Source organism: Saimiri boliviensis, chromosome 5, assembly GCF_048565385.1.
Source record: "Saimiri boliviensis isolate mSaiBol1 chromosome 5, mSaiBol1.pri, whole genome shotgun sequence".
NCBI classification, from domain to species: domain Eukaryota; kingdom Metazoa; phylum Chordata; class Mammalia; order Primates; family Cebidae; genus Saimiri; species Saimiri boliviensis.
This window is the reverse complement of record NC_133453.1, coordinates 152,324,786-152,396,874: the sequence shown is the minus strand read 5'-3', so window position 1 is coordinate 152,396,874 and position 72,089 is coordinate 152,324,786.

The window sequence follows — 72,089 nt, the reverse complement described above, 5'->3', positions numbered from 1 at the left end:
AATGTGAATAATTCTTTCAGACATGGCTCATGATGACAGGGACCACGCTCATTTCACCCTCAGAGGCAGACAAGAGGACTGCAGAGGACTCAGGTGTCGTCCCTGCTGACTGAAGAGGACTCCCATATCCCCTCGAACCCAAAGACACAGCAAAAGTAGCTTTCTCTTTGAAGAGCACACAACTTTAAGTGCTTTAGCACTTAAAGAGGGGACCGTTTTAGCTGTGTATTCTGAAAAACATGTCTAGCATTCAAAGCACGGACAGTTTTAGCTGTGTATTTTCAAAAAGTTGTCTCTACCTGCCATAGCTCATGAAGTCAAAACGAGTGAGCTGTGTCCCCTTGATTTGAGCATTCTTTTAGTAAGAAAGGATTAAGTTCAATTTGAATTTTGGAAAACTGCTTCTCATCTTGTCAATCAGCTGTCAGTTTTGTGTGTTAATTTCTAGGAGAGGTAATAGAGTCAATCCAAAACCAAAGGTGTATTCAAGTCCAGATTGACAAGTCAAACCAAGAAAGCAGGCACTGAGCTGGCAGAGGGATCTTTTCCCAGTAAGCTTTAAGGCCCACATAAATCCCTGTGAAGGAATCGGGAATCAGAGACAGAAAGGGACTCGCCTAAGGCTTGTCACATGAAAGTGCCTGGCAGACTGACTGGCAGAGGCCTGGAAATCAAATCCAAATCTTCGGAAGTGTAATTTCACAGGGTGCACCTCCTCCCCCAGTCCCAATGTGACACTTCAATGGTTTAACGAGGGCTTGACGGGATGCATGTCAACATGAAAAGACATTCGATTCCATCAGACCTGTCTTTGGCCCATTGTCTCTAAGGAGAATGTGCCTGATTCAAATTCTCACTTTGCTTCTCACCTGTGAGATGTGACCTCAGTGGTCAATGGGAAATGAGCTGGTTTCAGTCACCAACCTCTCACTCATCACCAAGAAAATTTCCTTCAACCATACATGGATTGTGTTTTCAGGAGTGCTGGGCTTCATCCACAGTTGTGAGTAACAGGCTAAAAGAGGAAAAAAGATTTCCTGCTCAGGAATGGAGACAGAAATACAGATACACACACGCACACACATACACACACACAACCACACACTCAAGACGCAAAAATCACCCAAACACAGGCCGCACACACAACTGCTCGTGTTCAGCAAAATACTTAGTGGTATGAGGTGGGCTTTGAACCCGTCCATGCTCCAAAGGAAGTCACACCTTTTGCTATTTCACCCGTCTATTCTCGTAAGGAATGTGAATAATTCTTTCAGACATGGCTCATGATGACAGGGACCACTCTCATTTCACCCTCAGAGGCAGACAAGAGGACTGCAAAGGACTCAGGTGTCGTCCCTGCTGACTGAAGAGGTCTCCCATTTCCCCTCGAACCCAAAGACACAGCAAAAGTAGCTTTCTCTTTGAAGAGCACACAAATGTTTCAAAATACACAGCTAAAAAGGTCCCCGCTTTAAGTGCTTTAGCACTTAAAGCGGGGACCGTTTTAGCTGTGTATTCTGAAAAACATATCTAGCATTCAAAGCACGGACAGTTTTAGCTGTGTATTTTCAAAAAGTTGTCTCTACCTGCCATAGCTCATAAAGTCAAAACGAGTGAGCTGTGTCACCTTGATTTGAGCAATCTTTTAGGAAGAAAGGATTAAGTTCAATTTGAATTTTGGAAAACTGCTTCTCATCTTGTCAATCAGCTGTCAGTTTTGTGTGTTAATTTCTAGGAGAGGTTATAGGGTCAATCCAAACCAAAGGTGTATTCAAGTCCAGATTGACAAGTCAAACCAAGAAAGCAGGCACTGAGCTGGCAGAGGGATCTTTTCCCAGTGGGCGTTAAGGCCCACATAAATCCCTGTGAAGGAATCGGGAATCAGAGACAGAAAGGGACTCGCCTAAGGCTTGTCACATGAAAGTGCCTGGCAGACTGACTGGCAGAGGGCTGGAAATCAAATCCAAATCTTCGGACGTGTAATTTCACAGGGTGCACCGCCTCCCCCAGGCCCAATGTGACACTTCAATGGCTTAACGAGGGCTTGACGGGATGGATGTCAACATGAAAAGACATTCGATTCCATCGGACCGGTCTTTGGCCCGTTGTCTCTAAGGAGAATGTGCCTGGTTCAAATTCTCACTTTGCTTCTCACCTGAGAGATGTGACCTCAGTGGTCAATGGGAAATGAGCTGGTTTCAGTCACCAACCGCACACTCATCACCAAGAAAGTTTCCTTCAACCATACATGGATTGTGTTTTCAGGAGTGCTGTTCTTCATCCACAGTTGTGAGTAACATGCTAAAAGAGGAAAAAAGTTTTGCTGCTCAGGAATGGAGACAGAAATACAGACACACACACACAGACACACACACACACACACACACCCACACACGACACAAAAATCACAGAAACACAGGACGCACACACAACTGCTAGTGTTCAGCAAAATACTTAGTGGTATGAGGTGGGCTTTGAACCTGTCCATGCTCCAAAGGAAGACACACCTTTTGCTATTTCACCCGTCTATTCTCGTAGGGAATGTGAATAATTCTTTCAGACATGGCTCATGATGACAGGGACCACTCTCATTTCACCCTCAGAGGCAGACAAGAGGACTGCAAAGGACTCAGGTGTCGTCCCTGCTGACTGAAGAGGACTCCCATATCCCCTCGAACCCAAAGACACAGCAAAAGTAGCTTTCTCTTTGAAGAGCACACAACTTTAAGTGCTTTAGCACTTAAAGAGGGGACCGTTTTAGCTGTGTATTCTGAAAAACATGTCTAGCATTCAAAGCACGGACAGTTTTAGCTGTGTATTTTCAAAAAGTTGTCTCTACCTGCCATAGCTCATGAAGTCAAAACGAGTGAGCTGTGTCCCCTTGATTTGAGCATTCTTTTAGTAAGAAAGGATTAAGTTCAATTTGAATTTTGGAAAACTGCTTCTCATCTTGTCAATCAGCTGTCAGTTTTGTGTGTTAATTTCTAGGAGAGGTAATAGAGTCAATCCAAAACCAAAGGTGTATTCAAGTCCAGATTGACAAGTCAAACCAAGAAAGCAGGCACTGAGCTGGCAGAGGGATCTTTTCCCAGTGGGCGTTAAGGCCCACATAAATCCCTGTGAAGGAATCGGGAATCAGAGACAGAAAGGGACTCGCCTAAGGCTTGTCACATGAAAGTGCCTGGCAGACTGACTGGCAGAGGCCTGGAAATCAAATCCAAATCTTCGGACGTGTAATTTCACAGGGTGCACCGCCTCCCCCAGGCCCAATGTGACACTTCAATGGCTTAACGAGGGCTTGACGGGATGGATGTCAACATGAAAAGACATTCGATTCCATCGGACCTGTCTTTGGCCCATTGTCTCTAAGGAGAATGTGCCTGGTTCAAATTCTCACTTTGCTTCTCACCTGAGAGATGTGACCTCAGTGGTCAATGGGAAATGAGCTGGTTTCAGTCACCAACCTCTCACTCATCACCAAGAAAATTTCCTTCAACCATACATGGATTGTGTTTTCAGGAGTACTGGGCTTCATCCACAGTTGTGAGTAACATGCTAAAAGAGGAAAAAAGATTTGCTGCTCAGGAATGGAGAGAGAAATACAGACACACACACACAGACACACACACACACACACACACTCACACACACACACATGACACAAAAATCACCCAAACACAGGCCGCACACACAACTGCTCGTGTTCAGCAAAATACTTAGTGTTATGAGGTGGGCTTTGAACCCGTCCATGCTCCAAAGGAAGACACACCTTTTGCTATTTCACCCGTCTATTCTCGTAGGGAATGTGAATAATTCTTTCAGACATGGCTCATGATGACAGAGACCACTCTCATTTCACCCTCAGAGGCAGACAAGAGGACTGCAAAGGACTCAGGTGTCGTCCCTGCTGACTGAAGAGGTCTCCCATTTCCCCTCGAACCCAAAGACACAGCAAAAGTAGCTTTCTCTTTGAAGAGCACACAACTTTTTCAAAATACACAGCTAAAACGGTCCCCGCTTTAAGTGGTTTAGCACTTAAAGCGGGGACCGTTTTAGCTGTGTATTCTGAAAAACATGTCTAGCATTCAAAGCACGGACAGTTTTGGCTGTGTATTTTCAAAAATTTGTCTCTACCTGCCCTAGCTCATGAAGTCAAAACGAGTGAGCTGTGTCCCTTTCATTTGAGCATTCTTTTAGTAAGAAAGGATTAAGTTCAATTTGAATTTTGGAAAACTGCTTCTCATCTTGTCAATCAGCTGTCAGTTTTGTGTGTTAATTTCTAGGAGAGGTAATAGAGTCAATCCAAAACCAAAGGTGTATTCAAGTCCAGATTGACAAGTCAAACCAAGAAAGCAGGCACTGAGCTGGCAGAGGGATCTTTTCCCAGTGGGCGTTAAGGCCCACATAAATCCCTGTGAAGGAATCGGGAATCAGAGACAGAAAGGGACTCGCCTAAGGCTTGTCACATGAAAGTGCCTGGCAGACTGACTGGCAGAGGGCTGGAAATCAAATCCAAATCTTCGGACGTGTAATTTCACAGGGTGCACCGCCTCCCCCAGGCCCAATGTGACACTTCAATGGCTTAACGAGGGCTTGACGGGATGGATGTCAACATGAAAAGACATTCGATTCCATCGGACCTGTCTTTGGCCCATTGTCTCTAAGGAGAATGTGCCTGGTTCAAATTCTCACTTTGCTTCTCACCTGAGAGATGTGACCTCAGTGGTCAATGGGAAATGAGCTGGTTTCAGTCACAAACCTCTCACTCATCACCAAGAAAATTTCCTTCAACCATACATGGATTGTGTTTTCAGGAGTGCTGGGCTTCATCCACAGTTGTGAGTAACATGCTAAAAGAGGAAAAAAGATTTGCTGCTCAGGAATGGAGACAGAAATACAGACACACACACACAGACACACAGACACACACACACACACACACACACACACACATGACACAAAAATCACCCAAACAGAGGCCGCACACACAACTGCTCGTGTTCAGCAAAATACTTAGTGGTATGAGGTGGGCTTTGAACCCGTCCATGCTCCAAAGGAAGACACACCTTTTGCTATTTCACCCGTCTATTCTCGTAGGGAATGTGAATAATTCTTTCAGACATGGCTGATGATGACAGGGACCACTCTCATTTCACCCTCAGAGGCAGACAAGAGGACTGCAAAGGACTCAGGTGTCGTCCCTGCTGACTGAAGAGGACTCCCATTTCCCCTCGAACCCAAAGACACAGCAAAAGTAGCTTTCTCTTTGAAGAGCACACAACTTTTTCAAAATACACAGCTAAAACGGTCCCGCTTTAAGTGGTAAAGCACTTAAAACTGAAAAACAGGTCTAGCATTCAAAGCAAGGACAGTTTTAGCTGTGTATTTTCAAGAAGTTGTCTCTACCTGCCATAGCTCATGAAGTCTAAACGAGTGTGCTGTGTCCCCTTGATTTGAGCTTTCTTTTAGTAAGAAAGGATTAAGTTCAATTTGAATTTTGGAAAACTGCTTCTCACCTTGTCTATCAGCTGTCAGTTTTGTGTGTTAATTTCTAGGAGAGGTAATAGAGTCAATCCAAAACCAAAGGTGTATTCAAGTCCAGATTGACAAGTCAAACCAAGAAAGCAGGCACTGAGCTGGCAGAGGGATCTTTTCCCAGTGGGCGTAAGGCCCACATAAATCCCTGTGAATGATTCGGGAATCAGAGACAGAAAGGGACTCGCCTAAGGCTTGTCACATGAAAGTGCCTGGCAGACTGACTGGCAGAGGGCTGGAAATCAAATCCAAATCTTCGGACGTGTTATTTCACAGGGGGCACCGCCTCCCCCAGGCCCAATGTGACACTTCAATGGCTTAACGAGGGCTTGACGGGATGGATGTCAACATGAAAAGACATTCGATTCCATCGGACCTGTCTTTGGCCCATTGTCTCTAAGGAGAATGTGCCTGGTTCAAATTCTCACTTTGCTTCTCACCTGAGAGATGTGACCTCAGTGGTCAATGGGAAATGAGCTGGTTTCAGTCACCAACCTCTCACTCATCACCAAGAAAATTTCCTTCAACCATACATGGATTGTGTTTTCAGGAGTGCTGGGCTTCATCCACAGTTGTGAGTAACATGCTAAAAGAGGAAAAAAGATATGCTGCTCAGGAATGGAGACAGAAATACAGACACACACACACAGACACACACACACACACACACACACACATACACGACACAAAAATCACCCAAACACAGGCCGCACACTCAACTGCTCGTGTTCAGCAAAATACTTAGTGGTATGAGGTGGGCTTTGAACCCGTCCATGCTCCAAAGGAAGACACAACTTTTGCTATTTCACCCGTCTATTCTCGTAGGGAATGTGAATAATTCTTTCAGACATGGCTCATGATGACAGGGACCACTCTCATTTCACCCTCAGAGGCAGACAAGAGGACTGCAAAGGACTCAGGTGTCGTCCCTGCTGACTGAAGAGGACTCCCATTTCCCCTCGAACCCAAAGACACAGCAAAAGTAGCTTTCTCTTTGAAGAGCACACAACTTTTTCAAAATACACAGCTAAAACGGTCCCCGCTTTAGCTGTGTATTCTGAAAAACATGTCTAGCATTCAAAGCACGGACAGTTTTAGCTGTGTATTTTCAAAAAGTTGTCTCTACCTGCCATAGCTCATGAAGTCAAAACGAGTGAGTTGTGTCCCCTTGATTTGAGCATTCTTTTCGGAAGAAAGGATTAAGTTCAATTTGAATTTTGGAAAACTGCTTCTCATCTTGTCAATCAGCTGTCAGTTTTGTGTGTTAATTTCTAGGAGAGGTAATAGAGTCAATCCAAAACCAAAGGTGTATTCAAGTCCAGATTGACAAGTCAAACCAAGAAAGCAGGCACTGAGCTGGCAGAGGGATCTTTTCCCAGTGGGCGTTAAGGCCCACATAAATCCCTGTGAAGGAATCGGGAATCAGAGACAGAAAGGGACTCGCCTAAGGCTTGTCACAAGAAAGTGCCTGGCAGACTGACTGGCAGAGTGCTGGAAATCAAATCCAAATCTTCGGACGTGTAATTTCACAGGGTGCACCGCCTCCCCCAGGCCCAATGTGACACTTCAATGGCTTAACGAGGGCTTGACGGGATGGATGTCAACATGAAAAGACATTCGATTCCATCGGACCTGTCTTTGGCCCATTGTCTCTAAGGAGAATGTGCCTGGTTCAAATTCTCACTTTGCTTCTCACCTGAGAGATGTGACCTCAGTGGTCAATGGGAAATGAGCTGGTTTCAGTCACCAACCTCTCACTCATCACCAAGAAAATTTCCTTCAACCATACATGGATTGTGTTTTCAGGAGTGCTGGGCTTCATCCACAGTTGTGAGTAACATGCTAAAAGAGGAAAAAAGGTTTGCTGCTCAGGAAAGGAGACAGAAATACAGACACACACAGACACACACACACACACACACACACACACACACACACACACATGACACAAAAATCACCCAAACACAGGCCGCACACACAACTGCTCGTGTTCAGCAAAATACTTAGTGGTATGAGGTGGGCTTTGAACCCGTCCATGCTCCAAAGGAAGACACACCTTTTGCTATTTCACCCGTCTATTCTCGTAGGGAATGTGAATAATTCTTTCAGACACGGCTCATGATGACAGGGACAACTCTCATTTCACCCTCAGAGGCAGACAAGAGGACTGAAAAGGACTTAGGTGTCGTCCCTGCTGACTGAAGAGGACTCCCATTTCCCCTCGAACCCAAAGACACAGCAAAAGTAGCTTTCTCTTTGAAGAGCACACAACTTTTTCAAAATACACAGCTAATAAAGCCCTTAAAGCGGGGACCGTTTTAGCTGTGTATTCTGAAAAACATGTCTAGCATTCAAAGCACGGACAGTTTTAGCTGTGTATTTTCAAAAAGTTGTCTCTACCTGCCATAGCTCATGAAGTCAAAACGAGTGAGCTGTGTCCCCTTGATTTGAGCATTCTTTTAGTAAGAAAGGATTAAGTTCAATTTGAATTTTGGAAAACTGATTCTCATCTTGTCAATCAGCTGTCAGTTTTGTGTGTTAATTTCTAGGAGAGGTAATAGAGTCAATCCAAAACCAAAGGTGTATTCAAGTCCAGATTGACAAGTCAAACCAAGAAAGCAGGCACTGAGCTGGCAGAGGGATCTTTTCCCAGTGGGCGTTAAGGCCCACATAAATCCCTTTGAAGGAATCGGGAATCAGAGACAGAAAGGGACTCGCCTAAGGCTTGTCACATGAAAGTGCCTGGCAGACTGACTGGCAGAGGGCTGGAAATCAAATCCAAATCTTCGGACGTGTAATTTCACAGGGTGCACCGCCTCCCCCAGGCCCAATGTGACACTTCAATGGCTTAACGAGGGCTTGACGGGATGGATGTCAACATGAAAAGACATTCCATTCCATCGGACCTGTCTTTGGCCCATTGTCTCTAAGGAGAATGTGCCTGGTTCAAATTCTCACTTTGCTTCTCACCTGAGAGATGTGACCTCAGTGGTCAATGGGAAATGAGCTGGTTTCAGTCACCAACCGCTCACTCATCACCAAGAAAGTTTCCTTCAACCATACATGGATTGTGTTTTCAGGAGTGCTGTTCTTCATCCACAGTTGTGAGTAACATGCTAAAAGAGGAAAAAAGTTTTGCTGCTCAGGAATGGAGACAGAAATACAGACACACACACACACAGACACACACACACACACACACACCCACACACGACACAAAAATCACCGAAACACAGGACGCACACACAACTGCTAGTGTTCAGCAAAATACTTAGTGGTATGAGGTGGGCTTTGAACCTGTCCATGCTCCAAAGGAAGACACACCTTTTGCTATTTCACCCGTCTATTCTCGTAGGGAATGTGAATAATTCTTTCAGACATGGCTCATGATGACAGGGACCACTCTCATTTCACCCTCAGAGGCAGACAAGAGGACTACAAAGGACTCAGGTGTCGTCCCTGCTGACTGAAGAGGACTCCCATATCCCCTCGAACCCAAAGACACAGCAAAAGTAGCTTTCTCTTTGAAGAGCACACAACTTTAAGTGCTTTAGCACTTAAAGAGGGGACCGTTTTAGCTGTGTATTCTGAAAAACATGTCTAGCATTCAAAGCACGGACAGTTTTAGCTGTGTATTTTCAAAAAGTTGTCTCTACCTGCCATAGCTCATGAAGTCAAAACGAGTGAGCTGTGTCCCCTTGATTTGAGCATTCTTTTAGTAAGAAAGGATTAAGTTCAATTTGAATTTTGGAAAACTGCTTCTCATCTTGTCAATCAGCTGTCAGTTTTGTGTGTTAATTTCTAGGAGAGGTAATAGAGTCAATCCAAAACCAAAGGTGTATTCAAGTCCAGATTGACAAGTCAAACCAAGAAAGCAGGCACTGAGCTGGCAGAGGGATCTTTTCCCAGTGGGCGTTAAGGCCCACATAAATCCCTGTGAAGGAATCGGGAATCAGAGACAGAAAGGGACTCGCCTAAGGCTTGTCACATGAAAGTGCCTGGCAGACTGACTGGCAGAGGCCTGGAAATCAAATCCAAATCTTCGGACGTGTAATTTCACAGGGTGCACCGCCTCCCCCAGGCCCAATGTGACACTTCAATGGCTTAACGAGGGCTTGACGGGATGGATGTCAACATGAAAAGACATTCGATTCCATCGGACCTGTCTTTGGCCCATTGTCTCTAAGGAGAATGTGCCTGGTTCAAATTCTCACTTTGCTTCTCACCTGAGAGATGTGACCTCAGTGGTCAATGGGAAATGAGCTGGTTTCAGTCACCAACCTCTCACTCATCACCAAGAAAATTTCCTTCAACCATACATGGATTGTGTTTTCAGGAGTACTGGGCTTCATCCACAGTTGTGAGTAACATGCTAAAAGAGGAAAAAAGATTTGCTGCTCAGGAATGGAGAGAGAAATACAGACACACACACACAGACACACACACACACAGACACACACACTCACACACACACACATGACACAAAAATCACCCAAACACAGGCCGCACACACAACTGCTCGTGTTCAGCAAAATACTTAGTGTTATGAGGTGGGCTTTGAACCCGTCCATGCTCCAAAGGAAGACACACCTTTTGCTATTTCACCCGTCTATTCTCGTAGGGAATGTGAATAATTCTTTCAGACATGGCTCATGATGACAGGGACCACTCTCATTTCACCCTCAGAGGCAGACAAGAGGACTGCAAAGGACTCAGGTGTCGTCCCTGCTGACTGAAGAGGTCTCCCATTTCCCCTCGAACCCAAAGACACAGCAAAAGTAGCTTTCTCTTTGAAGAGCACACAACTTTTTCAAAATACACAGCTAAAACGGTCCCGGCTTTAAGTGGTTTAGCACTTAAAGCGGGGACCGTTTTAGCTGTGTATTCTGAAAAACATGTCTAGCATTCAAAGCACGGACAGTTTCGGCTGTGTATTTTCAAAAATTTGTCTCTACCTGCCCTAGCTCATGAAGTCAAAACGAGTGAGCTGTGTCCCTTTGATTTGAGCATTCTTTTAGTAAGAAAGGATTAAGTTCAATTTGAATTTTGGAAAACTGCTTCTCATCTTGTCAATCAGCTGTCAGTTTTGTGTGTTAATTTCTAGGAGAGGTAATAGAGTCAATCCAAAACCAAAGGTGTATTCAAGTCCAGATTGACAAGTCAAACCAAGAAAGCAGGCACTGAGCTGGCAGAGGGATCTTTTCCCAGTGGGCGTTAAGGCCCACATAAATCCCTGTGAAGGAATCGGGAATCAGAGACAGAAAGGGACTCGCCTAAGGCTTGTCACATGAAAGTGCCTGGCAGACTGACTGGCAGAGGGCTGGAAATCAAATCCAAATCTTCGGACGTGTAATTTCACAGGGTGCACCGCCTCCCCCAGGCCCAATGTGACACTTCAATGGCTTAACGAGGGCTTGACGGGATGGATGTCAACATGAAAAGACATTCGATTCCATCGGACCTGTCTTTGGCCCATTGTCTCTAAGGAGAATGTGCCTGGTTCAAATTCTCACTTTGCTTCTCACCTGAGAGATGTGACCTCAGTGGTCAATGGGAAATGAGCTGGTTTCAGTCACAAACCTCTCACTCATCACCAAGAAAATTTCCTTCAACCATACATGGATTGTGTTTTCAGGAGTGCTGGGCTTCATCCACAGTTGTGAGTAACATGCTAAAAGAGGAAAAAAGATTTGCTGCTCAGGAATGGAGACAGAAATACAGACACACACACACAGACACACAGACACACACACACACACACACACACACATGACACAAAAATCACCCAAACAGAGGCCGCACACACAACTGCTCGTGTTCAGCAAAATACTTAGTGGTATGAGGTGGGCTTTGAACCCGTCCATGCTCCAAAGGAAGACACACCTTTTGCTATTTCACCCGTCTATTCTCGTAGGGAATGTGAATAATTCTTTCAGACATGGCTCATGATGACAGGGACCACTCTCATTTCACCCTCAGAGGCAGACAAGAGGACTGCAAAGGACTCAGGTGTCGTCCCTGCTGACTGAAGAGGACTCCCATTTCCCCTCGAACCCAAAGACACAGCAAAAGTAGCTTTCTCTTTGAAGAGCACACAACTTTTTCAAAATACACAGCTAAAACGGTCCCGCTTTAAGTGCTAAAGCACTTAAAACTGAAAAACAGGTCTAGCATTCAAAGCAAGGACAGTTTTAGCTGTGTATTTTCAAGAAGTTGTCTCTACCTGCCATAGCTCATGAAGTCTAAACGAGTGTGCTGTGTCCCCTTGATTTGAGCTTTCTTTTAGTAAGAAAGGATTAAGTTCAATTTGAATTTTGGAAAACTGCTTCTCACCTTGTCTATCAGCTGTCAGTTTTGTGTGTTAATTTCTAGGAGAGGTAATAGAGTCAATCCAAAACCAAAGGTGTATTCAAGTCCAGATTGACAAGTCAAACCAAGAAAGCAGGCACTGAGCTGGCAGAGGGATCTTTTCCCAGTGGGCGTAAGGCCCACATAAATCCCTGTGAAGGAATCGGGAATCAGAGACAGAAAGGGACTCGCCTAAGGCTTGTCACATGAAAGTGCCTGGCAGACTGACTGGCAGAGGGCTGGAAATCAAATCCAAATCTTCGGACGTGTTATTTCACAGGGGGCACCGCCTCCCCCAGGCCCAATGTGACACTTCAATGGCTTAACGAGGGCTTGACGGGATGGATGTCAACATGAAAAGACATTCGATTCCATCGGACCTGTCTTTGGCCCATTGTCTCTAAGGAGAATGTGCCTGGTTCAAATTCTCACTTTGCTTCTCACCTGAGAGATGTGACCTCAGTGGTCAATGGGAAATGAGCTGGTTTCAGTCACCAACCTCTCACTCATCACCAAGAAAATTTCCTTCAACCATACATGGATTGTGTTTTCAGGAGTGCTGGGCTTCATCCACAGTTGTGAGTAACATGCTAAAAGAGGAAAAAAGATATGCTGCTCAGGAATGGAGACAGAAATACAGACACACACACACAGACACACACACACACACACACACACACATACACGACACAAAAATCACCCAAACACAGGCCGCACACTCAACTGCTCGTGTTCAGCAAAATACTTAGTGGTATGAGGTGGGCTTTGAACCAGTCCATGCTCCAAAGGAAGACACAACTTTTGCTATTTCACCCGTCTATTCTCGTAGGGAATGTGAATAATTCTTTCAGACATGGCTCATGATGACAGGGACCACTCTCATTTCACCCTCAGAGGCAGACAAGAGGACTGCAAAGGACTCAGGTGTCGTCCCTGCTGACTGAAGAGGACTCCCATTTCCCCTCGAACCCAACGACACAGCAAAAGTAGCTTTCTCTTTGAAAAGCACACAACTTTTTCAAAATACACAGTTAAAACGGTCCCCGCTTTAGCTGTGTATTCTGAAAAACATGTCTAGCATTCAAAGCACGGACAGTTTTATCTGTGTATTTTCAAAAAGTTGTCTCTACCTGCCATAGCTCATGAAGTCAAAACGAGTGAGTTGTGTCCCCTTGATTTGAGCATTCTTTTCGGAAGAAAGGATTAAGTTCAATTTGAATTTTGGAAAACTGCTTCTCATCTTGTCAATCAGCTGTCAGTTTTGTGTGTTAATTTCTAGGAGAGGTAATAGAGTCAATCCAAAACCAAAGGTGTATTCAAGTCCAGATTGACAAGTCAAACCAAGAAAGCAGGCACTGAGCTGGCAGAGGGATCTTTTCCCAGTGGGCGTTAAGGCCCACATAAATCCCTGTGAAGGAATCGGGAATCAGAGACAGAAAGGGACTCGCCTAAGGCTTGTCACAAGAAAGTGCCTGGCAGACTGACTGGCAGAGGGCTGGAAATCAAATCCAAATCTTCGGACGTGTAATTTCACAGGGTGCACCGCCTCCCCCAGGCCCAATGTGACACTTCAATGGCTTAACGAGGGCTTGACGGGATGGATGTCAACATGAAAAGACATTCGATTCCATCGGACCTGTCTTTGGCCCATTGTCTCTAAGGAGAATGTGCCTGGTTCAAATTCTCACTTTGCTTCTCACCTGAGAGATGTGACCTCAGTGGTCAATGGGAAATGAGCTGGTTTCAGTCACCAACCTCTCACTCATCACCAAGAAAATTTCCTTCAACCATACATGGATTGTGTTTTCAGGAGTGCTGGGCTTCATCCACAGTTGTGAGTAACATGCTAAAAGAGGAAAAAAGGTTTGCTGCTCAGGAAAGGAGACAGAAATACAGACACACAGAGACACACACACACACACACACACACACACACACACACACACACATGACACAAAAATCACCCAAACACAGGCCGCACACACAACTGCTCGTGTTCAGCAAAATACTTAGTGGTATGAGGTGGGCTTTGAACCCGTCCATGCTCCAAAGGAAGACACACCTTTTGCTATTTCACCCGTCTATTCTCGTAGGGAATGTGAATAATTCTTTCAGACACGGCTCATGATGACAGGGACAACTCTCATTTCACCCTCAGAGGCAGACAAGAGGACTGAAAAGGACTTAGGTGTCGTCCCTGCTGACTGAAGAGGACTCCCATTTCCCCTCGAACCCAAAGACACAGCAAAAGTAGCTTTCTCTTTGAAGAGCACACAACTTTTTCAAAATACACAGCTAATAAAGCCCTTAAAGCGGGGACCGTTTTAGCTGTGTATTCTGAAAAACATGTCTAGCATTCAAAGCACGGACAGTTTTAGCTGTGTATTTTCAAAAAGTTGTCTCTACCTGCCATAGCTCATGAAGTCAAAACGAGTGAGCTGTGTCCCCTTGATTTGAGCATTCTTTTCGGAAGAAAGGATTAAGTTCAATTTGAATTTTGGAAAACTGATTCTCATCTTGTCAATCAGCTGTCAGTTTTGTGTGTTAATTTCTAGGAGAGGTAATAGAGTCAATCCAAAACCAAAGGTGTATTCAAGTCCAGATTGACAAGTCAAACCAAGAAAGCAGGCACTGAGCTGGCAGAGGGATCTTTTCCCAGTGGGCGTTAAGGCCCACATAAATCCCTGTGAAGGAATCGGGAATCAGAGACAGAAAGGGACTCGCCTAAGGCTTGTCACATGAAAGTGCCTGGCAGACTGACTGGCAGAGGGCTGGAAATCAAATCCAAATCTTCGGACGTGTAATTTCACAGGGTGCACCGCCTCCCCCAGGCCCAATGTGACACTTCAATGGCTTAACGAGGGCTTGACGGGATGGATGTCAACATGAAAAGACATTCCATTCCATCGGACCTGTCTTTGGCCCATTGTCTCTAAGGAGAATGTGCCTGGTTCAAATTCTCACTTTGCTTCTCACCTGAGAGATGTGACCTCAGTGGTCAATGGGAAATGAGCTGGTTTCAGTCACAAACCTCTCACTCATCACCAAGAAAATTTCCTTCAACCATACATGGATTGTGTTTTCAGGAGTGCTGGGCTTCATCCACAGTTGTGAGTAACATGCTAAAAGAGGAAAAAAGATTTGCTGCTCAGGAATGGAGACAGAAATACAGACACACACACACAGACACACAGACACACAAACACACACACACACACACATGACACAAAAATCACCCAAACAGAGGCCGCACACACAACTGCTCGTGTTCAGCAAAATACTTAGTGGTATGAGGTGGGCTTTGAACCCGTCCATGCTCCAAAGGAAGACACACCTTTTGCTATTTCACCCGTCTATTCTCGTAGGGAATGTGAATAATTCTTTCAGACATGGCTCATGATGACAGGGACCACTCTCATTTCACCCTCAGAGGCAGACAAGAGGACTGCAGAGGACTCAGGTGTCGTCCCTGCTGACTGAAGAGGACTCCCATTTCCCCTCGAACCCAAAGACACAGCAAAAGTAGCTTTCTCTTTGAAGAGCACACAACTTTTTCAAAATACACAGCTAAAACGGTCCCGCTTTAAGTGCTAAAGCACTTAAAACTGAAAAACAGGTCTAGCATTCAAAGCACGGACAGTTTTAGCTGTGTATTTTCAAGAAGTTGTCTCTACCTGCCATAGCTCATGAAGTCTAAACGAGTGTGCTGTGTCCCCTTGATTTGAGCTTTCTTTTAGTAAGAAAGGATTAAGTTCAATTTGAATTTTGGAAAACTGCTTCTCATCTTGTCAATCAGCTGTCAGTTTTGTGTGTTAATTTCTAGGAGAGGTAATAGAGTCAATCCAAAACCAAAGGTGTATTCAAGTCCAGATTGACAAGTCAAACCAAGAAAGCAGGCACTGAGCTGGCAGAGGGATCTTTTCCCAGTGGGCGTTAAGGCCCACATAAATCCCTGTGAATGATTCGGGAATCAGAGACAGAAAGGGACTCGCCTAAGGCTTGTCACATGAAAGTGCCTGGCATACTGACTGGCAGAGGGCTGGAAATCAAATCCAAATCTTCGGACGTGTTATTTCACAGGGTGCACCGCCTCCCCCAGGCCCAATGTGACACTTCAATGGCTTAACGAGGGCTTGACGGGATGGATGTCAACATGAAAAGACATTCGATTCCATCGGACCTGTCTTTGGCCCATTGTCTCTAAGGAGAATGTGCCTGGTTCAAATTCTCACTTTGCTTCTCACCTGAGAGATGTGACCTCAGTGGTCAATGGGAAATGAGCTGGTTTCAGTCACCAACCTCTCACTCATCACCAAGAAAATTTCCTTCAACCATACATGGATTGTGTTTTCAGGAGTGCTGGGCTTCATCCACAGTTGTGAGTAACATGCTAAAAGAGGAAAAAAGATTTGCTGCTCAGGAATGGAGACAGAAATACAGACACACACTCACAGACACACAGACACAAACACACACACACACACACACACACAAACATCACACAAATATCACCCAAACACAGGCTGCACACACAACTGCTCGTGTTCAGCAAAATACTTAGTGTTATGAGGTGGGCTTTGAACCCGTCCATGCTCCAAAGGAAGACACACCTTTTGCTATTTCACCCGTCTATTCTCGTAGGGAATGTGAATAATTCTTTCAGACATGGCTCATGATGACAGGGACCACTCTCATTTCACCCTCAGAGGCAGACAAGAGGACTGCAAAGGACTCAGGTGTCGTCCCTGCTGACTGAAGAGGACTCCCATTTCCCCTCGAACCCAAAGACACAGCAAAAGTAGCTTTCTCTTTGAAGAGCACACAACTTTTTAAAAATACACAGCTAAAACGGTCCCCGCTTTAAGTGCTAAAGCACTTAAAACTGAAAAACATGTCTAGCATTCAAAGCACGAAAAGTTTTGGCTGTGTATTTTCAAAAAGTTGTCTCTACCTGCCATAGCTCATGAAGTCAAAACGAGTGAGCTGTGTCCCCTTGATTTGAGCATTCTTTTAGGAAGAAAGAATTAAGTTCAATTTGAATTTTGGAAAACTGCTTCTCTTCTTGTCAATCAGCTGTCAGTTTTGTGTGTTAATTTCTAGGAGAGGTAATAGAGTCAATCCAAAACCAAAGGTGTATTCAAGTCCAGGTTGACAAGTTAAACCAAGAAAGCAGGCACTGAGCTGGCAGAGGGATCATTTCCCAGTGGGCGTTAAGGCCCACATAAATCCCTGTGAAGGAATCGGGAATCAGAGACAGAAAGGGACTCGCCTAAGGCTTGTCACATGAAAGTGCCTGGCAGACTGACTGGCAGAGGGCTGGAAATCAAATCCAAATCTTCGGACGTGTAATTTCACAGGGTGCACCGCCTCCCCCAGGCACAATGTGACACTTCAATGGCTTAACGAGGGCTTGACGGGATGGATGTCAACATGAAAAGACATTCGATTCCATCGGACCTGTCTTTGGCCCATTGTCTCTAAGGAGAATGTGCCTGGTTCAAATTCTCACTTTGCTTCTCACCTGAGAGATGTGACCTCAGTGGTCAATGGGAAATGAGCTGGTTTCAGTCACCAACCTCTCACTCATCGCCAAGAAAATTTCCTTCAACCATACATGGATTGTGTTTTCAGGAGTGCTGGGCTTCATCCACAGTTATGAGTAACATGCTAAAAGAGGAAAAAAGATTTGCTGCTCAGGAATGGAGACAGAAATACAGACACACACACACAGACACACACACACACACACACACACACACACACACATGACACAAAAATCACCCAAACACAGGCCGCACACACAACTGCTCGTGTTCAGCAAAATACTTAGTGGTATGAGGTGGGCTTTGAACCCGTCCATGCTCCAAAGGAAGACACACCTTTTGCTATTTCACCCGTCTATTCTCGTTGGGAATGTGAATAATTCTTTCAGACATGGCTCATGATGACAGGGACCACTCTCATTTCACCCTCAGAGGCAGACAAGAGGACTGCAAAGGACTCAGGTGTCGTCCCTGCTGACTGAAGAGGACTCCCATTTCCCCTCGAACCCAAAGACACAGCAAAAGTAGCTTTCTCTTTGAAGAGCACACAACCTTTTCAAAATACACAGCTAAAACGGTCCCCGCTTTAGCTGTGTATTCTGAAAAACATGTCTAGCATTCAAAGCACGGACAGTTTTAGCTGTGTATTTTCAGAAAGTTGTCTCTACCTGCCATAGCTCATGAAGTCAAAACGAGTGAGCTGTGTCCCCTTGATTTGAGCATTCTTTTCGGAAGAAAGGATTAAGTTCAATTTGAATTTTGGAAAACTGCTTCTCATCTTGTAAATCAGCTGTCAGTTTTGTGTGTTAATTTCTAGGAGAGGTAATAGAGTCAATCCAAAACCAAAGGTGTATTCAAGTCCAGATTGACAAGTCAAACCAAGAAAGCAGGCACTGAGCTGGCAGAGGGATCTTTTCCCAGTGGGCGTTAAGGCCCACATAAATCCCTGTGAAGGAATCGGGAATCAGAGACAGAAAGGGACTCGCCTAAGGCTTGTCACATGAAAGTGCCTGGCAGACTGACTGGCAGAGGGCTGGAAATCAAATCCAAATCTTCGGACGTGTAATTTCACAGGGTGCACCGCCTCCCCCAGGCCCAATGTGACACTTCAATGGCTTAACGAGGGCTTGACGGGATGGATGTCAACATGAAAAGACATTCGATTCCATCGGACCTGTCTTTGGCCCATTGTCTCTAAGGAGAATGTGCCTGGTTCAAATTCTCACTTTGCTTCTCACCTGAGAGATGTGACCTCAGTGGTCAATGGGAAATGAGCTGGTTTCAGTCACCAACATCTCACTCATCACCAAGAAAATTTCCTTCAACCATACATGGATTGTGTTTTCAGGAGTGCTGGGCTTCATCCACAGTTGTGAGTAACATGCTAAAAGAGGAAAAAAGATTCGCTGCTCAGGAATGCAGACAGAAATACAGACACACACACACAGACACACACACACAACCACACACACACACACACATGACACAAAAATCACCCAAACACAGGCCCCACACACAAATGCTCGTGTTCAGCAAAATACTTAGTGGTATGAGGTGGGCTTTGAACCCGTCCATGCTCCAAAGGAAGACACACCTTTTGCTATTTCACCCGTCTATTCTCGTAGGGAATGTGAATAATTCTTTCAGACATGGCTCATGATGACAGGGACCACTCTCATCTCACCCTCAGAGGCAGACAAGAGGACTGCAAAGGACTCAGGTGTCGTCCCTGCTGACTGAAGAGGACTCCCATTTCCCCTCGAACCCAAAGACACAGCAAAAGTAGCTTTCTCTTTGAAGAGCACACAACTTTTTCAAAATACACAGCTAAAACGGTCCCGCTTTAGGTGCTAAAGCACTTAAAACTGAAAAACATGTCTAGCATACAAAGCACGGACAGTTTTAGCTGTGTATTTTCAAAAAGTTGTCTCTACCTGCCATAGCTCATGAAGTCAAAACGAGTGAGCTGTGTCGCCTTGATTTGAGCATTCTTTTAGTAAGAAAGGATTAAGTTCAATTTGAATTTTGGAAAACTGCTTCTCACCTTGTCAATCAGCTGTCAGTTTTGTGTGTTAATTTCTAGGAGAGGTAATAGAGTCAATCCAAAACCAAAGGTGTATTCAAGTCCAGATTGACAAGTCAAACCAAGAAAGCAGGCACTGAGCTGGCAGAGGGATCTTTTCCCAGTGGGCGTTAAGGCCCACATAAATCCCTGTGAAGGAATCGGGAATCAGAGACAGAAAGGGACTCGCCTAAGGCTTGTCACATGAAAGTGCCTGGCAGACTGACTGGCAGAGGGCTGGAAATCAAATCCAAATCTTCGGACGTGTAATTTCACAGGGGGCACCGCCTCCCCCAGGCCCAATGTGACACTTCAATGGCTTAACGAGGGCTTGACGGGATGGATGTCAACATGAAAAGACATTCGATTCCATTGGACCTGTCTTTGGCCCATTGTCTCTAAGGAGAATGTGCCTGGTTCAAATTCTCACTTTGCTTCTCACCTGAGAGATGTGACCTCAGTGGTCAAAGGGAAATAAGCTGGTTTCAGTCACCAAACTCTCACTCATCACCAAGAAAATTTCCTTCAACCATACATGGATTGTTTTTTCAGGAGTGCTGGGCTTCATCCACACTTGTGAGTAACATGCTAAAAGAGGAAAAAAGATTTGCTGCTCAGGAATGGAGACAGAAATACAGACACACACACACAGACACACACACACACACACACACACACACACACTCACAAACACACACATGACAGAAAAATCACCCAAACACAGGCCGCACACACAACTGCTCGTGTTCAGCAAAATACTTAGTGGTATGAGGTCGGCTTTGAACCCGTCCATGCTCCAAAGGAAGACATAACTTTTGCTATTTCACTCGTCTATTCTCGTAGGGAATGTGAATAATTCTTTCAGACATGGCTTATGATGACAGGGACCACCCTCATTTCACCCTCAGAGACAGACAAGAGGACTGCAAAGGACTCAGGTGTCGTCCCTGCTGACTGAAGAGGACTCCCATTTCCCCTCGAACCCAAAGACACAGCAAAAGTAGCTTTCTCTTTGAAGAGCACACAACTTTTTCAAAATACACAGGTAAAACGGTCCCGCTTTAAGTGCTAAAGCACTTAAAACTGAAAAACATGTCTAGCATTCAAAGCACGGACAGTTTTAGCTGTGTATTTTCAAAAAGTTGTCTCTACCTGCCATAGCTCATGAAGTCAAAACGAGTGAGCTGTGTCCCCTTGATTTGAGCATTCTTTTAGTAAGAAAGGATTAAGTTCAATTTGAATTTTGGAAAACTGCTTCTCATCTTGTCCATCAGCTGTCAGTTTTGTTTGTTAATTTCTAGAAGAGGTAATAGAGTCAATCCAAAACCAAAGGTGTATTCAAGTCCAGATTGACAAGTCAAACCAAGAAAGCAGGCACTGAGCTGGCAGAGGGATCTTTTCCCAGTGGGCGTTAAGGCCCACATAAATCCCTGTGAAGGAATCGGGAATCAGAGACAGAAAGGGACTCGCCTAAGGCTTGTCACATGAAAGTGCCTGGCAGACTGACTGGCAGAGGGCTGGAAATCAAATCCAAATCTTCGGACGTGTAATTTCACAGGGTGCACCGCCTCCCCCAGGCCCAATGTGACACTTCAATGGCTTAACGATGGCTTGACGGGATGGATGTCAACCTGAAAAGACATTCGATTCCATCGGACCAGTCTTTGGCCCATTGTCTCTAAGGAGAATGTGCCTGGTTCAAATTCTCACTTTGCTTCTCACCTGAGAGATGTGACCTCAGTGGTCAATGGGAAATGAGCTGGTTTCAATCACCAAACTCTCACTCATCACCAAGAAAATTTCCTTCAACCATACATGGATTGTGTTTTCTGGAGTGCTGGGCTTCATCCACAGTTGTGAGTAACATGCTAAAAGAGGAAAAAAGATTTGCTGCTCAGGAATGGAGACAGAAATACAGACACACACACACAGACACACACACACACACACACAAATGACACAAAAATCCCCCAAACACAGGCCGCACACACAACTGCTCGTGTTCAGCAAAATACTTAGTGGTATGAGGTGGGCTTTGAACCCGTCCATGCTCCAAAGGAAGACACACCTTTTGCTATTTCACCCGTCTATTCTCGTAGGGAATGTGAATAATTCTTTCAGACATGGCTCATGATGACAGGGACCACTCTCATCTCACCCTCAGAGGCAGACAAGAGGACTGCAAAGGACTCAGGTGTCGTCCCTGCTGACTGAAGAGGACTCCCATTTCCCCTCGAACCCAAAGACACAGCAAAAGTAGCTTTCTCTTTGAAGAGCACACAACTTTTTCAAAATACACAGCGAAAACGGTCCCGCTTTAGGTGCTAAAGCACTTAAAACTGAAAAACATGTCTAGCATTCAAAGCACGGACAGTTTTAGCTGTGTATTTTCAAAAAGTTGTCTCTACCTGCCATAGCTCATGAAGTCAAAACGAGTGAGCTGTGTCGCCTTGATTTGAGCATTCTTTTAGTAAGAAAGGATTAAGTTCAATTTGAATTTTGGAAAACTGCTTCTCATCTTGTCAATCAGCTGTCAGTTTTGTGTGTTAATTTCTAGGAGAGGTAATAGAGTCAATCCAAAACCATAGGTGTATTCAAGTCCAGATTGACAAGTCAAACCAAGAAAGCAGGCACTGAGCTGGCAGAGGGATCTTTTCCCAGTGGGCGTTAAGGCCCACATAAATCCCTGTGAAGGAATCGGGAATCAGAGACAGAAAGGGACTCGCCTAAGGCTTGTCCCATGAAAGTGCCTGGCAGACTGACTGGCAGAGGGCTGGAAATCAAATCCAAATCTTCGGACGTGTAATTTCACAGGGTGCACCGCCTCCCCCAGGCCCAATGTGACACTTCAATGGCTTAACGAGGGCTTGACGGGATGGATGTCAACATGAAAAGACATTCGATTCCATCGGACCTGTCTTTGGCCCATTGTCTCTAAGGAGAATGTGCCTGATTCAAATTCTCACTTTACTTCTAAACTGAGAGATGTGACCTCAGTGGTCAATGGGAATTGAGCTGGTTTCAGTCACCAACCTCTCACTCATCATCAAGAAAATTTCCTTCAACCATACATGGATTGTGTTTTCAGGAGTGCTGGGCTTCATCCACAGTTGTGAGTAACATGCTAAAAGAGGAAAAAAGATTTGCTGCTCAAGAATGGAGACAGAAATACAGACACACACACACAGACACACACACACACACAAACACACACTCACAAACACACACATGACACGAAAATCACCCAAACACAGGCCGCACACACAACTGCTCGTGTTCAGCAAAATACTTAGTGGTATGAGGTCGGCTTTGAACCCGTCCATGCTCCAAAGGAAGACACAACTTTTGCTATTTCACCCGTCTATTCTCGTAGGGAATGTGAATAATTCTTTCAGACATGGCTCATGATGACAGGGACCACTCTCATTTCACCCTCAGAGGCAGACAAGAGGACTGCAAAGGACTCAGGTGTCGTCCCTGCTGACTGAAGAGGACTCCCATTTCCCCTCGAACCCAAAGACACAGCAAAAGTAGCTTTCTCTTTTAAGAACACACAACTTTTTCAAAATACACAGCTAAAACGGTCCCCGCTTTAGCTGTGTATTCTGAAAAACATGTCTAGCATTCAAAGCACGGACAGTTTTAGCTGTGTATTTTCAGAAAGTTGTCTCTAAGTGCCATAGCTCATGAAGTCAAAACGAGTGAGCTGTGTCCCCTTGATTTGAGCATTCTTTTAGTAAGAAAGGATTAAGTTCAATTTGAATTTTGGAAAACTGCTTCTCATCTTGTCAATCAGCTGTCAGTTTTGTGTGTTAATTTCTAGGAGAGGTAATAGAGTCAATCCAAAACCAAAGGTGTATTCAAGTCCAGATTAACAAGTCAAACCAAGAAAGCAGGCACTGAGCTGGCAGAGGGATCTTTTCCCAGTGGGCGTTAAGGCCCACATAAATCCCTGTGAATGAATCGGGAATCAGAGACAGAAAGGGACTCGCCTAAGGCTTGTCACATGAAAGTGCCTGGCAGACTGACTGGCAGAGGGCTCTAAATCAAATCCAAATCTTCGGACATGTAATTTCACAGGGTGCACCACCTCCCCCAGGCCCAATGTGACACTTCAATGGCTTAACGAGGGCTTGACGGGAGGGATGTCAACATGAAAATACATTCGATTCCATCGGACCTGTCTTTGGCCCATTGTCTCTAAGGAGAATGTGCCTGGTTCAAATTCTCACTTTGCTTCTCACCTGAGAGATGTGACCTCAGTGGTCAATGGGAAATGAGCTGGTTTAAGTCACCAACCTCTCACTCATCACCAAGAAAATTTCCTTCAACCATACATGGATTGTGTTTTCAGGAGTGCTGGGTTTCATCCACAGTTGTGAGTAACATGCTAAAAGAAGAAAAAGATTTGCTGCTCAGGAATGGAGACAGAAATACAGACACACACACACAGACACACACACACACAAACACACACACACACATGACACAAAAATCACCCAAACACAGGCCGCACACACAGCTGCTCGTGTTCAGCAAAATACTTAGTGGTATGAGGTGGGCTTTGAACCCGACCATGCTCCAAAAGGAGACACACCTTTTCTATTTCACCCGTCTATTCTCGTAGGGAATGTGAATAATTCTTTAAGACAAGGCTCATGATGACAGGGACCACTCTCATTTCACCCTCAGAGGCAGACAGGAGGACTGCAAAGGACTCAGGTGTCGTCCCTGCTGACTGAGGAGGACTCCCATTTCCCCTCGAACCCAAAGACACAGCAAAAGTAGCTTTCTCTTTGAAGAGCACACAACTTTTTCAAAATACACAGCTAAAACGGTCCCCGATTTAAGTGCTTTAGCTCTGTATTCTGAAAAACATGTCTAGCATTCAAAGCACGGACAGTTTTAGCTGTGTATTTTCAAAAAGTTGTCTCTACCTGCCATAGCTCATGAAGTCAAAACGAGTGAGCTGTGTCCCCTTGATTTGAGCATTCTTTTAGTAACAAAGGTTTAAGTTCAATTTGAATTTTGGAAAACTGCTTCTCATCTTGTCAATCAGCTGTCAGTTTTGTGTGTTAATTTCTAGGAGAGGTAATAGAGTCAATCCAAAACCAAAGGTGTATTCAAGTCCAGATTGACAAGTCAAACCAAGAAAGCAGGCACTGAGCTGGCGGAGGGATCTTTTCCCAGTGGGCGTTAAGGCCCACATAAATCCCTGTGAAGGAATCGGGAATCAGAGACAGAAAGGGACTCGCCTAAGGCTTGTAACATGAAAGTGCCTGGCAGACTGACTGGCAGAGGGCTGGAAATCAAATCCAAATCTTCGGACGTGTAATTTCACAGGGTGCACCGCCTCCCCCAGGCCCAATGTGACACTTCAATGGCTTAACGAGGGCTTGACTGGATGGATGTCAACATGAAAAGACATTCGATTCCATCGGACCTGTCTTTGGCCCATTGTCTCTAAGGAGAATGTGCCTGGTTCAAATTCTCACTTTGCTTCTCACCTGAGAGATGTGACCTCAGTGGTCAATGGGAAATGAGCTGGTTACAGTCACCAACCTCTCACTCATCACCAAGAAAATTTCCTTCAACCATACATGGATTGTGTTTTCAGGAGTGCTGGGCTTCATCCACAGTTGTGAGTAACATGCTAAAAGAGGAAAAAAGATTTGCTGCTCAGGAATGGAGACAGAAATACAGACACACACACACAGACACAGACACACACACACACAAACACACGACACAAAAATCACCCAAACACAGGCCGCACACACAACTGCTCGTGTTCATCAAAATACTTAGTGGTATGAGGTGGGCTTTGAACCCGTCCATGCTCCAAAGGAAGACACACCTTTTGCTATTTCACCCGTCTATTCTCGTAGGGAATGTGAATAATTCTTTCAGACATGGTTCATGATGACAGGGACCAATCTCATTTCACCCTCAGAGGCAGACAAGAGGACTGCAAAGGACTCAGGTGTCGTCCCTGCTGACTGAAGAGGACTCCCATTTCCCCTCGAACCCAAAGACACAGCAAAAGTAGCTTTCTCTTTGAAGAGCACACAACTTTTTCAAAATACACAGCTAAAACGGTCCCCGCTTTAGCTGTGTATTCTGAAAAACATGTCTAACATTCAAAGCACGGACAGTTTTAGCTTTGTATTTTCAAAAAGTTGTCTCTACCTGCCATAGCTCATGAAGTCAAAACGAGTGAGCTGTGTCCCCTTGATTTGAGCATTCTTTTAGTAAGAAAGTATTAAGTTCAATTTGAATTTTGGAAAACTGCTTCTCATCTTGTCAATCAGCTGTCAGTTTTGTGTGTTAATTTCTAGGAGAGGTAATAGAGTCAATCCAAAACCAAAGGTGTATTCAAGTCCAGATTGACAAGTCAAACCAATAAAGCAGGCACTGAGCTGGCAGAGGGATCTTTTCCCAGTGGGCGTTAAGGCCCACATAAATCCCTGTGAAGGAATCGGGAATCAGAGACAGAAAGGGACTCGCCTAAGGCTTGTCACATGAAAGTGCCTGGCAGACTGACTGGCAGAGGGCTGGAAATCAAATCCAAATCTTCGGACGTGTAATTTCACAGGGTGCACCGCCTCCCCCAGGCCCAATGTGACACTTCAATGGCTTAACGAGGGCTTGACGGGATGGATGTCAACATGAAAAGACATTCGATTCCATCGGACCTGTCTTTGGCCCATTGTCTCTAAGGAGAATGTGCCTGGTTCAAATTCTCACTTTGCTTCTCACCTGAGAGATGTGACCTCAGTGGTCAATGGGAAATGAGCTGGTTACAGTCACCAACCTCTCACTCATCACCAAGAAAATTTCCTTCAACCATACATGGATTGTGTTTTCAGGAGTGCTGGGCTTCATCCACAGTTGTGAGTAACATGCTAAAAGAGGAAAAAAGATTTGCTGCTCAGGAATGTAGACAGAAATACAGACACACACTCACAGACACACAGACACAAACACACACACACACACACACACACACAAACATCACACAAAAATCACCCAAACACAGGCTGCACACACAACTGCTCGTGTTCAGCAAAATACTTAGTGGTATGAGGTGGGCTTTGAACCCGTCCATGCTCCAAAGGAAGACACACCTTTTGCTATTTCACCCGTCTATTCTCGTAGGGAATGTGAATAATTCTTTCAGACATGGCTCATGATGACAGGGACCACTCTCATTTCACCCTCAGAGGCAGACAAGAGGACTGCAAAGGACTCAGGTGTCGTCCCTGCTGACTGAAGAGGACTCCCATTTCCCCTCGAACCCAAAGACACAGCAAAAGTAGCTTTCTCTTTAAAGAGCACACAACTTTTTCAAAATACACAGCTAAAACGGTCCCCGCTTTAGCTGTGTATTCTGAAAAACATGTCTAACATTCAAAGCACGGACAGTTTTAGCTGTGTATTTTCAAAAAGTTGTCTCTACCTGCCATAGCTCATGCAGTCAAAACGAGTGAGCTGTGTCCCCTTGATTTGAGCATTCTTTTAGTAAGAAAGTATTAAGTTCAATTTGAATTTTGGAAAACTGCTTCTCATCTTGTCAATCAGCTGTCAGTTTTGTGTGTTAATTTCTAGGAGAGGTAATAGAGTCAATCCAAAACCAAAGGTGTATTCAAGTCCAGATTGACAAGTCAAACCAAGAAAGCAGGCACTGAGCTGGCAGAGGGATCTTTTCCCAGTGGGCGTTAAGGCCCACATAAATCCCTGTGAAGGAATCGGGAATCAGAGACAGAAAGGGACTCGCCTAAGGCTTGTCACATGAAAGTGCCTGGCAGACTGACTGGCAGAGGGCTGGAAATCAAATCCAAATCTTCGGACGTGTAATTTCACAGGGTGCACCGCCTCCCCCAGGCCCAATGTGACACTTCAATGGCTTAACGAGGGCTTGACGGGATGGATGTCAACATGAAAAGACATTCGATTCCATCGGACCTGTCTTTGGCCCATTGTCTCTAAGGAGAATGTGCCTGGTTCAAATTCTCACTTTGCTTCTCACCTGAGAGATGTGACCTCAGTGGTCAATGGGAAATGAGCTGGTTTCAGTCACCAACCTCTCACTCATCACCAAGAAAATTTCCTTCAACCATACATGGATTGTGTTTTCAGGAGTGCTGGGCTTCATCCACAGTTGTGAGTAACATGCTAAAAGAGGAAAAAAGATTTGCTGCTCAGGAATGGAGACAGAAATACAGACACACACACACACAGACACACACACACACAACACACACACACAAACACACAGGACACAAAAATCACCCAAACACAGGCCGCACACACAACTGCTCGTGTTCAGCAAAATACTTAGTGGTATGAGGTGGGCATTGAACCCGTCCATGCTCCAAAGGAAGACACACCTTTTGCTATTTCACCCGTCTATTCTCGAAGGGAATGTGAATAATTCTTTCAGACATGGCTCATGATGACAGGGACCACTCTCATTTCACCCTCAGAGGCAGACAAGAGGACTGCAAAGGACTCAGGTGTCGTCCCTGCTGACTGAAGAGGACTCCCATTTCCCCTCGAACCCAAAGACACAGAAAAAGTAGCTTTCTCTTTGAAGAGCACACAACTTTTTCAAAATACACAGCTAAAACGGTCCCCGATTTAAGTGCTTTAGCTCTGTATTCTGAAAAACATGTCTAGCATTCAAAGCACGGACAGTTTTAGCTGTGTATTTTCAAAAAGTTGTCTCTACCTGCCATAGCTCATGAAGTCAAAACGAGTGAGCTGTGTCCCCTTGATTTGAGCATTCTTTTAGTAACAAAGGTTTAAGTTCAATTTGAATTTTGGAAAACTGCTTCTCATCTTGTCAATCAGCTGTCAGTTTTGTGTGTTAATTTCTAGGAGAGGTAATAGAGTCAATCCAAAACCAAAGGTGTATTCAAGTCCAGATTGACAAGTCAAACCAAGAAAGCAGGCACTGAGCTGGCGGAGGGATCTTTTCCCAGTGGGCGTTAAGGCCCACATAAATCCCTGTGAAGGAATCGGGAATCAGAGACAGAAAGGGACTCGCCTAAGGCTTGTCACATGAAAGTGCCTGGCAGACTGACTGGCAGAGGGCTGGAAATCAAATCCAAATCTTCGGACGTGTAATTTCACAGGGTGCACCGCCTCCCCCAGGCCCAATGTGACACTTCAATGGCTTAACGAGGGCTTGACTGGATGGATGTCAACATGAAAAGACATTCGATTCCATCGGACCTGTCTTTGGCCCATTGTCTGTAAGGAGAATGTGCCTGGTTCAAATTCTCACTTTGCTTCTCACCTGAGAGATGTGACCTCAGTGGTCAATGGGAAATGAGCTGGTTACAGTCACCAACCTCTCACTCATCACCAAGAAAATTTCCTTCAACCATACATGGATTGTGTTTTCAGGAGTGCTGGGCTTCATCCACAGTTGTGAGTAACATGCTAAAAGAGGAAAAAAGATTTGCTGCTCAGGAATGGAGACAGAAATACAGACACACACACACAGACACAGACACACACACACACACACACACGACACAAAAATCACCCAAACACAGGCCGCACACACAACTGCTCGTGTTCATCAAAATACTTAGTGGTATGAGGTGGGCTTTGAACCCGTCCATGCTCCAAAGGAAGACACACCTTTTGCTATTTCACCCGTCTATTCTCGTAGGGAATGTGAATAATTCTTTCAGACATGGCTCATGATGACAGGGACCACTCTCATTTCACCCTCAGAGGCAGACAAGAGGACTGCAAAGGACTCAGGTGTCGTCCCTGCTGACTGAAGAGGACTCCCATTTCCCCTCGAACCCAAAGACACAGCAAAAGTAGCTTTCTCTTTGAAGAGCACACAACTTTTTCAAAATACACAGCTAAAACGGTCCCCGCTTTAGCTGTGTATTCTGAAAAACATGTCTAACATTCAAAGCACGGACAGTTTTAGCTGTGTATTTTCAAAAAGTTGTCTCTACCTGCCATAGCTCATGAAGTCAAAACGAGTGAGCTGTGTCCCCTTGATTTGAGCATTCTTTTAGTAAGAAAGTATTAAGTTCAATTTGAATTTTGGAAAACTGCTTCTCATCTTGTCAATCAGCTGTCAGTTTTGTGTGTTAATTTCTAGGAGAGGTAATAGAGTCAATCCAAAACCAAAGGTGTATTCAAGTCCAGATTGACAAGTCAAACCAATAAAGCAGGCACTGAGCTGGCAGAGGGATCTTTTCCCAGTGGGCGTTAAGGCCCACATAAATCCCTGTGAAGGAATCGGGAATCAGAGACAGAAAGGGACTCGCCTAAGGCTTGTCACATGAAAGTGCCTGGCAGACTGACTGGCAGAGGGCTGGAAATCAAATCCAAATCTTCGGACGTGTAATTTCACAGGGTGCACCGCCTCCCCCAGGCCCAATGTGACACTTCAATGGCTTAACGAGGGCTTGACGGGATGGATGTCAACATGAAAAGACATTCGATTCCATCGGACCTGTCTTTGGCCCATTGTCTCTAAGGAGAATGTGCCTGGTTCAAATTCTCACTTTGCTTCTCACCTGAGAGATGTGACCTCAGTGGTCAATGGGAAATGAGCTGGTTACAGTCACCAACCTCTCACTCATCACCAAGAAAATTTCCTTCAACCATACATGGATTGTGTTTTCAGGAGTGCTGGGCTTCATCCACAGTTGTGAGTAACATGCTAAAAGAGGAAAAAAGATTTGCTGCTCAGGAATGTAGACAGAAATACAGACACACACTCACAGACACACAGACACAAACACACACACACACACACACACACACAAACATCACACAAAAATCACCCAAACACAGGCTGCACACACAACTGCTCGTGTTCAGCAAAATACTTAGTGGTATGAGGTGGGCTTTGAACCCGTCCATGCTCCAAAGGAAGACACACCTTTTGCTATTTCACCCGTCTATTCTCGTAGGGAATGTGAATAATTCTTTCAGACATGGCTCATGATGACAGGGACCACTCTCATTTCACCCTCAGAGGCAGACAAGAGGACTGCAAAGGACTCAGGTGTCGTCCCTGCTGACTGAAGAGGACTCCCATTTCCCCTCGAACCCAAAGACACAGCAAAAGTAGCTTTCTCTTTAAAGAGCACACAACTTTTTCAAAATACACAGCTAAAACGGTCCCCGCTTTAGCTGTGTATTCTGAAAAACATGTCTAACATTCAAAGCACGGACAGTTTTAGCTGTGTATTTTCAAAAAGTTGTCTCTACCTGCCATAGCTCATGAAGTCAAAACGAGTGAGCTGTGTCCCCTTGATTTGAGCATTCTTTTAGTAAGAAAGTATTAAGTTCAATTTGAATTTTGGAAAACTGCTTCTCATCTTGTCAATCAGCTGTCAGTTTTGTGTGTTAATTTCTAGGAGAGGTAATAGAGTCAATCCAAAACCAAAGGTGTATTCAAGTCCAGATTGACAAGTCAAACCAATAAAGCAGGCACTGAGCTGGCAGAGGGATCTTTTCCCAGTGGGCGTTAAGGCCCACATAAATCCCTGTGAAGGAATCGCGAATCAGAGACAGAAAGGGACTCGCCTAAGGCTTGTCACATGAAAGTGCCTGGCAGACTGACTGGCAGAGGGCTGGAAATCAAATCCAAATCTTCGGACGTGTAATTTCACAGGGTGCACCGCCTCCCCCAGGCCCAATGTGACACTTCAATGGCTTAACGAGGGCTTGACGGGATGGATGTCAACATGAAAAGACATTCGATTCCATCGGACCTGTCTTTGGCCCATTGTCTCTAAGGAGAATGTGCCTGGTTCAAATTCTCACTTTGCTTCTCACCTGAGAGATGTGACCTCAGTGGTCAATGGGAAATGAGCTGGTTTCAGTCACCAACCTCTCACTCATCACCAAGAAAATTTCCTTCAACCATACATGGATTGTGTTTTCAGGAGTGCTGGGCTTCATCCACAGTTGTGAGTAACATGCTAAAAGAGGAAAAAAGATTTGCTGCTCAGGAATGGAGACAGAAATACAGACACACACACACACAGACACACACACACACAACACACACACACAAACACACAGGACACAAAAATCACCCAAACACAGGCCGCACACACAACTGCTCGTGTTCAGCAAAATACTTAGTGGTATGAGGTGGGCTTTGAACCCGTCCATGCTCCAAAGGAAGACACACCTTTTGCTATTTCACCCGTCTATTCTCGAAGGGAATGTGAATAATTCTTTCAGACATGGCTCATGATGACAGGGACCACTCTCATTTCACCCTCAGAGGCAGACAAGAGGACTGCAAAGGACTCAGGTGTCGTCCCTGCTGACTGAAGAGGACTCCCATTTCCCCTCGAACCCAAAGACACAGAAAAAGTAGCTTTCTCTTTGAAGAGCACACAACTTTTTCAAAATACACAGCTAAAACGGTCCCCGATTTAAGTGCTTTAGCTCTGTATTCTGAAAAACATGTCTAGCATTCAAAGCACGGACAGTTTTAGCTGTGTATTTTCAAAAAGTTGTCTCTACCTGCCATAGCTCATGAAGTCAAAACGAGTGAGCTGTGTCCCCTTGATTTGAGCATTCTTTTAGTAACAAAGGTTTAAGTTCAATTTGAATTTTGGAAAACTGCTTCTCATCTTGTCAATCAGCTGTCAGTTTTGTGTGTTAATTTCTAGGAGAGGTAATAGAGTCAATCCAAAACCAAAGGTGTATTCAAGTCCAGATTGACAAGTCAAACCAAGAAAGCAGGCACTGAGCTGGCGGAGGGATCTTTTCCCAGTGGGCGTTAAGGCCCACATAAATCCCTGTGAAGGAATCGGGAATCAGAGACAGAAAGGGACTCGCCTAAGGCTTGTAACATGAAAGTGCCTGGCAGACTGACAGGCAGAGGGCTGGAAATCAAATCCAAATCTTCGGACGTGTAATTTCACAGGGTGCACCGCCTCCCCCAGGCCCAATGTGACACTTCAATGGCTTAACGAGGGCTTGACGGGATGGATGTCAACATGAAAAGACATTCGATTCCATCGGACCTGTCTTTGGCCCATTGTCTCTAAGGAGAATGTGCCTGGTTCAAATTCTCACTTTGCTTCTCACCTGAGAGATGTGACCTCAGTGGTCAATGGGAAATGAGCTGGTTTCAGTCACCAACCTCTCACTCATCACCAAGAAAATTTCCTTCAACCATACATGGATTGTGTTTTCAGGAGTGCTGGGCTTCATCCACAGTTGTGAGTAACATGCTAAAAGAGGAAAAAAGATTTGCTGCTCAGGAATGGAGACAGAAATACAGACACACACACACACAGACACACACACACACAACACACACACACAAACACACAGGACACAAAAATCACCCAAACACAGGCCGCACACACAACTGCTCGTGTTCAGCAAAATACTTAGTGGTATGAGGTGGGCTTTGAACCCGTCCATGCTCCAAAGGAAGACACACCTTTTGCTATTTCACCCGTCTATTCTCGAAGGGAATGTGAATAATTCTTTCAGACATGGCTCATGATGACAGGGACCACTCTCATTTCACCCTCAGAGGCAGACAAGAGGACTGCAAAGGACTCAGGTGTCGTCCCTGCTGACTGAAGAGGACTCCCATTTCCCCTCGAACCCAAAGACACAGAAAAAGTAGCTTTCTCTTTGAAGAGCACACAACTTTTTCAAAATACACAGCTAAAACGGTCCCCGATTTAAGTGCTTTAGCTCTGTATTCTGAAAAACATGTCTAGCATTCAAAGCACGGACAGTTTTAGCTGTGTATTTTCAAAAAGTTGTCTCTACCTGCCATAGCTCATGAAGTCAAAACGAGTGAGCTGTGTCCCCTTGATTTGAGCATTCTTTTAGTAACAAAGGTTTAAGTTCAATTTGAATTTTGGAAAACTGCTTCTCATCTTGTCAATCAGCTGTCAGTTTTGTGTGTTAATTTCTAGGAGAGGTAATAGAGTCAATCCAAAACCAAAGGTGTATTCAAGTCCAGATTGACAAGTCAAACCAAGAAAGCAGGCACTGAGCTGGCGGAGGGATCTTTTCCCAGTGGGCGTTAAGGCCCACATAAATCCCTGTGAAGGAATCGGGAATCAGAGACAGAAAGGGACTCGCCTAAGGCTTGTAACATGAAAGTGCCTGGCAGACTGACTGGCAGAGGGCTGGAAATCAAATCCAAATCTTCGGACGTGTAATTTCACAGGGTGCACCGCCTCCCCCAGGCCCAATGTGACACTTCAATGGCTTAACGAGGGCTTGACTGGATGGATGTCAACATGAAAAGACATTCGATTCCATCGGACCTGTCTTTGGCCCATTGTCTCTAAGGAGAATGTGCCTGGTTCAAATTCTCACTTTGCTTCTCACCTGAGAGATGTGACCTCAGTGGTCAATGGGAAATGAGCTGGTTACAGTCACCAACCTCTCACTCATCACCAAGAAAATTTCCTTCAACCATACATGGATTGTGTTTTCAGGAGTGCTGGGCTTCATCCACAGTTGTGAGTAACATGCTAAAAGAGGAAAAAAGATTTGCTGCTCAGGAATGGAGACAGAAATACAGACACACACACACAGACACAGACACACACACACACACACACACGACACAAAAATCACCCAAACACAGGCCGCACACACAACTGCTCGTGTTCATCAAAATACTTAGTGGTATGAGGTGGGCTTTGAACCCGTCCATGCTCCAAAGGAAGACACACCTTTTGCTATTTCACCCGTCTATTCTCGTAGGGAATGTGAATAATTCTTTCAGACATGGCTCATGATGACAGGGACCACTCTCATTTCACCCTCAGAGGCAGACAAGAGGACTGCAAAGGACTCAGGTGTCGTCCCTGCTGACTGAAGAGGACTCCCATTTCCCCTCGAACCCAAAGACACAGCAAAAGTAGCTTTCTCTTTGAAGAGCACACAACTTTTTCAAAATACACAGCTAAAACGGTCCCCGCTTTAGCTGTGTATTCTGAAAAACATGTCTAACATTCAAAGCACGGACAGTTTTAGCTGTGTATTTTCAAAAAGTTGTCTCTACCTGCCATAGCTCATGAAGTCAAAACGAGTGAGCTGTGTCCCCTTGATTTGAGCATTCTTTTAGTAAGAAAGTATTAAGTTCAATTTGAATTTTGGAAAACTGCTTCTCATCTTGTCAATCAGCTGTCAGTTTTGTGTGTTAATTTCTAGGAGAGGTAATAGAGTCAATCCAAAACCAAAGGTGTATTCAAGTCCAGATTGACAAGTCAAACCAATAAAGCAGGCACTGAGCTGGCAGAGGGATCTTTTCCCAGTGGGCGTTAAGGTCCACATAAATCCCTGTGAAGGAATCGGGAATCAGAGACAGAAAGGGACTCGCCTAAGGCTTGTCACATGAAAGTGCCTGGCAGACTGACTGGCAGAGGGCTGGAAATCAAATCCAAATCTTCGGACGTGTAATTTCACAGGGTGCACCGCCTCCCCCAGGCCCAATGTGACACTTCAATGGCTTAACGAGGGCTTGACGGGATGGATGTCAACATGAAAAGACATTCCATTCCATCGGACCTGTCTTTGGTCCATTGTCTCTAAGGAGAATGTGCCTGGTTCAAATTCTCACTTTGCTTCTCACCTGAGAGATGTGACCTCAGTGGTCAATGGGAAATGAGCTGGTTACAGTCACCAACCTCTCACTCATCACCAAGAAAATTTCCTTCAACCATACATGGATTGTGTTTTCAGGAGTGCTGGGCTTCATCCACAGTTGTGAGTAACATGCTAAAAGAGGAAAAAAGATTTGCTGCTCAGGAATGTAGACAGAAATACAGACACACACTCACAGACACACAGACACAAACACACACACACACACACACACACAAACATCACACAAAAATCACCCAAACACAGGCTGCACACACAACTGCTCGTGTTCAGCAAAATACTTAGTGGTATGAGGTGGGCTTTGAACCCGTCCATGCTCCAAAGGAAGACACACCTTTTGCTATTTCACCCGTCTATTCTCGTAGGGAATGTGAATAATTCTTTCAGACATGGCTCATGATGACAGGGACCACTCTCATTTCACCCTCAGAGGCAGACAAGAGGACTGCAAAGGACTCAGGTGTCGTCCCTGCTGACTGAAGAGGACTCCCATTTCCCCTCGAACCCAAAGACACAGCAAAAGTAGCTTTCTCTTTAAAGAGCACACAACTTTTTCAAAATACACAGCTAAAACGGTCCCCGCTTTAGCTGTGTATTCTGAAAAACATGTCTAACATTCAAAGCACGGACAGTTTTAGCTGTGTATTTTCAAAAAGTTGTCTCTACCTGCCATAGCTCATGAAGTCAAAACGAGTGAGCTGTGTCCCCTTGATTTGAGCATTCTTTTAGTAAGAAAGGATTAAGTTCAATTTGAATTTTGGAAAACTGCTTCTCATCTTGTCAATCAGCTGTCAGTTTTGTGTGTTAATTTCTAGGAGAGGTAATAGAGTCAATCCAAATCCAAAGGTGTATTCAAGTCCAGATTGACAAGTCAAACCAAGAAAGCAGGCCCTGAGCTGGCAGAGGGATCTTTTCCCAGTGGGCGTTAAGGCCCACATAAATCCCTGTGAAGGAATCGGGAATCAGAGACAGAAAGGGACTCGCCTAAGGCTTGTCACATGAAATTGCCTGGCAGACTGACTGGCAGAGGGCTGGAAATCAAATCCAAATCTTCGGACGTGTAATTTCACAGGGTGCACCGCCTCCCCCAGGCCCAATGTGACACTTCAATGGCTTAACGAGGGCTTGACGGGATGGATGTCAACATGAAAAGACATTCGATTCCATCGGACTTGTCTTTGGCCCATTGTCTCTAAGGAGAATGTGCCTGGTTCAAATTCTCACTTTGCTTCTCACCTGAGAGATGTGACCTCAGTGGTCAATGGGAAATGAGCTGGTTTCAGTCACCAACCTCTCACTCATCACCAAGAAAATTTCCTTCAACCATACATGGATTGTGTTTTCAGGAGTGCTGGGCTTCATCCACAGTTGTGAGTAACATGCTAAAAGAGGAAAAAAGATTTGCTGCTCAGGAATGGAGACAGAAATACAGACACACACACACACAGACACACACACACACAGACACACACACACACACAAACACACAGGACACAAAAATCACCCAAACACAGGCCGCACACACAACTGCTCGTGTTCAGCAAAATACTTAGTGGTATGAGGTGGGCTTTGAACCCGTCCATGCTCCAAAGGAAGACACACCTTTTGCTATTTCACCCGTCTATTCTCGAAGGGAATGTGAATAATTCTTTCAGACATGGCTCATGATGACAGGGACCACTCTCATTTCACCCTCAGAGGCAGACAAGAAGACTGCAAAGGACTCAGGTGTCGTCCCTGCTGACTGAAGAGGACTCCAATTTCCCCTCGAACCCAAAGACACAGAAAAAGTAGCTTTCTCTTTGAAGAGCACACAACTTTTTCAAAATACACAGCTAAAACGGTCCCCGCTTTAAGTGCTTTAGCACATAAAGCGGGGACCGTTTTAGCTGTGTATTCTGAAAAACATGTCTAGCATTCAAAGCACGGACACTTTTAGCTGTGTATTTTCAAAAAGTTGTCTCTACCTGCCATAGCTCGTGAAGTCAAAACGAGTGAGCTGTGTCCCCTTGATTTGAGCATTCTTTTAGTAAGAAAGGATTAAGTTCAATTTGAATTTTGGAAAACTGCTTCTCATCTTGTCAATCAGCTGTCAGTTTTGTGTGTTAATTTCTAGGAGAGGTAATAGAGTCAATCCAAAACCAAAGGTGTATTCAAGTCCAGATTGACAAGTCAAACGAAGAAAGCAGGCACTGAGCTGGCAGAGGGATCTTTTCCCAGTGGGCGTTATGGCCCACATAAATCCCTGTGAAGGAATCGGGAATCAGAGACAGAAAGGGACTCGCCTAAGGCTTGTCACATGAAAGTGCCTGGCAGACTGACTGGCAGAGGGCTGGAAATCAAATCCAAATCTTCGGACGTGTAATTTCACAGGGTGCAACGCCTCCCCCAGGCCCAATGTGACACTTCAATGGCTTAACGAGGGCTTGACGGGATGGATGTCAACATGAAAAGGCATTCGATTCCATCAAACTTGTCTTTGGCCCATTGTCTCTAAGGAGAATGTGCCTGGTTCAAATTCTCACTTTGCTTCTCACCTGAGAGATGCGACCGCAGTTCTCAATGGGAAATGAGCTGGTTTCAGTCACCAACCTCTCACTCATCACCAAGAAAATTTCCTTCAACCATACATGGATTGTGTTTTCAGGAGTGCTGGGCTTCATCCACAGTCGTGAGTAACATGCTAAAAGAGGAAAAAAGATTTGCTGCTCAGGAATGGAGACAGAAATACAGACACACACACACAGACACACACACACACACCCACATGACACAAAAATCACCCAAACCCAGTCCGCACACACAACTGCTCGTGTTCAGCAAAATACTTAGTGGTATGTGGTGGGCTTCGAACCCGTCCATGCTCCAAAGGAAGACACACCTTTTGCTATTTCACCCGTCTATTCTCGTAGGGAATGTGAATAATTCTATCAGACATGGCTCATGATGACAGGGTCCACTCTCATTTCACCCTCAGAGGCAGACAAGAAAACTGCAGAGGACTCAGGTGTCGTCCCTGCTGACTGAAGAGGACTCCCATTTCCCCTCGAACCCAAAGACACAGCAAAAGTAGCTTTCTCTTTGAAGAGCACACAACTTTTTCAAAATACACAGCTAAAACGGTCCCCGCTTTAAGTGCTTTGGCACTTAAAGCCGGGACCGTTTTAGCTGTGTATTCTGAAAAACATGTCTAGCATTCAAAGCACGGACAGTTTTAGCTGTGTATTTTCAAAAAGTTGTCTCTACCTGCCATAGCTCATGAAGTCAAAACGAGTGAGCTGTGTCCCCTTGATTTGAGCATTCTTTTAGTAAGAAAGGATTAAGTTCAATTTGAATTTTGGAAAACTGCTTCTCATCTTGTCAATCAGCTGTCAGTTTTGTGTGTTAATTTCTAGGAGAGGTAATAGAGTCAATCCAAAACCAAAGGTGTATTCAAGTCCAGATTGACAAGTCAAACCAAGAAAGCAGGCACTGAGCTGGCAGAGGGATCTTTTCCCAGTGGGCGTTAAGGCCCACATAAATCCCTGTGAAGGAATCGGGAATCAGAGACAGAAAGGGACTCGCCTAAGGCTTGTGACATGAAAGTGCCTGGCAGACTGACTGGCAGAGGGCTGGAAATCAAATCCAAATCTTCGGACGTGAAATTTCACAGGGTGCACCGCCTCCCCCAGGCCCAATGTGACACTTCAATGGCTTAACGAGGGCTTGACGGGATGGATGTCAACATGGAAAGACATTCGATTCCATCGGACCTGTCTTTGGCTCATTGTCTCTAAGGAGAATGTGCCTGGTTTAAATTCTCACTTTGCTTCTCACCTGAGAGATGTGACCTCAGTGGTCAATGGGAAATGAGCTGGTTTCAGTCACCAACCTCTCACTCATCACCAAGAAAATTTCCTTCAACCATACATGGATTGTGTTTTCAGGAGTGCTGGGCTTCATCCACAGTTGTGAGTAACATGCTAAAAGAGGAAAAAAGATTTGCTGCTCAGGAATGGAGACAGAAATATAGACACACACGCACAGACACACACACACACACACACACACACACACGACACAAAAATCACCCAAACACAGGCCGCACACACAACTGCTCGTGTTCAGCAAAATACTTAGTGGTATGAGGTGGGCTTTGAACCCGTCCATGCTCCAAAGGAAGACACACCTTTTGCTATTTCACCCGTCTATTCTCGTAGGGAATGTGAATAATTCTTTCAGACAGGGCTCATGATGACAGGGACCACTCTCATTTCACCCTCAGAGGCAGACAAGAGGACTGCAAAGGACTCAGGTGTCGTCCCTGCTGACTGAAGAGGACTCCCATTTCGCCTCGAACCCAAAGACACAGCAAAAGTAGCTTTCTCTTTAAAGAGCACACAATTTTTCAAAATACACAGCTAAAACGGTACCCGCTTTAAGTGCTAAAGCACTTATGCGGGGACCGTTTTAGCTGTGTATTCTGAAAAACATGTCTAGCATTCAAAGCACGGACAGTTTTAGCTGTGTATTTTCAAAAAGTTGTCTCTACCTGCCATAGCTCATGAAGTCAAAACGAGTGAGCTGTGTCCCCTTGATTTGAGCATTCTTTTAGTAAGAAAGAATTAAGTTCAATTTGAATTTTGGAAAACTGCTTCTCATCTTGTCAATCAGCTGTCAGTTTTGTGTGTTAATTTCTAGGAGAGGTAATAGAGTCAATCCAAAACCAAAGGTGTATTCAAGTCCAGATTGACAAGTCAAACCAAGAAAGCAGGCACTGAGCTGGCAGAGGGATCTTTTCCCAGTGGGCGTTAAGGCCCACATAAATCCCTGTGAAGGAATCGGGAATCAGAGACAGAAAGGGACTCGCCTAAGGCTTGTCACATGAAAGTGCCTGGCAGACTGACTGGCAGAGGGCTGGAAATCAAATCCAAATCTTCGGACGTGTAATTTCACAGGGTGCACCGCCTCCCCCAGGCCCAATGTGACACTTCAATGGCTAAACGAGGGCTTGACGGGATGGATGTCAACATGAAAAGACATTCCATTCCATCGGACCTGTCTTTGGCCCATTGTCTCTAAGGAGAATGTGCCTGGTTCAAATTCTCACTTTGCTTCTCACCTGAGAGATGTGACCTCAGTGGTCAATGGGAAATGAGCTGGTTTCAGTCCCCAACCTCTCACTCATCACCAAGAAAATTTCCTTCAACCATACATGGATTGTGTTTTCAGGAGTGCTGGGCTTAATCCACAGTTGTGAGTAACATGCTAAAAGAGGAAAAAAGATTTGCTGCTAAGGAATGGAGACAGAAATACAGACACACACACACACACACACACACACACACACGACACAAAAATCACCGAAACACAGGCCGCACACACAACTGCTCGTGTACAGCAAAACACTTAGTGGTATGAGGTGGGCTTTGAACCCGTCCATGCTCCAAAGGAAGACACACCTTTTGCTATTTCACCCGTCTATTCTTGTAGGGAATGTGAATAATTCTTTCAGACATGGTTCACAATGACAGGGACCACTCTCATTTCACCCTCAGAGGCAGACAAGAGGACTGCAAAGGACTCAGGTGTCGTCCCTGCTGACTGAAGAGGACTCCCATTTCCCCTCGAACCCAAAGACACAGCAAAAGTAGCTTTCTCTTTGAAGAGCACACAACTTTTTCAAAATACACAGCTAAAACGGTCCCCGCTTATGTGCTAAGCACGTAAAGCGGGGACCGTTTTAGATGTGTATTCTGAAAAACATGTCTAGCATTCAAAGCACGGACAGTTTTAGCTGTGTATTTCCAAAAAGTTGTCACTACCTGCCAGAGCTCATGAAGTCAAAACGAGTTAGCTGTGTCCCCTTGATTTGAGCATTCTTTTAGTAAGAAAGGATTAAGTTCAATTTGAATTTTGGAAAACTGCTTCTCATCTTGTCAATCAACTGTCAGTTTTGTGTGTTAATTTCTAGGAGAGGTAATAGAGTCAATCCAAAACCAAAGGTGTATTCAAGTCCAGATTGACAAGTCAAACCATGAAAGCAGGCACTGAGCTGGCAGAGGGATCTTTTCCCAGTGGGCGTTAAGGCCCACATAAATCCCTGTGAAGGAATCGGGAATCAGAGACAGAAAGGGACTCGCCTAAGTCTTGTCACATGAAAGTGCCTGGCAGACTGACTGGCAGAGGGCTGGAAATCAAATCCAAATCTTCGGACGTGTAATTTCACAGGGTGCACCGCCTCCCCCAGGCCCAATGTGACACTTCAATGGCTTAACGAGGGCTTGACGGGATGGATGTCAACATGAAAAGACATTCGATTCAATCGGACTTGTCTTTGGCCCATTGTCTCTAAGGAGAATGTGCCTGGTTCAAATTCTCACTTTGCTTCTCACCTGAGAGATGCGACCACAGTGGTCAATGGGAAATGAGCTGGTTTCAGTCACCAACCTCTCACTCATTACCAAGAAAATTTCCTTCAACCATACATGGATTGAGTTTTCAGGAGTGCTGGGCTTCATCCACAGTTGTGAGTAACATGCTAAAAGAGGAAAAAAGATTTGCTGCTCTGGAATGGAGAAAGAAATACAGACACACACACACAGACACACACACACAGACACACACACACACACACACACATGATACAAAAATCACCCAAACACAGGCCGCACACACAACTGCTCGTGTTCAGCAAAATACTTAGTGGTATGAGGTGGGCTTTGAACCCGTCCATGCTCCAAAGGAAGACACACCTTTTGCTATTTTACCCGTCTATTCTCGTAGGGAATGTGAATAATTCTTTCAGACATGGCCCATGATGACAGGGACCACACTCATTTCACCCTCAGAGGCAGACAAGAGGACTGCAAAGGAATCAGGTGTCGTCCCTGCTGACTGAAGAGGACTCCCATTTCCCCTCGACCCCAAAGACACAGCAAAAGTAGCTTTCTCTTTGAAGAGCACACAACTTTTTCAAAATACACAGCTAAAATGGTCCCCGCTTTAGCTGTGTATTCTGAAAAACATGTCTAGCATTCAAAGCACGGACAGTTTTAGCCGTGTATTTTCAAAAAGTTGTCTCTACCTGCCATAGCTCATGAAGTCAAAACGAGTGAGCTGTGTCCCCTTGATTTGAGCATTCTTTTCGGAAGAAAGGATTAAGTTCAATTTGAATTTTGGAAAACTGCTTCTCATCTTGTCAATCAGCTGTCAGATTTGTGTGTTAATTTCTAGGAGAGGTAATAGAGTCAATCCAAAACCAAAGGTGTATTCAAGTCCAGATTAACAAGTCAAACCAAGAAAGCAGGCACTGAGCTGGCAGAGGGATATTTTCCCAGTGGGCGTTAAGGCCCACATAAATCCCTGTGAAGGAATCGGGAATCAGAGACAGAAAGGGACTCGCCTAAGGCTTGTCACATGAAAGTGCCTGGCAGACTGACTGGCAGAGGGCTGGAAATCAAATCCAAATCTTCGGACGTGTAATTTCACAGGGTGCACCGCCTCCCACAGGCCCAATGTGACACTTCAATGGCTTAACGAGGGCTTGACGGGATGGATGTCAACATGAAAAGACATTCGATTCCATCGGACCTGTCTTTGGCCCATTGTCTCTAAGGAGAATGTGCCTGGTTCAAATTCTCACTTTGCTTCTCACCTGAGAGATGTGACCTCAGTGGTCAATGGGAAATGAGCTGGTTTCAGTCAGCAACCTCTCATTCATCACCAAGAAAATTTCCTTCAACCATACATGGATTGTGTTTTCAGGAGTGCTGGGCTTCATCCACAGTTGTGAGTAACATGCTAAAAGAGGAAAAAAGATTTGCTGCTCAGGAATGGAGAAAGAAATACAGACACACACACAGACACACACACACACACACACACACACACACACGACACAAAAACCACCCAAACACAGGCCGCACACACAACTGCTCATGTTCAGCAAAATACTTAGTGGTATGAGGTGGGCTTTGAACCCGTCCATGCTCCAAAGGAAGACACACCTTTTGCTATTTCACCCTTCTATTCTCGTAGGGAATGTGAATAATTCTTTCAGACATGGCTCATGATGACAGGGACCACTCTCATTTCACCCTCAGAGGCAGACAAGAGTACTGCAAAGGACACAGGTGTCGTCCCTGCTGACTGAAGAGGACTGCCATTTCCCCTCGAACCCAAAGACACAGCAAAAGTAGCTTTCTCTTTGAAGAGCACACAACTTTTTCAAAATACACAGCTAAAACGGTCCCCGCTTTAAGTGATTTAGCACTTAAAGCGGGGACCGTTTTAGCTGTGTATTCTGAAAAACATGTCTAGCATTCAAAGCACGGACAGATTTAGCTGTGTATTTTCAAAAAGTTGTCTCTACCTGCCATAGCTCATGAAGTCAAAACGAGTGAGCTGTGTCCGCTTGATTTGAGCATTCTTTTAGGAAGAAAGGATTAAGTTCAATTTGAATTTTGGAAAACTGCTTCTCATCTTGTCAATCAGCTGTCAGTTTTGTGTGTTAATTTCTAGGAGAGGCAATAGAGTCAATCCAAAACCAAAGGTGTATTCAAGTCCAGATTGACAAGTCAAACCAAGAAAGCAGGCACTGAGCTGGCAGAGGGATCTTTTCCCAGTGGGCGTTAAGGCCCTCATAAATCCCTGTGAAGGAATCGGGAATCAGAGACAGAAAGGGACTCGCCTAAGGCTTGTCACATGAAAGTGCCTGGCCGATTGCCTGGCAGAGGGCTGGAAATCAAATCCAAATCTTCGGACGTGTAATTTCACAGGGTGCACCGCCTCCCCCAGGCCCAATGTGACACTTCAATGACTTAACGAGGGCTTGACGGGATGGATGTCAACATGAAAAGTCATTCGATTCCATCGGACCTGTCTTTGGCCCATTGTCTCTAAGGAGAATGTGCCTGGTTCAAATTCTCACTTTGCTTCTCACCTGAGAGATGTGACCTAGTGGTCAATGTGAAATGAGCTTGTTTCAGTCACCAACCTCTCACTCATCACCAAGAAAATTTCCTTCAAGCATACATGGATTGTGTTTTCAGGAGTGCTGGGCTTCATCCACAGTTGTGAATAACATGCTAAAAGAGGAAAAAAGATTTGCTGCTCAGGAATGGAGACAGAAATACAGACACACACACACAGACACACAAACACACGCACATGACACAAAAATCACCCAAACACAGGCCGCACACACAACTGCTCGTGTTCAGCAAAATACTTAGTGGTATGAGGTGGGCTTTGAACCCGTCCATGCTCCAAAGCAAGACACACCTTTTGCTATTACACCCGTCTATTCTCGTAGGGAATGTGAATAATTCTTTCAGACATGGCTCATGATGACAGGGACCACTCTCATTTCACCCTCAGAGGCAGACAAGAGGACTGCAAAGGACTCAGGTGTCGTCCCTGCTGACTGAAGAGGACTCCCATTTCCCCTCGAACCCAAAGACACAGCAAAAGTAGCTTTCTCTTTGAAGAGCACACAACTTTTTCAAAATACACAGCTAATAAAGCACTTAAAGCGGGGACCGTTTTAGCTGTGTATTCTGAAAAACTTGTCTAGCATTCAAGGCACGGACAATTTTAGCTGTGTATTTTCAAAAAGTTGTCTCTACCTGCCATAGCTCATGACGTCAAAACGAGTGAGCTGTGTCCCCTTGATTTGAGCATTCTTTTAGTAAGAAAGGATTAAGTTCAATTTGAATTTTGGAAAACTGCTTCTCATCTTGTCAATCAGCTGTCAGTTTTGTGTGTTAATTTCTAGGAGAGGTAATAGAGTCAATCCAAAACCAAAGGTGTATTCAAGTCCAGATTGACAAGTCAAACCAGGAAAGCAGGCACTGAGCTGGCAGAGGGATCTTTTCCCAGTGGGCGTTAAGGCCCACATAAATCCCTGTGAAGGAATCGGGAATCAGAGACAGAAAGGGACTCGCCTAAGGCTTGTCACATGAAAGTGCCTGGCAGACTGACTGGCAGAGGGCTGGAAATCAAATCCAAATCTTCGGACGTGTAATTTCACAGGGTGCACCGCCTCCCCCAGGCCCAATGTGACACTTCAATGGCTTAACGAGGGCTTGACGGGATGGATGTCAACATGAAAAGACATTCGATTCCATCGGACCTGTCTTTGGCCCATTGTCTCTAAGGAGAATGTGCCTGGTTCAAATTCTCACTTTGCTTCTCACCTGAGAGATGTGACCTCAGTGGTCAATGGGAAATGAGCTGGTTTCAGTCACCAACCTCTCACTCATCACCAAGAAAATTTCCTTCAACCATACATGGATTGTGTTTTCAGGAGTGCTGGGCTTCATCCACAGTTGTGAGTAAAATGCTAAAAGAGGAAAAAAGATTTGCTGCCCAGGAATGGAGACAGAAATACAGACACACACACACAGACACACACACACACACACACAAACACACACACGACACAAAAATCACCCAAAGACAGGCCGCACACACAACTGCTCGTGTTCAGCAAAATACTTAGTGGTATGAGGTGGGCTTTGAACCCGTCCATGCGCCAAAGGAAGACACACCTTTTGCTATTTCACCCGTCTATTCTCGTAGGGAATGTGAATAATTCTTTCAGACATGGCTCATGATGACAGGGACCACTCTCATTTCACCCTCAGAGGCAGACAGGAGGACTGCAAAGGACTCAGGTGTCGTCCCTGCTGACTGAAGAGGACTCCCATTTCCCCTCGAACCGAAAGACAGAGCAAAAGTAGCTTTCTCTTTGAAGAGCACACACCTTTTTCAAAATACACAGCTAATAAAGCACTTAAAGCGGGGACCGTTTTAGCTTTGTATTCTGAAAAACATGTCTAGCATTCAAAGCACGGACAGTTTTAGCTGTGTATTTTCAAAAAGTTGTCTCTACCTGCCATAGCTCATGAAGTCAAAACGAGTGAGCTGTGTCCCCTTGATTTGAGCATTCTTTTAGTAAGAAAGGATTAAGTTCAATTTGAATTTTGGAAAACTGCTTCTCATCTTGTCAATCAGCTGTCAGTTTTGTGTGTTAATTTCTAGGAGAGGTAATAGAGTCAATCCAAAACCAAAGGTGTATTCAAGTCCAGAGTGACAAGTCAAACCATGAAAGCAGGCACTGAGCTGGCAGAGGGATCTTTTCCCAGTGGGCGTTAAGGCCCCCATAAATCCCTGTGAAGGAATCGGGAATCAGAGACAGAAAGGGACTCGCCTAAGGCTTGTCACATGAAAGTGCCTGGCAGACTGACTGGCAGAGGGATGGAAATCAAATCCAAATCTTCGGACGTGTAATTTCACAGGGTGCACCGCCTCCCCCAGGCCCAATGTGACACTTCAATGGCTAAACGAGGGCTTGACGGGATGGATGTCAACATGAAAAGACATTCCATTCCATCGGACCTGTCTTTGGCCCATTGTCTCTAAGGAGAATGTGCCTGGTTCAAATTCTCACTTTGCTTCTCACCTGAGAGATGTGACCTCAGTGGTCAATGGGAAATGAGCTGGTTTCAGTCACCAACCTCTCACTCATCACCAAGAAAATTTCCTTCAACCATACATGGATTGTGTTTTCAGGAGTGCTGGGCTTAATCCACAGTTGTGAGTAACATGCTAAAAGAGGAAAAAAGATTTGCTGCTAAGGAATGGAGACAGAAATACAGACACACACACACACACACACACACACACACACACGACACAAAAATCACCGAAACACAGGCCGCACACACAACTGCTCGTGTACAGCAAAACACTTAGTGGTATGAGGTGGGCTTTGAACCCGTCCATGCTCCAAAGGAAGACACACCTTTTGCTATTTCACCCGTCTATTCTTGTAGGGAATGTGAATAATTCTTTCAGACATGGTTCATAATGACAGGGACCACTCTCATTTCACCCTCAGAGGCAGACAAGAGGACTGCAAAGGACTCAGGTGTCGTCCCTGCTGACTGAAGAGGACTCCCATTTCCCCTCGAACCCAAAGACACAGCAAAAGTAGCTTTCTCTTTGAAGAGCACACAACTTTTTCAAAATACACAGCTAAAACGGTCCCCGCTTATGTGCTAAGCACGTAAAGCGGGGACCGTTTTAGATGTGTATTCTGAAAAACATGTCTAGCATTCAAAGCACGGACAGTTTTAGCTGTGTATTTCCAAAAAGTTGTCACTACCTGCCAGAGCTCATGAAGTCAAAACGAGTTAGCTGTGTCCCCTTGATTTGAGCATTCTTTTAGTAAGAAAGGATTAAGTTCAATTTGAATTTTGGAAAACTGCTTCTCATCTTGTCAATCAGCTGTCAGTTTTGTGTGTTAATTTCTAGGAGAGGTAATAGAGTCAATCCAAAACCAAAGGTGTATTCAAGTCCAGATTGACAAGTCAAACCATGAAAGCAGGCACTGAGCTGGCAGAGGGATCTTTTCCCAGTGGGCGTTAAGGCCCACATAAATCCCTGTGAAGGAATCGGGAATCAGAGACAGAAAGGGACTCGCCTAAGTCTTGTCACATGAAAGTGCCTGGCAGACTGACTGGCAGAGGGCTGGAAATCAAATCCAAATCTTCGGACGTGTAATTTCACAGGGTGCACCGCCTCCCCCAGGCCCAATGTGACACTTCAATGGCTTAACGAGGGCTTGACGGGATGGATGTCAACATGAAAAGACATTCGATTCAATCGGACTTGTCTTTGGCCCATTGTCTCTAAGGAGAATGTGCCTGGTTCAAATTCTCACTTTGCTTCTCACCTGAGAGATGCGACCACAGTGGTCAATGGGAAATGAGCTGGTTTCAGTCACCAACCTCTCACTCATTACCAAGAAAATTTCCTTCAACCATACATGGATTGAGTTTTCAGGAGTGCTGGGCTTCATCCACAGTTGTGAGTAACATGCTAAAAGAGGAAAAAAGATTTGCTGCTCTGGAATGGAGAAAGAAATACAGACACACACACACAGACACACACACACAGACACACACACACACACACACACATGATACAAAAATCACCCAAACACAGGCCGCACACACAACTGCTCGTGTTCAGCAAAATACTTAGTGGTATGAGGTGGGCTTTGAACCCGTCCATGCTCCAAAGGAAGACACACCTTTTGCTATTTTACCCGTCTATTCTCGTAGGGAATGTGAATAATTCTTTCAGACATGGCCCATGATGACAGGGACCACACTCATTTCACCCTCAGAGGCAGACAAGAGGACTGCAAAGGAATCAGGTGTCGTCCCTGCTGACTGAAGAGGACTCCCATTTCCCCTCGACCCCAAAGACACAGCAAAAGTAGCTTTCTCTTTGAAGAGCACACAACTTTTTCAAAATACACAGCTAAAATGGTCCCCGCTTTAGCTGTGTATTCTGAAAAACATGTCTAGCATTCAAAGCACGGACAGTTTTAGCCGTGTATTTTCAAAAAGTTGTCTCTACCTGCCATAGCTCATGAAGTCAAAACGAGTGAGCTGTGTCCCCTTGATTTGAGCATTCTTTTCGGAAGAAAGGATTAAGTTCAATTTGAATTTTGGAAAACTGCTTCTCATCTTGTCAATCAGCTGTCAGATTTGTGTGTTAATTTCTAGGAGAGGTAATAGAGTCAATCCAAAACCAAAGGTGTATTCAAGTCCAGATTAACAAGTCAAACCAAGAAAGCAGGCACTGAGCTGGCAGAGGGATATTTTCCCAGTGGGCGTTAAGGCCCACATAAATCCCTGTGAAGGAATCGGGAATCAGAGACAGAAAGGGACTCGCCTAAGGCTTGTCACATGAAAGTGCCTGGCAGACTGACTGGCAGAGGGCTGGAAATCAAATCCAAATCTTCGGACGTGTAATTTCACAGGGTGCACCGCCTCCCACAGGCCCAATGTGACACTTCAATGGCTTAACGAGGGCTTGACGGGATGGATGTCAACATGAAAAGACATTCGATTCCATCGGACCTGTCTTTGGCCCATTGTCTCTAAGGAGAATGTGCCTGGTTCAAATTCTCACTTTGCTTCTCACCTGAGAGATGTGACCTCAGTGGTCAATGGGAAATGAGCTGGTTTCAGTCACCAACCTCTCATTCATCACCAAGAAAATTTCCTTCAACCATACATGGATTGTGTTTTCAGGAGTGCTGGGCTTCATCCACAGTTGTGAGTAACATGCTAAAAGAGGAAAAAAGAATTGCTGCTCAGGAATGGAGAAAGAAATACAGACACACACACACAGACACACACACACACACACACACACACACACACGACACAAAAACCACCCAAACACAGGCCGCACACACAACTGCTCATGTTCAGCAAAATACTTAGTGGTATGAGGTGGGCTTTGAACCCGTCCATGCTCCAAAGGAAGACACACCTTTTGCTATTTCACCCTTCTATTCTCGTAGGGAATGTGAATAATTCTTTCAGACATGGCTCATGATGACAGGGACCACTCTCATTTCACCCTCAGAGGCAGACAAGAGTACTGCAAAGGACTCAGGTGTCGTCCCTGCTGACTGAAGAGGACTGCCATTTCCCCTCGAACCCAAAGACACAGCAAAAGTAGCTTTCTCTTTGAAGAGCACACAACTTTTTCAAAATACACAGCTAAAACGGTCCCCGCTTTAAGTGATTTAGCACTTAAAGCGGGGACCGTTTTAGCTGTGTATTCTGAAAAACATGTCTAGCATTCAAAGCACGGACAGATTTAGCTGTGTATTTTCAAAAAGTTGTCTCTACCTGCCATAGCTCATGAAGTCAAAACGAGTGAGCTGTGTCCGCTTGATTTGAGCATTCTTTTAGGAAGAAAGGATTAAGTTCAATTTGAATTTTGGAAAACTGCTTCTCATCTTGTCAATCAGCTGTCAGTTTTGTGTGTTAATTTCTAGGAGAGGCAATAGAGTCAATCCAAAACCAAAGGTGTATTCAAGTCCAGATTGACAAGTCAAACCAAGAAAGCAGGCACTGAGCTGGCAGAGGGATCTTTTCCCAGTGGGCGTTAAGGCCCTCATAAATCCCTGTGAAGGAATCGGGAATCAGAGACAGAAAGGGACTCGCCTAAGGCTTGTCACATGAAAGTGCCTGGCCGATTGCCTGGCAGAGGGCTGGAAATCAAATCCAAATCTTCGGACGTGTAATTTCACAGGGTGCACCGCCTCCCCCAGGCCCAATGTGACACTTCAATGACTTAACGAGGGCTTGACGGGATGGATGTCAACATGAAAAGTCATTCGATTCCATCGGACCTGTCTTTGGCCCATTGTCTCTAAGGAGAATGTGCCTGGTTCAAATTCTCACTTTGCTTCTCACCTGAGAGATGTGACCTAGTGGTCAATGTGAAATGAGCTTGTTTCAGTCACCAACCTCTCACTCATCACCAAGAAAATTTCCTTCAAGCATACATGGATTGTGTTTTCAGGAGTGCTGGGCTTCATCCACAGTTGTGAATAACATGCTAAAAGAGGAAAAAAGATTTGCTGCTCAGGAATGGAGACAGAAATACAGACACACACACACAGACACACAAACACACGCACATGACACAAAAATCACCCAAACACAGGCCGCACACACAACTGCTCGTGTTCAGCAAAATACTTAGTGGTATGAGGTGGGCTTTGAACCCGTCCATGCTCCAAAGCAAGACACACCTTTTGCTATTACACCCGTCTATTCTCGTAGGGAATGTGAATAATTCTTTCAGACATGGCTCATGATGACAGGGACCACTCTCATTTCACCCTCAGAGGCAGACAAGAGGACTGCAAAGGACTCAGGTGTCGTCCCTGCTGACTGAAGAGGACTCCCATTTCCCCTCGAACCCAAAGACACAGCAAAAGTAGCTTTCTCTTTGAAGAGCACACAACTTTTTCAAAATACACAGCTAATAAAGGACTTAAAGCGGGGACCGTTTTAGCTGTGTATTCTGAAAAACTTGTCTAGCATTCAAGGCACGGACAATTTTAGCTGTGTATTTTCAAAAAGTTGTCTCTACCTGCCATAGCTCATGACGTCAAAACGAGTGAGCTGTGTCCCCTTGATTTGAGCATTCTTTTAGTAAGAAAGGATTAAGTTCAATTTGAATTTTGGAAAACTGCTTCTCATCTTGTCAATCAGCTGTCAGTTTTGTGTGTTAATTTCTAGGAGAGGTAATAGAGTCAATCCAAAACCAAAGGTGTATTCAAGTCCAGATTGACAAGTCAAACCAGGAAAGCAGGCACTGAGCTGGCAGAGGGATCTTTTCCCAGTGGGCGTTAAGGCCCACATAAATCCCTGTGAAGGAATCGGGAATCAGAGACAGAAAGGGACTCGCCTAAGGCTTGTCACATGAAAGTGCCTGGCAGACTGACTGGCAGAGGGCTGGAAATCAAATCCAAATCTTCGGACGTGTAATTTCACAGGGTGCACCGCCTCCCCCAGGCCCAATGTGACACTTCAATGGCTTAACGAGGGCTTGACGGGATGGATGTCAACATGAAAAGACATTCGATTCCATCGGACCTGTCTTTGGCCCATTGTCTCTAAGGAGAATGTGCCTGGTTCAAATTCTCACTTTGCTTCTCACCTGAGAGATGTGACCTCAGTGGTCAATGGGAAATGAGCTGGTTTCAGTCACCAACCTCTCACTCATCACCAAGAAAATTTCCTTCAACCATACATGGATTGTGTTTTCAGGAGTGCTGGGCTTCATCCACAGTTGTGAGTAAAATGCTAAAAGAGGAAAAAAGATTTGCTGCCCAGGAATGGAGACAGAAATACAGACACACACACACAGACACACACACACACACACACAAACACACACACGACACAAAAATCACCCAAAGACAGGCCGCACACACAACTGCTCGTGTTCAGCAAAATACTTAGTGGTATGAGGTGGGCTTTGAACCCGTCCATGCTCCAAAGGAAGACACACCTTTTGCTATTTCACCCGTCTATTCTCGTAGGGAATGTGAATAATTCTTTCAGACATGGCTCATGATGACAGGGACCACTCTCATTTCACCCTCAGAGGCAGACAGGAGGACTGCAAAGGACTCAGGTGTCGTCCCTGCTGACTGAAGAGGACTCCCATTTCCCCTCGAACCGAAAGACAGAGCAAAAGTAGCTTTCTCTTTGAAGAGCACACACCTTTTTCAAAATACACAGCTAATAAAGCACTTAAAGCGGGGACCGTTTTAGCTTTGTATTCTGAAAAACATGTCTAGCATTCAAAGCACGGACAGTTTTAGCTGTGTATTTTCAAAAAGTTGTCTCTACCTGCCATAGCTCATGAAGTCAAAACGAGTGAGCTGTGTCCCCTTGATTTGAGCATTCTTTTAGTAAGAAAGGATTAAGTTCAATTTGAATTTTGGAAAACTGCTTCTCATCTTGTCAATCAGCTGTCAGTTTTGTGTGTTAATTTCTAGGAGAGGTAATAGAGTCAATCCAAAACCAAAGGTGTATTCAAGTCCAGAGTGACAAGTCAAACCATGAAAGCAGGCACTGAGCTGGCAGAGGGATCTTTTCCCAGTGGGCGTTAAGGCCCCCATAAATCCCTGTGAAGGAATCGGGAATCAGAGACAGAAAGGGACTCGCCTAAGGCTTGTCACATGAAAGTGCCTGGCAGACTGACTGGCAGAGGGATGGAAATCAAATCCAAATCTTCGGACGTGTAATTTCACAGGGTGCACCGCCTCCCCCAGGCCCAATGTGACACTTCAATGGCTTAACGAGGGCTTGACGGGATGGATGTCAACATGAAAAGACATTCGATTCCATCGGACCTGTCTTTGGCCCATTGTCTCTAAGGAGAATGTGCCTGGTTCAAATTCTCACTTTGCTTCTCACCTGAGAGATGTGACCTCAGTGGTCAATGGGAAATGAGCTGGTTTCAGTCACCAACCTCTCACTCATCACCAAGAAAATTTCCTTCAACCATACATGGATTGTGTTTTCAGGAGTGCTGGGCTTCATCCACAGTTGTGAGTAACATGCTAAAAGAGGAAAAAAGATTTGCTGCTCAGGAATGGAGACAGAAATACAGACACACACACACAGACACACACACACACACACACACACACACACGCACATGACACAAAAATCACCCAAACACAGGCCGCACACACAACTGCTCGTGTTCAGCAAAATACTTAGTGGTATGAGGTGGGCTTTGAACCCGTCCATGCTCCAAAGGAAGACACACCTTTTGCTATTTCACCCGTCTATTCTCGTAGGGAATGTGAATAATTCTTTCAGACATGGCTCATGATGACAGGGACCACCCTCATTTCACCCTCAGAGGCAGACAAGAGGACTGCAAAGGACTCAGGTGGCGTCCCTGCTGACTGAAGAGGACTCCCATTTCCCCTCGAACCCAAAGACACAGCAAAAGTAGCTTTCTCTTTGAAGAGCACACAACTTTTTCAAAATACACAGCTAAAACGGTCCCCGTTTTAGCTGTGTATTCTGAAAAACATGTCTAGCATTCAAAGCACGGATAGTTTTAGCTGTGTATTTTCAAAAAGTAGTCTCTACGTGCCATAGCTCCTGAAGTCAAAACGAGTGAGCTGTGTCCCCTTGATTTGAGCATTCTTTTAGTAAGAAAGGATTAAGTACAATTTGAATTTTGAAAAAACTGCTTCTCATCTTGTCAATCAGCTGTCAGTTTTGTGTGTTAATTTCTAGGAGAGGTATTAGAGTCAATCCAAAACCAAAGGTGTATTCAAGTCCAGATTGGCAAGTCAAACCAAGAAAGCAGGCACTGAGCTGGCAGAGGGATCTTTTCCCAGTGGGCGTTAAGGCCCACATAAATCCCTGTGAAGGAATCGGGAAACAGAGACAGAAAGGGACTCGCCTAAGGCTTGTCACATGAAAGTGCCTGGCAGACTGACTGGCAGAGGGCTGGAAATCAAATTCAAATCTTCGGACGTGTAATTTCACAGGGTGCACCGTCTCCCCCAGGCCCAATGTGACACTTCAATGGCTTAACGAGGGCTTGACGGGATGGATGTCAACATGAAAAGACATTCGATTCCATCGGACCTGTCTTTGGCCCATTGTCTCTAAGGAGAATGTGCCTGGTTCAAATTCTCACTTTGCTTCTCACCTGAGAGATGTGACCTCAGTATTCAATGGGAAATGAGCTGGTCTCAGTCACCAACCTCTCACTCATCACCAAGAAAATTTCCTTCAACCATACATGGATTGTGTTTTCAGGAGTGCTGGGCTTCATCCACAGTTGTGAGTAACATGCTAAAAGAGGAAAAAAGATTTGCTGCTCAGGAATGGAGACAGAAATACAGACACACACACACAGACACACAGACACAAACACACACACACACACACACACACAAACATCACACAAAAATCACCCAAACACAGGCCGCACACACAACTGCTCGTGTTCAGCAAAATACTTAGTGGTATGAGGTGGACTTTGAACCCGTCCATGCTCCAAAGGAAGACACACCTTTTGCTATTTCACCCGTCTATTCTCGTAGGGAATGTGAATAATTCTTTCAGACATGGCTCATGATGACAGGGACCACTCTCATTTCACCCTCAGAGGCAGACAAGAGGACTGCAAAGGACTCAGGTGTCGTCCCTGCTGACTGAAGAGGACTCCCATTTCCCCTCGAACCCAAAGACACAGCAAAAGGAGCTTTCTCTTTGAAGAGCACACAACTTTTTCAAAATACACTGCTAAAACGGTCCCCGCTTTAAGTGCTTTAGCCAAGAAAGCAGGCACTGAGCTGGCAGAGGGATCTTTTCCCAGTGGGCGTAAAGGCCCACATAAATCCCTGTGAAGGAAACGGGAATCAGAGACAGAAAGGGACTCGCCTAAGGCTTGTCACATGAAAGTGCCTGGCAGACTGACTGGCAGAGGGCTGGAAATCAAATCCAAATCTTCGGACGTGTAATTTCACAGGGTGCACCGTCTCCCCCAGGCCCAATGTGACACTTCAATGGCTTAACGAGTGCTTGACGGGATGGATGTCAACATGAAAAGACATTCGATTCCATCGGACCTGTCTTTGGCCCATTGTCTCTAAGGAGAATGTGCCTGGTTCAAATTCTCACTTTGCTTCTCACCTGAGAGATGTGACCTCAGTGGTCAATGGGAAATGAGCTGGTTTCAGTCACAAACCTCTCACTCATCACCAAGAAAATTTCCTTCAACCATACATGGATTGTGTTTTCAGGAGTGCTGGGCTTCATCCACAGTTGTGAGTAACATGCTAAAAGAGGAAAAAAGATTTGCTGCTCAGAAATGGAGACAGAAATACAGACACACACACACAGACACACACATACACACAAACACACACACACACACACACAGTGACACAAAAATCACCCAAACACAGGCCGCACACACAACTGCTCGTGTTCAGCAAAATACTTAGTGGTATGAGGTGGGCTTTGAACCCGTCCATGCTCCAAAGGAAGACACACCTTTTGCTATTTCACCCGTCTATTCTCGTAGGGAATGTGAATAATTCTTTCAGACATGGCTCATGATGACAGGGACCACTCTCATTTCACCCTCAGAGGCAGACAAGAGGACTGCAAAGGACTCCGGTGTCGTCCCTGCTGACTGAAGAGGACTCCCATTTCCCCTCGAACCCAAAGACACAGCAAAAGTAGCTTTCTCTTTGAAGAGCACACAACTTTTTCAAAATACACAGCTAAAACGGTCCCCGCTTAAGTGCTTTAGCACTTAAAGCGGGGACCGTTTTAGCTGTGTATTCTGAAAAACATGTCTAGCATTCAAAGCACGGACAGTTTTAGCTGTGTATTTTCAAAAAGTTGTCTCTACCTGCCATAGCTCATGAAGTCAAAACGAGTGAGCTGTGTCCCCTTGATTTGAGCATTCTTTTAGGAAGAAAGGATTAAGTTCAATTTGAATTTTGGAAAACTGCTTCTCATCTTGTCAATCAGCTGTCAGTTTTGTGTGTTAATTTCTAGGAGAGGTAATAGAGTCAATCCAAAACCAAAGGTGTATTCAAGTCCAGATTGACAAGTCAAACCAAGAAAGCAGGCACTGAGCTGGCAGAGGGATCTTTTCCCAGTGGGCGTTAAGGCCCACATAAATCCCTGTGAAGGAATCAAGAATCAGAGACAGAAAGGGACTCGCCTAAGGCTTGTCACATGAAAGTGCCTGGCAGACTAACTGGCAGAGGGCTGGAAATCAAATCCAAATCTTCAAACGTGTAATTTCACAGGGTGCACCGTCTCCCCCAGGCCATATGTGACACTTCAATGGCTTAACGAGGGCTTGACGGGATGGATGTCAACATGAAAAGACATTCGATTCCATCGGACCTGTCTTTGGCCCATTGTCTCTAAGGAGAATGTGCCTGGTTCAAATTCTCACTTTGCTTCTCACCTGAGAGATGTGACCTCAGTATTCAATGGGAAATGAGCTGGTCTCAGTCACCAACCTCTCACTCATCACCAAGAAAATTTCCTTCAACCATACATGGATTGTGTTTTCAGGAGTGCTGGGCTTCATCCACAGTTGTGAGTAACATGCTAAAAGAGGAAAAAAGATTTGCTGCTCAGGAATGGAGACAGAAATACAGACACACACACACAGACACACAGACACAAACACACACACACACACACACACACAAACATCACACAAAAATAACCCAAACACAGGCCGCACACACAACTGCTCATGTTCAGCAAAATACTTAGTGGTATGAGGTGGGCTTTGAACCCGTCCATGCTCCAAAGGAAGACACACCTTTTGCTATTTCACCCGTCTATTCTCGTAGGGAATGTGAATAATTCTTTCAGACATGGCTCATGATGACAGGGACCACTCTCATTTCACCCTCAGAGGCAGACAAGAGGACTGCAAAGGACTCAGGTGTCGTCCCTGCTGACTGAAGAGGACTCCCATTTCCCCTCGAACCCAAAGACACAGCAAAAGTAGCTTTCTCTTTGAAGAGCACACAACTTTTTCAAAATACACAGCAAAAACTGTCCCCGCTTTAAGTGATTTAGCACTTAAAGCGGGGACCGTTTTAGCTGTGTATTCTGAAAAACATGTCTAGCATTCAAAGCACGGACAGTTTTAGCTGTGTATTTTCAAAAAGTTGTCTCTACCTGCCATAGCTCATGAAGTCAAAACGAGTGAGCTGTGTCCCCTTGATTTGAGCATTCTTTTAGGAAGAAAGGATTAATTTCAATTTGAATTTTGGAAAACTGCTTCTCTTCTTGTCAATCAGCTGTCAGTTTTGTGTGTTAATTTCTAGGAGAGGTAATAGAGTCAATCCAAAACCAAAGGTGTATTTAAGTCCAGATTGACAAGTCAAACCAAGAAAGCAGGCACTGAGCTGGCAGAGGGATCTTTTCCCAGTGGGCGTTAAGGCCCACATAAATCCCTGTGAAGGAATCGGGAATCAGAGACAGAAAGGGACTCGCCTAAGGCTTGTCACATGAAAGTGCCTGGCAGACTGACTGGCAGAGGGCTGGAAATCAAATCCAAATCTTCGAACGTGTAATTTCACAGGGTGCACCGCTTCCCCAGGCCCAATGTGACACTTCAATGGCTTAACGAGGGCTTGACGGGATGGATGTCAACATGAAAAGACATTCCATTCCATCGGACCTGTCTTTGGCCCGTTGTCTCTAAGGAGAATATGCCTGGTTCAAATTCTCACTTTGCTTCTCACCTGAGAGATGTGACCTCAGTGGTCAATGGGAAATGAGCTGGTTTCAGTCACCAACCTCTCACTCATCACCAAGAAAATTTCCTTCAACCATACATGGATTGTGTTTTCAGGAGTGCTGGGCTTCATCCACAGTTGTGAGTAACATGCTAAAAGAGGAAAAAAGATTTGCTGCTCAGGAATGGAGACAGAAATACAGACACACACGCACAGACACACACACACACACACACACACACACACACGACACAAAAATCACCCAAACACAGGCCGCACACACAACTGCTCGTGTTCAGCAAAATACTTAGTGGTATGAGGTGGGCTTTGAACCCGTCCATGCTCCAAAGGAAGACACACCTTTTGCTATTTCACCCGTCTATTCTCGTAGGGAATGTGAATAATTCTTTCAGACAGGGCTCATGATGACAGGGACCACTCTCATTTCACCCTCAGAGGCAGACAAGAGGACTGCAAAGGACTCAGGTGTCGTCCCTGCTGACTGAAGAGGACTCCCATTTCGCCTCGAACCCAAAGACACAGCAAAAGTAGCTTTCTCTTTAAAGAGCACACAATTTTTCAAAATACACAGCTAAAACGGTACCCGCTTTAAGTGCTAAAGCACTTATGCGGGGACCGTTTTAGCTGTGTATTCTGAAAAACATGTCTAGCATTCAAAGCACGGACAGTTTTAGCTGTGTATTTTCAAAAAGTTGTCTCTACCTGCCATAGCTCATGAAGTCAAAACGAGTGAGCTGTGTCCCCTTGATTTGAGCATTCTTTTAGTAAGAAAGAATTAAGTTCAATTTGAATTTTGGAAAACTGCTTCTCATCTTGTCAATCAGCTGTCAGTTTTGTGTGTTAATTTCTAGGAGAGGTAATAGAGTCAATCCAAAACCAAAGGTGTATTCAAGTCCAGATTGACAAGTCAAACCAAGAAAGCAGGCACTGAGCTGGCAGAGGGATCTTTTCCCAGTGGGCGTTAAGGCCCACATAAATCCCTGTGAAGGAATCGGGAATCAGAGACAGAAAGGGACTCGCCTAAGGCTTGTCACATGAAAGTGCCTGGCAGACTGACTGGCAGAGGGCTGGAAATCAAATCCAAATCTTCGGACGTGTAATTTCACAGGGTGCACCGCCTCCCCCAGGCCCAATGTGACACTTCAATGGCTAAACGAGGGCTTGACGGGATGGATGTCAACATGAAAAGACATTCCATTCCATCGGACCTGTCTTTGGCCCATTGTCTCTAAGGAGAATGTGCCTGGTTCAAATTCTCACTTTGCTTCTCACCTGAGAGATGTGACCTCAGTGGTCAATGGGAAATGAGCTGGTTTCAGTCACCAACCTCTCACTCATCACCAAGAAAATTTCCTTCAACCATACATGGATTGTGTTTTCAGGAGTGCTGGGCTTCATCCACAGTTGTGAGTAACATGCTAAAAGAGGAAAAAAGATTTGCTGCTAAGGAATGGAGACAGAAATACAGACACACACACACACACACATACACACACACACACACATGACACAAAAATCACCCAAACACAGGCCGCACACACAACTGCTCGTGTTCAGCAAAATACTTAGTGGTATGAGGTGGGCTTTGAACCCGTCCATGCTCCAAAGGAAGACACACCTTTTGCTATTTCACCCGTCTATTCTTGTAGGGAATGTGAATAATTCTTTCAGACATGGCTCATGATGACAGGGACCACTCTCATTTCACCCTCAGAGGCAGACAAGAGGACTGCAAAGACTCAGGTGTCGTCCCTGCTGACTGAAGAGGACTCCCATTTCGCCTCGAACCCAAAGACACAGCAAAAGTAGCTTTCTCTTTGAAGAGCACACAACTTTTTCAAAATACACAGCTAAAACGGTCCCCGCTTTAAGTGCTAAGCACTTAAAGCGGGGAACGTTTTAGCTGTTTATTCTAAAAAACATGTCTAGCATTCAAAGCACGGACAGTTTTAGCTGTGTATTTTCAAAAAGTTGTCTCTACCTGCCATAGCTCATGAAGTCAAAACGAGTGAGCTGTGTCCCCTTGATTTGAGCATTCTTTTAGTAAGAAAGGGTTAAGCTCAATTTGAATTTTGGAAAATTGTTTCTCATCTTGTGAATCAGCTGTCAGTTTTGTGTGTTAATTTCTAGGAGAGGTAATAGAGTCAATCCAAAACCAAAGGTGTATTCAAGTCCAGATTGACAAGTCAAACCAAGAAAGCATGCACTGAGCTGGCAGAGGGATCATTTCCCAGTGGGCGTTAAGGCCCACATAAATCCCTGTGAAGGAATCGGGAATCAGAGACAGAAAGGGACTCGCCTAAGGCTTGTCACATGAAAGTGCCTGGCAGACTGACTGGCAGAGGGCTGGAAATCAAATCCAAATCTTCGGACGTGTAATTTCACAGGGTGCACCGCCTCCCCCAGGCCCAATGTGACACTTCAATGGCTTAACGAGGGCTTGACGGGATGGATGTCAACATGAAAAGACATTCGATTCCATCGGACCTGTCTTTGGCCAATTGTCTCTAAGGAGAATGTGCCTGGTTCAAATTCTCACTTTGCTTCTTACCTGAGAGATGTGACCTCAGTGGTCAATGGGAAATGAGCTGGTTTCAGTCACCAACCTCTCACTCATCACCAAGAAAATTTCCTTCAAGCATACATGGATTGTGTTTTCAGGAGTGCTGGGCTTCATCCACAGTTGTGAGTAACATGCTAAAAGAGGAAAAAAGATTTGCTGCTCAGGAATGGAGACAGAAATACAGACACACACACACACACACACACACACACACACACACACACACGACACAAAAATCACCGAAACACAGGCCGCACACACAACTGCTCGTGTTCAGCAAAATACTTTGGTATGAGGTGGGCTTTAACCCGTCCATGCTCCAAAGGAAGACACACCTTTTGCTATTTCACCCGTCTATTCTCATAGGGAATGTGAATAATTCTTTCAGACATGGCTCATGATGACAGGGACCACACTCATTTCACCCTCAGAGGCAGACAAGAGGACTGCAAAGGACTCAGGTGTCGTCCCTGCTGACTGAAGAGGACTCCCATTTCCCCTCGAACCCAAAGACACAGCAAAAGTAGCTTTCTCTTTGAAGAGCACACAAATTTTTCAAAATACACAGCTAAAACGGTCCCCGCTTTAAGCGCTAAAAGCGGGGACCGTTTTAGCTGTGTATTCTGAAAAACATGTCTAGCATTCAAAGCACGGACAGTTTTAGCTGTGTATTTTCAAAAAGTTGTCTCTACCTGCCATAGCTCATGAAGTCAAAACGAGTGAGCTGTGTCCCCTTGATTTGAGCATTCTTTTAGTAAGAAAGTATTAAGTTCAATTTGAATTTTGGAAAACTGCTTCTCATCTTGTCAATCAGCTGTCAGTTTTGTGTGTTAATTTCTAGGAGAGGTAATAGAGTCAATCCAAAACCAAAGGTGTATTCAAGTCCAGATTGACAAGTCAAACCAAGAAAGCAATCACTGAGCTGGCAGAGGGATCTTTTCCCAGTGGGCGTTAAGGCCCACATAAATCCCTGTGAAGGAATCGGGAATCAGAGACAGAAAGGGACTCGCCTAAGGCTTGTCACATGAAAGTGCCTGGCAGACTGACTGGCAGAGGGCTGGAAATCAAATCCAAATCTTCGGACGTGTAATTTCACAGGGTGCACCGCCTCCCCCAGGCCCAATGTGACACTTCAATGGCTTAACGAGGGCTTGACGGGATGGATGTCAACATGAAAAGACATTCGATTCCATCGGACCTGTCTTTGGCCCATTGTCTCTAAGGAGAATGTGCCTGGTTCAAATTCTCACTTTGCTTCTCACCTGAGAGATGTGACCTCAGTGGTCAATGGGAAATGAGCTGGTTTCAGTCACCAACCTCTCACTCATCACCAAGAAAATTTCCTTCAACCATACATGGATTGTGTTTTCAGGAGTGCTGGGCTTCATCCACAGTTGTGAGTAACATGCTAAAAGAGGAAAAAAGATTTGCTGCTAAGGAATGGAGACAGAAATACAGACACACACACACACACACACACACACACACACACGACACAAAAATCACCGAAACACAGGCCGCACACACAACTGCTCGTGTACAGCAAAACACTTAGTGGTATGAGGTGGGCTTTGAACCCGTCCATGCTCCAAAGGAAGACACACCTTTTGCTATTTCACCCGTCTATTCTTGTAGGGAATGTGAATAATTCTTTCAGACATGGTTCATAATGACAGGGACCACTCTCATTTCACCCTCAGAGGCAGACAAGAGGACTGCAAAGGACTCAGGTGTCGTCCCTGCTGACTGAAGAGGACTCCCATTTCCCCTCGAACCCAAAGACACAGCAAAAGTAGCTTTCTCTTTGAAGAGCACACAACTTTTTCAAAATACACAGCTAAAACGGTCCCCGCTTTAAGTGCTAAGCACGTAAAGCGGGGACCGTTTTAGCTGTGTATTCTGAAAAACATGTCTAGCATTCAAAGCACGGACAGTTTTAGCTGTGTATTTTCAAAAAGTTGTCTCTACCTGCCATAGCTCATGAAGTCAAAACGAGTGAGCTGTGTCCCCTTGATTTGAGCATTCTTTTAGGAAGAAAGGATTAAGTTCAATTTGAATTTTGGAAAACTGCTTCTCATCTTGTCAATCAGCTGTCAGTTTTGTGTGTTAATTTCTAGGAGAGGTAATAGAGTCAATCCAAAACCAAAGGTGTATTCAAGTCCAGATTGACAAGTCAAACCAAGAAAGCAGGCACTGAGCTGGCAGAGGGATCTTTTCCCAGTGGGCGTTAAGGCCCACATAAATCCCTGTGAAGGAATCAAGAATCAGAGACAGAAAGGGACTCGCCTAAGGCTTGTCACATGAAAGTGCCTGGCAGACTAACTGGCAGAGGGCTGGAAATCAAATCCAAATCTTCAAACGTGTAATTTCACAGGGTGCACCGTCTCCCCCAGGCCATATGTGACACTTCAATGGCTTAACGAGGGCTTGACGGGATGGATGTCAACATGAAAAGACATTCGATTCCATCGGACCTGTCTTTGGCCCATTGTCTCTAAGGAGAATGTGCCTGGTTCAAATTCTCACTTTGCTTCTCACCTGAGAGATGTGACCTCAGTATTCAATGGGAAATGAGCTGGTCTCAGTCACCAACCTCTCACTCATCACCAAGAAAATTTCCTTCAACCATACATGGATTGTGTTTTCAGGAGTGCTGGGCTTCATCCACAGTTGTGAGTAACATGCTAAAAGAGGAAAAAAGATTTGCTGCTCAGGAATGGAGACAGAAATACAGACACACACACACAGACACACAGACACAAACACACACACACACACACACACACAAACATCACACAAAAATAACCCAAACACAGGCCGCACACACAACTGCTCATGTTCAGCAAAATACTTAGTGGTATGAGGTGGGCTTTGAACCCGTCCATGCTCCAAAGGAAGACACACCTTTTGCTATTTCACCCGTCTATTCTCGTAGGGAATGTGAATAATTCTTTCAGACATGGCTCATGATGACAGGGACCACTCTCATTTCACCCTCAGAGGCAGACAAGAGGACTGCAAAGGACTCAGGTGTCGTCCCTGCTGACTGAAGAGGACTCCCATTTCCCCTCGAACCCAAAGACACAGCAAAAGTAGCTTTCTCTTTGAAGAGCACACAACTTTTTCAAAATACACAGCAAAAACTGTCCCCGCTTTAAGTGATTTAGCACTTAAAGCGGGGACCGTTTTAGCTGTGTATTCTGAAAAACATGTCTAGCATTCAAAGCACGGACAGTTTTAGCTGTGTATTTTCAAAAAGTTGTCTCTACCTGCCATAGCTCATGAAGTCAAAACGAGTGAGCTGTGTCCCCTTGATTTGAGCATTCTTTTAGGAAGAAAGGATTAATTTCAATTTGAATTTTGGAAAACTGCTTCTCTTCTTGTCAATCAGCTGTCAGTTTTGTGTGTTAATTTCTAGGAGAGGTAATAGAGTCAATCCAAAACCAAAGGTGTATTTAAGTCCAGATTGACAAGTCAAACCAAGAAAGCAGGCACTGAGCTGGCAGAGGGATCTTTTCCCAGTGGGCGTTAAGGCCCACATAAATCCCTGTGAAGGAATCGGGAATCAGAGACAGAAAGGGACTCGCCTAAGGCTTGTCACATGAAAGTGCCTGGCAGACTGACTGGCAGAGGGCTGGAAATCAAATCCAAATCTTCGAACGTGTAATTTCACAGGGTGCACCGCTTCCCCAGGCCCAATGTGACACTTCAATGGCTTAACGAGGGCTTGACGGGATGGATGTCAACATGAAAAGACATTCCATTCCATCGGACCTGTCTTTGGCCCGTTGTCTCTAAGGAGAATATGCCTGGTTCAAATTCTCACTTTGCTTCTCACCTGAGAGATGTGACCTCAGTGGTCAATGGGAAATGAGCTGGTTTCAGTCACCAACCTCTCACTCATCACCAAGAAAATTTCCTTCAACCATACATGGATTGTGTTTTCAGGAGTGCTGGGCTTCATCCACAGTTGTGAGTAACATGCTAAAAGAGGAAAAAAGATTTGCTGCTCAGGAATGGAGACAGAAATACAGACACACACGCACAGACACACACACACACACACACACACACACACGACACAAAAATCACCCAAACACAGGCCGCACACACAACTGCTCGTGTTCAGCAAAATACTTAGTGGTATGAGGTGGGCTTTGAACCCGTCCATGCTCCAAAGGAAGACACACCTTTTGCTATTTCACCCGTCTATTCTCGTAGGGAATGTGAATAATTCTTTCAGACAGGGCTCATGATGACAGGGACCACTCTCATTTCACCCTCAGAGGCAGACAAGAGGACTGCAAAGGACTCAGGTGTCGTCCCTGCTGACTGAAGAGGACTCCCATTTCGCCTCGAACCCAAAGACACAGCAAAAGTAGCTTTCTCTTTAAAGAGCACACAATTTTTCAAAATACACAGCTAAAACGGTACCCGCTTTAAGTGCTAAAGCACTTATGCGGGGACCGTTTTAGCTGTGTATTCTGAAAAACATGTCTAGCATTCAAAGCACGGACAGTTTTAGCTGTGTATTTTCAAAAAGTTGTCTCTACCTGCCATAGCTCATGAAGTCAAAACGAGTGAGCTGTGTCCCCTTGATTTGAGCATTCTTTTAGTAAGAAAGAATTAAGTTCAATTTGAATTTTGGAAAACTGCTTCTCATCTTGTCAATCAGCTGTCAGTTTTGTGTGTTAATTTCTAGGAGAGGTAATAGAGTCAATCCAAAACCAAAGGTGTATTCAAGTCCAGATTGACAAGTCAAACCAAGAAAGCAGGCACTGAGCTGGCAGAGGGATCTTTTCCCAGTGGGCGTTAAGGCCCACATAAATCCCTGTGAAGGAATCGGGAATCAGAGACAGAAAGGGACTCGCCTAAGGCTTGTCACATGAAAGTGCCTGGCAGACTGACTGGCAGAGGGCTGGAAATCAAATCCAAATCTTCGGACGTGTAATTTCACAGGGTGCACCGCCTCCCCCAGGCCCAATGTGACACTTCAATGGCTAAACGAGGGCTTGACGGGATGGATGTCAACATGAAAAGACATTCCATTCCATCGGACCTGTCTTTGGCCCATTGTCTCTAAGGAGAATGTGCCTGGTTCAAATTCTCACTTTGCTTCTCACCTGAGAGATGTGACCTCAGTGGTCAATGGGAAATGAGCTGGTTTCAGTCACCAACCTCTCACTCATCACCAAGAAAATTTCCTTCAACCATACATGGATTGTGTTTTCAGGAGTGCTGGGCTTCATCCACAGTTGTGAGTAACATGCTAAAAGAGGAAAAAAGATTTGCTGCTAAGGAATGGAGACAGAAATACAGACACACACACACACACACATACACACACACACACACATGACACAAAAATCACCCAAACACAGGCCGCACACACAACTGCTCGTGTTCAGCAAAATACTTAGTGGTATGAGGTGGGCTTTGAACCCGTCCATGCTCCAAAGGAAGACACACCTTTTGCTATTTCACCCGTCTATTCTTGTAGGGAATGTGAATAATTCTTTCAGACATGGCTCATGATGACAGGGACCACTCTCATTTCACCCTCAGAGGCAGACAAGAGGACTGCAAAGACTCAGGTGTCGTCCCTGCTGACTGAAGAGGACTCCCATTTCGCCTCGAACCCAAAGACACAGCAAAAGTAGCTTTCTCTTTGAAGAGCACACAACTTTTTCAAAATACACAGCTAAAACGGTCCCCGCTTTAAGTGCTAAGCACTTAAAGCGGGGAACGTTTTAGCTGTTTATTCTAAAAAACATGTCTAGCATTCAAAGCACGGACAGTTTTAGCTGTGTATTTTCAAAAAGTTGTCTCTACCTGCCATAGCTCATGAAGTCAAAACGAGTGAGCTGTGTCCCCTTGATTTGAGCATTCTTTTAGTAAGAAAGGGTTAAGCTCAATTTGAATTTTGGAAAATTGTTTCTCATCTTGTGAATCAGCTGTCAGTTTTGTGTGTTAATTTCTAGGAGAGGTAATAGAGTCAATCCAAAACCAAAGGTGTATTCAAGTCCAGATTGACAAGTCAAACCAAGAAAGCATGCACTGAGCTGGCAGAGGGATCATTTCCCAGTGGGCGTTAAGGCCCACATAAATCCCTGTGAAGGAATCGGGAATCAGAGACAGAAAGGGACTCGCCTAAGGCTTGTCACATGAAAGTGCCTGGCAGACTGACTGGCAGAGGGCTGGAAATCAAATCCAAATCTTCGGACGTGTAATTTCACAGGGTGCACCGCCTCCCCCAGGCCCAATGTGACACTTCAATGGCTTAACGAGGGCTTGACGGGATGGATGTCAACATGAAAAGACATTCGATTCCATCGGACCTGTCTTTGGCCAATTGTCTCTAAGGAGAATGTGCCTGGTTCAAATTCTCACTTTGCTTCTTACCTGAGAGATGTGACCTCAGTGGTCAATGGGAAATGAGCTGGTTTCAGTCACCAACCTCTCACTCATCACCAAGAAAATTTCCTTCAAGCATACATGGATTGTGTTTTCAGGAGTGCTGGGCTTCATCCACAGTTGTGAGTAACATGCTAAAAGAGGAAAAAAGATTTGCTGCTCAGGAATGGAGACAGAAATACAGACACACACACACACACACACACACACACACACACACACACACACGACACAAAAATCACCGAAACACAGGCCGCACACACAACTGCTCGTGTTCAGCAAAATACTTTGGTATGAGGTGGGCTTTAACCCGTCCATGCTCCAAAGGAAGACACACCTTTTGCTATTTCACCCGTCTATTCTCATAGGGAATGTGAATAATTCTTTCAGACATGGCTCATGATGACAGGGACCACACTCATTTCACCCTCAGAGGCAGACAAGAGGACTGCAAAGGACTCAGGTGTCGTCCCTGCTGACTGAAGAGGACTCCCATTTCCCCTCGAACCCAAAGACACAGCAAAAGTAGCTTTCTCTTTGAAGAGCACACAAATTTTTCAAAATACACAGCTAAAACGGTCCCCGCTTTAAGCGCTAAAAGCGGGGACCGTTTTAGCTGTGTATTCTGAAAAACATGTCTAGCATTCAAAGCACGGACAGTTTTAGCTGTGTATTTTCAAAAAGTTGTCTCTACCTGCCATAGCTCATGAAGTCAAAACGAGTGAGCTGTGTCCCCTTGATTTGAGCATTCTTTTAGTAAGAAAGTATTAAGTTCAATTTGAATTTTGGAAAACTGCTTCTCATCTTGTCAATCAGCTGTCAGTTTTGTGTGTTAATTTCTAGGAGAGGTAATAGAGTCAATCCAAAACCAAAGGTGTATTCAAGTCCAGATTGACAAGTCAAACCAAGAAAGCAATCACTGAGCTGGCAGAGGGATCTTTTCCCAGTGGGCGTTAAGGCCCACATAAATCCCTGTGAAGGAATCGGGAATCAGAGACAGAAAGGGACTCGCCTAAGGCTTGTCACATGAAAGTGCCTGGCAGACTGACTGGCAGAGGGCTGGAAATCAAATCCAAATCTTCGGACGTGTAATTTCACAGGGTGCACCGCCTCCCCCAGGCCCAATGTGACACTTCAATGGCTTAACGAGGGCTTGACGGGATGGATGTCAACATGAAAAGACATTCGATTCCATCGGACCTGTCTTTGGCCCATTGTCTCTAAGGAGAATGTGCCTGGTTCAAATTCTCACTTTGCTTCTCACCTGAGAGATGTGACCTCAGTGGTCAATGGGAAATGAGCTGGTTTCAGTCACCAACCTCTCACTCATCACCAAGAAAATTTCCTTCAACCATACATGGATTGTGTTTTCAGGAGTGCTGGGCTTCATCCACAGTTGTGAGTAACATGCTAAAAGAGGAAAAAAGATTTGCTGCTAAGGAATGGAGACAGAAATACAGACACACACACACACACACACACACACACACACACGACACAAAAATCACCGAAACACAGGCCGCACACACAACTGCTCGTGTACAGCAAAACACTTAGTGGTATGAGGTGGGCTTTGAACCCGTCCATGCTCCAAAGGAAGACACACCTTTTGCTATTTCACCCGTCTATTCTTGTAGGGAATGTGAATAATTCTTTCAGACATGGTTCATAATGACAGGGACCACTCTCATTTCACCCTCAGAGGCAGACAAGAGGACTGCAAAGGACTCAGGTGTCGTCCCTGCTGACTGAAGAGGACTCCCATTTCCCCTCGAACCCAAAGACACAGCAAAAGTAGCTTTCTCTTTGAAGAGCACACAACTTTTTCAAAATACACAGCTAAAACGGTCCCCGCTTTAAGTGCTAAGCACGTAAAGCGGGGACCGTTTTAGATGTGTATTCTGAAAAACATGTCTAGCATTCAAAGCACGGACAGTTTTAGCTGTGTATTTCCAAAAAGTTGTCACTACCTGCCAGAGCTCATGAAGTCAAAACGAGTTAGCTGTGTCCCCTTGATTTGAGCATTCTTTTAGTAAGAAAGGATTAAGTTCAATTTGAATTTTGGAAAACTGCTTCTCATCTTGTCAATCAGCTGTCAGTTTTGTGTGTTAATTTCTAGGAGAGGTAATAGAGTCAATCCAAAACCAAAGGTGTATTCAAGTCCAGATTGACAAGTCAAACCATGAAAGCAGGCACTGAGCTGGCAGAGGGATCTTTTCCCAGTGGGCGTTAAGACCCACATAAATCCCTGTGAAGGAATCGGGAATCAGAGACAGAAAGGGACTCGCCTAAGTCTTGTCACATGAAAGTGCCTGGCAGACTGACTGGCAGAGGGCTGGAAATCAAATCCAAATCTTCGGACGTGTAATTTCACAGGGTGCACCGCCTCCCCCAGGCCCAATGTGACACTTCAATGGCTTAACGAGGGCTTGACGGGATGGATGTCAACATGAAAAGACATTCGATTCAATCGGACTTGTCTTTGTCCCATTGTCTCTAAGGAGAATGTGCCTGGTTCAAATTCTCACTTTGCTTCTCACCTGAGAGATGCGACCACAGTGGTCAATGGGAAATGAGCTGGTTTCAGTCACCAACCTCTCACTCATTACCAAGAAAATTTCCTTCAACCATACATGGATTGAGTTTTCAGGAGTGCTGGGCTTCATCCACAGTTGTGAGTAACATGCTAAAAGAGGAAAAAAGATTTGCTGCTCAGGAATGGAGAAAGAAATACAGACACACACACACAGACACACACACACAGACACACACACACACACACACACATGATACAAAAATCACCCAAACACAGGCCGCACACACAACTGCTCGTGTTCAGCAAAATACTTAGTGGTATGAGGTGGGCTTTGAACCCGTCCATGCTCCAAAGGACAGACACAACTTTTGCTATTTTACCCGTCTATTCTCGTAGGGAATGTGGATAATTCTTTCAGACATGGCTCATGATGACAGGGACCACACTCATTTCACCCTCAGAGGCAGACAAGAGGACTGCAAAGGAATCAGGTGTCGTCCCTGCTGACTGAAGAGAACTCCCATTTCCCCTCGAACCCAAAGACACAGCAAAAGTAGCTTTCTCTTTGAAGAGCACACAACTTTTTCAAAATACACAGCTAAAATGGTCCCCGCTTTAGCTGTGTATTCTGAAAAACATGTCTAGCATTCAAAGCACGGACAGTTTTAGCCGTGTATTTTCAAAAAGTTGTCTCTACCTGCCATAGCTCATGAAGTCAAAACGAGTGAGCTGTGTCCCCTTGATTTGAGCATTCTTTTCGGAAGAAAGGATTAAGTTCAATTTGAATTTTGGAAAACTGCTTCTCATCTTGTCAATCAGCTGTCAGATTTGTGTGTTAATTTCTAGGAGAGGTAATAGAGTCAATCCAAAACCAAAGGTGTATTCAAGTCCAGATTAACAAGTCAAACCAAGAAAGCAGGCACTGAGCTGGCAGAGGGATATTTTCCCAGTGGGCGTTAAGGCCCACATAAATCCCTGTGAAGGAATCGGGAATCAGAGACAGAAAGGGACTCGCCTAAGGCTTGTCACATGAAAGTGCCTGGCAGACTGACTGGCAGAGGGCTGGAAATCAAATCCAAATCTTCGGACGTGTAATTTCACAGGGTGCACCGCCTCCCACAGGCCCAATGTGACACTTCAATGGCTTAACGAGGGCTTGACGGGATGGATGTCAACATGAAAAGACATTCGATTCCATCGGACCTGTCTTTGGGCCATTGTCTCTAAGGAGAATGTGCCTGGTTCAAATTCTCACTTTGCTTCTCACCTGAGAGATGTGACCTCAGTGGTCAATGGGAAATGAGCTGGTTTCAGTCACCAACCTCTCATTCATCACCAAGAAAATTTCCTTCAACCATACATGGATTGTGTTTTCAGGAGTGCTGGGCTTCATCCACAGTTGTGAGTAACATGCTAAAAGAGGAAAAAAGATTTGCTGCTCAGGAATGGAGAAAGAAATACAGACACACACACACAGACACACACACACACACACACACACACACACACACGACACAAAAGCCACCCAAACACAGGCCGCACACACAACTGCTCGTGTTCAGCAAAATACTTAGTGGTATGAGGTGGGCTTTGAACCCGTCCATGCTCCAAAGGAAGACACACCTTTTGCTATTTCACCCATCTATTCTCGTAGGGAATATGAATAATTCTTTCAGACATGGCTCATGATGACAGGGACCACTCTCATTTCACCCTCAGAGGCAGACAAGAGGACTGCAATGGACTCCGGTGTCGTCCCTGCTGACTGAAGAGGACTCCCATTTCCCCTCGAACCCAAAGACACAGCAAAAGTAGCTTTCTCTTTGAAGAGCACACAACTTTTTCAAAATACACAGCTAAAACGGTCCCCGCTTAAGTGCTTTAGCACTTAAAGCGGGGACCGTTTTAGCTGTGTATTCTGAAAAACATGTCTAGCATTCAAAGCACGGACAGTTTTAGCTGTGTATTTTCAAAAAGTTGTCTCTACCTGCCATAGCTCATGAAGTCAAAACGAGTGAGCTGTGTCCCCTTGATTTGAGCATTCTTTTAGGAAGAAAGGATTAAGTTCAATTTGAATTTTGGAAAACTGCTTCTCATCTTGTCAATCAGCTGTCAGTTTTGTGTGTTAATTTCTAGGAGAGGTAATAGAGTCAATCCAAAACCAAAGGTGTATTCAAGTCCAGATTGACAAGTCAAACCAAGAAAGCAGGCACTGAGCTGGCAGAGGGATCTTTTCCCAGTGGGCGTTAAGGCCCACATAAATCCCTGTGAAGGAATCGGGAATCAGAGACAGAAAGGGACTCGCCTAAGTCTTGTCACATGAAAGTGCCTGGCAGACTGACTGGCAGAGGGCTGGAAATCAAATCCAAATCTTCGGACGTGTAATTTCACAGGGTGCACCGCCTCCCCCAGGCCCAATGTGACACTTCAATGGCTTAACGAGGGCTTGACGGGATGGATGTCAACATGAAAAGACATTCGATTCAATCGGACTTGTCTCTGGCCCATTGTCTCTAAGGAGAATGTGCCTGGTTCAAATTCTCACTTTGCTTCTCACCTGAGAGATGCGACCTCAGTGGTCAATGGGAAATGAGCTGGTTTCAGTCACCAACCTCTCACTCATCACCAAGAAAATTTCCTTCAATCATACATGGATTGAGTTTTCAGGAGTGCTGGGCTTCATCCACAGTTGTGAGTAACATGCTAAAAGAGGAAAAAAGATTTGCTGCTCAGGAATGGAGAAAGAAATACAGACATACACACACAGACACACACACACA